At 50.6% G+C, this 70321-nt stretch overlaps 1 protein-coding gene and 1 long non-coding RNA gene across 2 annotated transcripts; one reads left to right on the top strand and one right to left on the bottom strand.

Moving 5' to 3' along the window:
- Positions 1-26503: 26503 nt before the first annotated feature.
- Positions 26504-61784, top strand: QSOX1 (quiescin sulfhydryl oxidase 1). Its single transcript, XM_023248115.2, has 12 exons — positions 26504-27083; positions 33779-33879; positions 42027-42072; positions 42627-42729; positions 45238-45328; positions 47605-47750; positions 49356-49490; positions 51549-51678; positions 53253-53375; positions 54177-54324; positions 57789-57968; positions 59904-61784. Exons 1-12 carry the CDS (start codon positions 26519-26521, stop codon positions 60641-60643), a joined length of 2508 nt encoding a protein of 835 aa, XP_023103883.2. The 5' UTR covers positions 26504-26518; the 3' UTR covers positions 60644-61784.
- Positions 47284-49411, bottom strand: LOC123382723. The gene is made up of 2 exons (XR_006591560.1): positions 49276-49411; positions 47284-48780 (listed from the first exon to the last, which is right to left on the bottom strand). It is a non-coding gene; the product is annotated as an uncharacterized LOC123382723 (long non-coding RNA).
- Positions 61785-70321: the final 8537 nt, after the last annotated feature.

The raw sequence follows: 70321 nt of genomic DNA, 5'->3' as shown, positions 1-70321 counted from the left end.
TTAATTTTATGTCAACTTAGCCAGGCCACGGTACCCAGATATTTGATCAAACATTGGTCTAGATGTTTCTATGAAGGTATTTTTTGATATGAGATTAACATTTAAACCAGTAGGTTTTGAATAAAGCAGGTTACCTTTCATAGCTTTCATAGTGTGGTGGGCCTCATCCAATCAGGTGAAGGTCTTAAAGACTGAAGTCCCACAGGGAAGGGGATATTCTGCCTCCAGACTGCCTTTGGACTTGAGCTACGACGTGAACTCTTCCCTTGGTCTCCACCCTGCTCCATATATTTTGTGCTTGCCACCTCCTACGGTCACAGGAGCCAATTCCTTCTATGTCTGTCTCTCTGCCCCTGCCCTTTCTCCCTTATTTTCTCTCTCCATACACAACCCATTAGTTCTGTTTCTCCAGAGAGCCTAAGGAATACGGGAAGCCAATAACTAAAGTATAAAAGCAGTGATTTAAGATATAGCAGATTCTCTTCGATACAGAGGTAAAGACCAGAACAAAGATGCTGGAATGAAATGACTAACAACAGGTGCCTCTGGATGACGATGAGGAGAAGAATGGGGCTGAAGACTACTCATGTGTTCCACGAGTGTGTGTGTGTTTAATTAATAACCTTTTTTTTTGCTACATACAAGTATCATCTTGATAATAAAGATTAATATTCCCTCCACCAAAAAATAAAGCGGCACCAAAAAAGGACGAATGCATCTTCTCTTCATGGACTTCTCTGCTAAATGTAAAGAGGGCATATTTAGATGGGATTCTACCCTCCTTCCTCTTATAACTTTAAAACTATTCCAGTACTACTGTCTGTAGAAGCTAAATTTGGGTCACAGCTTTGCAATCTAAATATTTTTCTGTTCCAACTAAGAACTAGATTCAAAGTAATTGAAACGTGTTGCTGCCATGCACAATTTAAGTGATGCATTTAACGTAATAAAAAAATATTTTAGGGGAGCCTGGGTGGCTCAGTCGGTTGAGTGTCTGACTCTTGATTTTGGCTCAGGTCACCATCCCAGGGTGGTGGGATCGAGCCCCGCATTGGGCTCTGTGCTGAGCATGGAGCCTGCTTGGGATTCTCTCTCTCTCTCTCTCTCTCTCTCTCTCTCTCTCTCCTCCCTTCCTTTCCCTCCCTCCTTCTGCCCCTCCCCCGCCCACACTCTCTCTCTAAAATAAAAAACTTCTAATAACATTTTAGTACTGCATACTAAAAAAGGTTAAACACACACATTTGATGGTAGGTAGATGGTGTAGGGAAAGGAATCATTGTGTCTTAGCACTAACTAGTGGCCTCACAGTGTCAACTTGCATGGAACTGGAGGCCAAGGTTTCTCTTGGGTCTGTAACTCTATTACCTATTCAAATTTATTTTGTTGTCACGATACTGGCACCTTTTACAAGCAGATATCCAACTTTCTTGTGCTTTTGTTTCGAACAAGCACACCATTGAAAAATACATTTTATGTAACTAATCTTCCCACCTGAAGAATGCAGGTCAGGAAACTCAAAACCACTCTTTTAGCTCCAAACACATTCCAGGATTCTGAGTTCCCACAACACAGACAGGCATGCGTGATGACCCATTTTAAGTACGGCCAAAATATTCTTTTAAATAATAATCACCTAAATAACTTCCCTGACTGGTCTGTCAGTATGATTGCTACTATTTTGAGAAAACTCATTCAAACAATTAGATGAGCAAAATGGAGTTATAACTCCAAATTCCTACCACGAGTCTCAAGGTTGAGTTTCCTTGGAGAAGAGGGGCAGAAAAAGCATTTAGTCAAGAATTCCTTGGGAGCTGCAATATTGATTAATCCCCGCTTCTGGCCTTTGAGATCATTACCTTGTTAATTCTACTTTCTGAAAGTAGCACTGCCCAGAATATACATAACAAGGGAGTTTGTCTTAAGAAGCTTTTGTGTGATTTTTATCACTTTGGAGGCCCGGAATAGAAGAGAGGAGAATCTGGTGGTTTCTGGGGAAGAAGTTGAACCATTTAAGAGTTTTGTTCTTCTGAGAGGAGCCGGTGAATGGAAACCATTTTGGTTTCTACATCCTTACTTATAAAAAGAGCTAAAAATCTCAATGTGGGAAATGACCAACGTGAAAAGTAAATTTTACTAAAAACTGTAGCAGCCAAGATGCACTTGACTGCAAGGAACAGAACACTTGACTAAAAGTAGGTCGACAATCGGGGCTTATACTTGTCACATCACAAGGAATCCAGAGGCAGACCGGGTCAGGGTTGGTCAACGCCTCAGAGCTTTCGGTCAGCTCCCCCTTGACCCCCTTGATCAGGATGGCCAGGTGGCTGGGGCAGCTCCAAGTACCCTATAAATTTTAACTATTTTAAAATTTAACATTTTAATATGTTGATTTTAAAAACACTTGAAAAATTATTTCCGTAAGTCTTCAGCGAACTTTCCTTTACGTGTCGTTGGCAAGAATGCCCTCCTCGAGTTGTAAGAGAAACTCAGAAAGCAAGCATCTAGAATTTTCAGCTTCTGAAGGCAGGTCCCACAAATAAAGAAGGAGAGTGAGAATATGGCTGTTTATTTCACAACCAGCAGTGCCTACGAATGTATTTATCCTGAGCTGCTGACTTCCCTGGAAAAATTCTGAGAACAGGCGGCTGGGCTGTTCCATCATCATGCCAACGCCCTTCCGTGCGCTCTATTATGACCAGCAGTGCGTGAACACTCATCTTCTCCGTCCCTCCACCCTTGGGCACAACCACGTGCCCAGCAGCCTTCAAATGGAACTATGTCTCCAGCTTTCAAAACCCTAGGGGAGCCATCATTCTTGATCCCACGCATTAGCTAGAAGGTCTTCAAATGTCCCTTGCATGAATTAGGATGAGGAGACAAAACACACACGTGTGAATAAGTAAAGGGCACCAGTAGGCGATACCCATTCATTCATTCGTTCATTCACAAATATCTACTTTCAACCACGTTAGCAAATGATTCCTCTTGCCAGTTCCTGGGCCGCCGCAGGGCGCAGGGTGGCAGTTACAGGGCAGGTGTGAGTGGGGAGGACCCAGCCAGAGACCTCGCTGGGAGGCAGTCACACTTGGGGTAACTTACCACAACCAGGGCTCTGTTCCCCAGCCTGAGAGACTGAGCAACGGGGAGGTGTCAGGTCTCCCAGAGGTGTGCGGGCACTCTGGAGGTCAGAGTAAGTCTCATAAATTGGAAGAAAAAACCAGAAAACCTTCTGACTAACTTAGAGTGGAGGCATCATTTTCTCAAGACCCACATGCCCCCGTTTTCTATCTACAGCCACGCCCCCCTTCCCCTTCCCTTTTCCCAGAGTTTGTTTCGTTAATGGAAAGCAAGTTTGGTGAACATGTTGAGGAGCCTAAGTCTTTCTTTTCCCCCAGATACTTCACATACATTATTGTATTTCACTGTTCTAAAAAATCGGTGAAGTAAGCATTTTATTTCGCGATTGAGAAGCAGAGACTCAGACGTGGTATAATTCAGGTGAGTTGCGGACAAAACTCTTGTATCCTATTTCTGACCCAACCCTTCCTCTCTTGTTTCCCTGTTTCTTTTTTACTGAGGTATGATTGAAATACAACATTCTATTAGTGTCAGGTGTATAACACGACGACTTGACATTTGTATATGTTGGGAAGTGACCACCACAGGAAGTCTTGTCACCACACAAAGTTACAAAAACTGTGGGGTTTTTTTTGTGTGTGTGTGTGATGAGAACTTTTAAGCATCTTCTTAGCATCTTTCAAATTTGCAATACAAGACTATCCATGCTGTCCCTTGCATCCCGTGACTTAACTGGAAGTTTGTGTCTCTTCGCCCCCTTCACTCATGCTGCCCACCCTCCACTCGTCCTCCCCTCTGGCAACCACAAATCTGTTCTTGGTATCTGTGGGTCTTGTTTTGTCTGTTCGTTCATTTGTTTTTTGAATTCCACATAGAAGTGAAATCAGACAGTATTTTACTTTCTTTATCTGACTTGTTTCCCCTGGCATAATACCTTCAAGGTCCATCCACGTTGCTGCAAATGGTAAGATTTCATTCTTTTTTATGGCTAAGTGGTATTCCATCGTGTATATATACCACGCCTTGCATTCCACCCAAGCATGGTGGGCCCAGAAAATGCTCTCTCTTCTCTCTCATGCCTGCAGTGCTCCTGTCTCCATTCAGAATGCCTCTCTCCTTCCTGGACAATCCTGACCCTCACGACCACCTTTCGCTTCTCAGGCTCTCCCACAAAAGCCCTAACAATAAATGCGATGGCTCACTGAGCACAAACTTACTATGTGCTGAGAACTTGGCTTGCATCATCGGATTTGGTCTTCACAACTACTTTATGAGGTGGGCCCCATTTCACAGGTGAGGAAACTGAGGTTTCGAAGGTTAAGGACCTTGCCTGAAAACACAGAGCTTGTGAGTGACACGAGCTGGACTCACCTGGGTCTGTCTGGTTCCCAAAACCATGCCTTTTATCCTGTGTTTATTTCTGGTCATTGTCGCTTCACCTGGACATTATCCTTTCCTGGGCAGGCAACCTCAGGCCCCCAGGTCACCAAGTTCTAGATGAGACTGTAAGACCTGCCTACAGCAAAATTAAAAATTTTAAATACCTCCCCATTTGTTCAGAATAGAACCAAACCCCTTAGCAAGGCTGCAAAGCCCCCACAGGCTGGGCTCATGTCCTCACCACACACCTACGCTCAGGGCAGCATCACGATCACTGGAGGGGGTTATTAAAAACGTCATGTGGTGGCACCATTTCTCAAGCCTCTGGCCTGCTCCCCTTGGATGAAATAATGATAAACAACATGACTATTTAGTCTTGTTAGTTGCCATTCTGAACGTTCTGCCTCTAAGTGTTTATATGTATTAATGCACACTAATTCACTTAATCTGAAAATTACCCTATGAAACAGATACTATTAGTAGAGCCATCTAATAGATGAGATGATTGAGGCATAGGTTGGGTAATTAACTTGCCCAATTTCATTCAGCCAGCCAGTGGCGGGGCTGGCCTGGAATCCCAATAATTGAATTAAGAGCTCTACGCTGTCTGTGTGTAGATGCCCACCACCATTAGCTTCAGATCCTGAATGTGGGTGCTTATTTTCTTCTGAAAACAGGCTGCTGCAGCCTGACTTCTGGGTATCGGTGCAGAGAAGAGAGAAAACCACCTGGGTATGCAGCCAGCACTTTGACCAGGCCCTTCTGAGAGTCTGGGTCCCAGTTAGGACCACCCAGGTTCAATTTCTATGAATTCAGATGCCACGTTTGCCCAAACAGGGCAAAGGAAGGAATGTCAGCTTTAACATCCTATTCTGCAGAAACCCCTCCTGCTTTCCCCCCAACCCTCTTCCCTAGTAACATCTATCTTACTTGCAGAGGGTTTCATAATGAGTTAAAAGGAAACCTTCATTTCTCAATAAGAACATTAAACTCTTGTCAAACGATGATCTATATTTAGCCACTAAGAAGTGCTTCACCTAAACCAATTTGCATGTCTATGGATGTGTGTGTGTGTGTGTGTGCACACGTGAGTGTGTTTGGTTTAATCATTATTAGCAATGGGGAAGGCCGTAGGCCTTCACAGCTCACAGGTAAAGAACAATAAAGGAAAAAAGAGAGTTCTGAAGGTGGAGGGTAGGCCCACCGTGTTCCAGGACTGCACTGGCCCCTGAGAGACCCACAGAATCCTGCTTTGGAGCACTGCAGGAGGACCTATCCCGCACCCCTTCCAGCTCAGCTATGCCAGGGCCCAGGACTTAACCATTAGGGGTTTCTGTGGCCCGTTACTTTGGCTCCTTGCCACCTCAGTGCTTGGGATCGGTTTGGGGCAGCTTCCCAGGGGGGCAGCTGAGCCATATCCCTTGGGCCTCAGAGCAAAGGGTAAGAGGGGATGACGATGATGAGAAATGTTACCAAGTGTGTAGACTTTCCCATTGGGTGACATAATTTGCCCAAGGTCACACAGCTTATTAATGGCGGAGCTGGGATTTGAACCCAAGGCATATGTAGCACCAGGACACCAACCAGCACCAGCCTCCCTAAGCCTTCAGCCTCCGGGCACCAGTGAGAGTATTATGAGTTTTGTGGATACAGTGATGGCCAATATCGGAGTCCCCACGGGAGGAGCAGCTGGAGGACAGGACTGGACAGACGGGAGCCTTTCTGGGAGCTGAGGGTCCAGACCTCTGGAAGGTGCACAGCTCAGAGCGCAGAGGCTTCCCAGTTACGGCTTGGGACGTCAGCCCTGAGCCAGGCTGCCTGGGGTCCGCTCAGACCCACCCCCGACGTTTGTGGGGCCAGGGCAGGAGGACACGTGGACACATGGACCACATGTCTAAATACTTCAGTTATTTTAAAGTTATTTGTCCAGCTAACAAACTGTTAAGTAAAATACGTTCTCTCCTCCCATCTTGACACAGGAACCTTCACGAAGACCTGGGAGGCGGGTTTGGATCTCGCACACTTGAAGTCCACAGAGTCCTCTGACTGGGTGAGGAGCTGTGGGGAAAGTGGCCCCTTCTCTTCCAGGCCCTGCTCTGCTGTACCTCCTCAGGGCCCTTCCCCAAAGCATGTGAACACTGGGCCTGCACGTTTGAGCTCTGCCCATGCCTTTTGCAATAAGCCGCCTCTTGGCCACCGTTGGGGCCTTCTCAGGGGCACTGTCCACCCTCAGGAAGACGAAGCCAGAGAAGAGGCCATTTGGGCCGGGATTCCACAGTCCCAGGTGCCCAAGCGTGGTGTACAAGGTGGGGGGTGGGCTCTCCCCTTGGCCCCCTGGATTCTGTGCCCTGGGGGGCAGGGCTGGCTCCAGAGCAGGGCCTTCTAAAGCATGAGACCCAAGGAAGAGGTCCCTCCATTCTGGGTCAAAGGATGTTGTGGCTGCCAGTCCCTTATTGTGAAACTTTGAGCATGTTAATTAATCTCTCTGCACCTTGTTTTCCATGTCTGGAGAATGGAGATAATGTCAGTACGGAGTAACAGGAATAAGTGAGCTTATTCAGGGGTAAAGTGCTTAGAACAGTGCTTGGCAAACAGTAAGTGTTAATTAGGTACTGCCCCTTACGTGTAATTATTATTTGGGCTCGGGCATCCTCAAAGTTGTTACCAGATTGAATGCTGCAAAAAAAACCTCATTTCCTGACTGGTGATGGGCAAAAGCTATTTCTGGAGACCTGGAGAATTCCAAGAACAGGTACTCTGGCTGCCTGATCTGTCCTCAGGCCAGAGCCTGTGACTGGAACAGAAACTGTGGAAAGAGGGGAACAGAAGAGAATGGGCCAGAAAGAAGGGCAGAGTATTTGCTGGCGGTTCATTCAGAAAGAGTTTCTTGGGCAGATACTTTTCCAGGCACTAGATAGCAGGAGTGAGCAAGACAGGGTCCCTGCCTCCATTCATCCTACCTTCTTGGGGTAGGGTGGGCAGGGGGGATAGAAGGAAGATGTATAACAAGAAAACAAAGAAATAAACGTAAGCCTTACAGAGATAAGGGTGTGTGTGTGTGTGTGTGTGTGTGTGTGTGAAAGAAATCAAATAGGATAAATTGAGTGAACGGCCGGTGAAGAGAGTTGGGGGAGGGTGAACCAAATGAGGTAGGGTGCTCCCTGATGGCGTCTGAGGAGGTGACGTTAAAACTGAGACCTGAATAATTAGGAGGAACCAGCGGTATAAAGAATCAGGAAAAGGATGTGCCAAGAAACAAAATCGGCTAGTGCAAGGGCCCTGAGGTGGTTGTGTGCTTGACATAATATGAGAAACAGAAGATCTATGTCACTTAAAGGTAGTCAGCAAAGGAAGAGTGACGGGAAACAAGTCAGAAAAGTAGAGAGAGACCCAGTCAAGTGCTTCTCAAAGTTTAAGATGCCCACAAGCCATCTGGGCATCCTGTCTGTTCAAGTACAGATTTAGGTTCAGAAGGTCCAAGGTGGGGGCCTGAAATTCTGCATTCCTAACATGCTCCTAGGCTGGGCCAGTGCCGCTGGTCTGTGGCCCACACTTTGAGTGGCCGGGCTTTAGGCAACAGATAGTAAGCAGAGATGTGACTCAGTCTGGTTATATTTTTAAAGCTTGCTCCCGCTGCAGTGTGGAGAGTGGGTTAGGGGTAAGAGAAAAGGCTGGACACCAGCAGGAGGGCAATTACAGTGGCCCAGGTGAAAAGTAGAAGCAGCCTGCATTGGCTGGGGGTAGTGAGCTGGACAGAAGTAGGTGGAGAGCAAGTCAATAAGCCTGGCTAACTGACTGCATGAAGGGGTAGAGTTAAACACAGAAATCCAGGGTTGCCTGGGTGGCTCAGTGGGTTAAGCTTCCAGCTCCTGATTTCAATTCAGGTCATGATCTCACCGTTGGTGAGTTCAAACCCTGCATTAGGCTTTGCACTGACAGTGTGGAGTCTGCTTGGGATTCTCTCTCTCCCTATTCTCTCTCCCTCCCCCCCCCCCATTAGTACTCTTTCTCTCCCTCTTTCTCTCTCTCTCTCTCAAAAAAAAAAAAAAAATCACACACACACAAATCCAGCATGACTCCTAGGTTTGGGGCCTGAGCTAGAGGCTGAATCAATGCCTTCAGTAGTGTGGCCAAGGCTAGGGGGAAACGGGGTTTGTAAAAAAAAGAAACAAACAAACAAAACAAAACAAAACAAACCAGAGTTTCAGTTTGAGATGGTAGTCACATATTCAACTGAAAATGTTGAGTCAGATAGATGACTCTTTATTTTTAATTTCCCTTTTTAATGTTTGTTCAGACTTTAATGTCTGTTCACAGACAGAGACAGAGAATGAGTAGGGCAGGGGCAGAGAGAGGGAGACACAGAATCCCAAGCAGGCTCCAGGCTGAACTGTCAGCACAGAGTCCGATGTGGGGCTTGAACCCACAAACCACAAGATCATGACCTGAACCAAAGTCAGATGCTCAACTGAGCCACCCAGGTGCCCCCAGAGAGATGAATCTTGGGCTCAAGAGTGATTCTGGGGTTGAAAATAAGCATTTAGGAGCACTGGTTTTCTGATGGTATTTTAAAGCCACACGACTGGACGGACTTGCTTATGGAGAACATGTAGCAGGTAAGAAGATCTGAGAGCTGAAGCTGCAGGTTTCTAACATTTAGGGGTGACAGGGTGAGGAGGAACCAGGAAAGGAGAGTGAGAAAGTACTGGTGAAGTAGGGGAACTGGTGAGTGGCCTGGTGGGTTTAACAGCGGACTCCAAAGATATCCCCTCCCTAATCCGCAGAACCTGTGAATATATTATCTCATGTGGCAAAAGGCACTATGCAGAGCAATTAAGGTTAAAGAGTTTGAGGTCAGAGATGATCCTGGATTATCTGGATGGGCCCAATCTAACCACCACAGCCTTTAAAAACAAAATGGAAGGTAGGAGAGGGCGTCAGAGATACGTGGCGATGGAAGAAGACGCACAAGAGATTTGAAACACGAGAAAATCTTGACCCACGACTGCAGGCTTTGAAGAGGGAGAAGCCAATTCCAGAACATAGGAATGGCCCGCAGAGGGAGGCTAGCTAAGACCTAGAACCCGAGTCTACAACAGCAAGGAATGAATTCGCCAATGACCTGAATGAGCAAGAAAAGACTCTCCTCTAGAACCCCCCAGCAGGGAACCCAGCACTGCCAACACCTCCATGTCAGCCAGCGAGACGTGTGTTGGGCTTCTGACCTACAGAACGGTGAGGTAAATTTACATCGTCTTGAGACACTCAGTTTGTGATCATTTGTTACTGCAGCAATAGAAAATGAACCCATGTGGTTTAGAAGCCGAGGAAGAAATCATTTCGAAGAAGAGGGAGCCATCAGCTGTGTCACAGGTCGTGTGAGGCTGAGTAAGAGGAAGACAGGTGCGAGCTTTGGAGGGGGTGACACAGAGCTTGCTCTCAACCTTGACAAGCAGTTTCGGCGGAGTGGCGGGGTCAGAGACCAGGCTGGAGTGGGTTGAGGAATAAAGGGCAGGGTGAGGAAGCGGAGGCAGTGAACACAGACAACTCTGTTGTAAAGTTTGGTTGCAAAGAGAAGGAAGGAAATAGGGCGGTATCTGGAGAAGGGTGTGTTCATCCAGGAGTTTTATTTTCTTGGTCTTAGTGGGAGCCAGAGAACGTGTGTGTTTGCTGAAGGAATCGACCGAGCAGAGAGTAGTTAGGTTTGCAGAGGGTGTGGGTGGGAATCAAGAGTGCGCGAGTGAGAAGGGCCTGGCCCCGGGTACGTGTGACGGGAAGAAACAGCTGGAAGGAAAACAAAGAAGGCGAGCACAGGTGCAAGGCGATTTGTAGTTTGGTGGGGGGAGGAAGGAGTTCCAGTCTGATGGCTTCTACTTTGTCACCAACAGGACTGAAGTGAGGTCTCCTGGGAGGGTGTGTGGAGAGGGAGGCGTGCTGGAGGATTGAGGAGAGAAAGAAAAGGTATGAAATGGTGTCTCTTGAAATGTGGGAAGCCACCTGATGACAAACTGGAGGAGCACGGCCCCAGGAAGGAAGTGGCCTTTGTCATCTCTCTTCGGGCCCTGATGCTGGGACTGGAGGGGGCGGGGGTCTGTTGGATCCAGGTCGGGCCCCAGAGGAGGTTACTTACTAGACAAATAACCCTCAGCAACTTTCTTAGCTCTTCAGCTTCATGCTCGCCCCGCCTACTTTCATCAAAGGAGACAGCAGGTGCCGAAGTGTTTCATGGCCTGTCAAGCCCTGTCTTTCTTTATGGGTGGGGTCCATCTTATACTCTCCGGCCACTGCAGGTGGAGATGCCCTGAAGGCTGGAGATGAGTGTAGGGGAGGGTGTCTGCCCAGCAGCAGCTCTGATTCTGAGATCATCCTCTTCCAAAGCATGAGCAATTCCTTCCACCTCCACCCAGTCCCAGGAAAAACTCGGGCTTGAGTGTGCTGTCCTGTACCCAGAACAAAGGGAGCACAATAACCTGTGTTGGGGCTTGCTCTCCTTGGGGAGCTCCTCCAGCTATAATGTCTGCAGCTGTCACCTGGCTGGTCCTGCCCTGCCACTGGCTCAATGTCTGCTCCGTGGAATTGCCCCAGAGTGGCAATATGTATTCTAACGAAGGTTCCCTGTGAAAGCTCTCTGGCGGATTAGGACTTGTTGTGTGGGTGGTTTGGAGAAGGGCTACTTTACAAAAGTTAAATAAACCTCACCGATGAAAGATACAGCGGATTCTCCCAGGGGAAAGCAGGGATCACAGAGCAAGAGGACACCATCCAGGGTCAGACACAGCTCAGGTGAGGACCTGTGAGTCCAGATGAGGTCTATTTGACTCCAAGCTCATGTTTTCTCCCCCACCATATAACACTGCCTTCCTGGGGCCAACAAACCTGCCTGCTTCCAGGGAAGGGAGGTGGAGGGAAAGCACCAGCGTTTACAGAGTGCTTGCCTATCAGGGGTCATGCTTCTGTTCTGGCCCTCTCTGCAGGAGGGGAGGCAGAAGGCACACCTCCGGCTGGCTGAGAGTCTCTCTGTGTAACACAGACAGAGGTTGTTTTGTGACTACCCTGGCAACTGGAGCTCTATGGGAAACGGGTATGCTCTGGCACAGAAGCCACTCTGAGTTCAACATTTGATCCTGGTCACCTAAGACGGGAGAACCAGGAACAACAACAGGGCACCATGTTCTTTTCGGCAACCACCTTCTCTGCTCCTCCTGCCCGTCCTCCTAATGCCATAAAATTCACCCATTTCTTCCCCCTCCAAAGTAGGAGGAAGTAGACAAAAGAAAATTTTTCAGGGGAATGAAGATGGAATGGAATGCCTTCAAAACTCACAGAAACATTCATATGGGAGAGATGAACATAAAACTGGTTTTGAGCTGATTCTGAAGAGAAAGTGTTTACAGTTTGTGTCTGGCCAAATTGATGACTTGCAAAAACCCAAACAAGTCAAATAAAAAAATCAGCTCTTTGGAAAAATACATCAGAATCCAGAGTCTCTAAAGCATGATATTCACAATGTCCAGAAGATAATCCAAAACTTTTGACATATGAAGAGACAGGGAAATGTAGCCTATTCTCAATAGAAAACAACCACAAAGGACTCAGATGCTGGAATCAGGAAACGGGACTTTGAAACAGCTATATGTCTGTATTCAATGATGTAAGGAAAAACATGCTTATAGTGAATAGAAAGGCAGGGAGTCTCAGAAAAAAAAATCATAAAATGTAGTGAAATGGCAATTCTAGAACAAAAAATTGCAATCTATGAAATAAACTAAAATTACAATATCTGAAATAAAAAACAAATGATGGAATGGGCTTAACAGCAGAATGGAGAGGACTAAATTTAGAAAAATTCAGTGAACTCAAAGCTAGATCAACAGAAGTTAATCTAAGAACAGTGAAGAAAAACAAATTTAAAAAGAAAATCAGAAAAGCCTTTCAGAGACCTATGGAACTCATGGAACACGTGTCTAACATATTTATAAGTGGAGTCACAGCCAGAGAAGAATGAGAGTGGGGCAGAAAAAGCTATTTGAAGAAATATGACCGAACCTTCCCCAAATATGGTGAAAGACATACATTTAAAGACTCAGGAAGCTCAGCAAATCTGAGGCAAGGTAAACATGAAGAAACTATGCCTGGGCACATCAAACTGTTGAAAAGCAAAGAGAAAGAGAAAGCAGTCTGAGAAAACCAACATGTTACATACAGAGAAACAGTGATATGAATGACTGCTAACTTCTCACCAGAAGCCATGGAAACATCTTTAAGTGCTGAAAAGAAAAACAAAACAAAACAACAACAACAAAACATGCCAATTCTTTTGCCATGCTAGTGAAAATATCTTACAAGAATGAGGGCAAAGACAATTTCAGATAAAATTAAGAGGGGCACCTGGGTGGCTTGGTCAGTTAAGTGTCCCATTCTTGATCTCAGCTCAGGTCTTGATTTCAAGGTCGTGAGTTCAAGCCCCACACTGGGCTCTGCACTAGATGTGAAGCCTACCTTAAAAAAAATAATAAAATGAAATAAAAAAAATAAAAATAAATTAAAAAATAAAATTAAGAAGACTCATTGACAGCAGAGCTCCACTCTAAGAAATGATAAAATTCTTCATGCTAAAGGAAAACAATACCAGATTGACATTCAGATCTTCTAGAAGGAATGAGGTGCTTTGGAAGTGTAACTATCTAGATAAATAGAAAAGTCTATTTTTTCCTCTTAATTTCTTTAACATATGTATGACTATTTGAAGCATAGAAATATTTTCTTGTGGGTTTTATAATATAAGTGGATATAATTAATACCCATGACAATACAACAAGAAGCAGGAGATAGCACACGTTTCCTGTAAAGGGCAAGAGAGTAAATATCATGGATTTGAGGGCCATAGGATCTCTGTCACAAGTACTTAACTCTGCACTGTAGTGTGAAAGCAGCTACAGATAAACATAAGCGAATGGGTGTGGCTACGTTCCCATAAAACTTTATGTACAAAATAGGCAGCAGGCTGGATCTGGCTCACTAACTACAGGTTTGTCAACTCCTGTAAAGGAAAATGGCAGTAGGATGGTAAAAAGACTCATGCAGTGGCAAAGTTTCTGCATTTAAGTGAAGTGGTACAATATTAATCCTAAGTGAACAGTGAAAAGTCAAGTGTCTCTCGACAGTGGCAATTCTGACCTTTCTGGACAAGCGCCCAACTCTTGATCTCAGCTTAGGTCTTGATCTCAGGGTCATGAGTTCAAGCCCTACGTTGGCCTCCATGCTGGGCATGGAGCCTACTTAAAAAAAAAAAAAGACTACAAAAAAATAATAAAATGAACATGAAAGACCTGTACCACCAAAACTGTAAAATATTGATGAAAGAAACTGAAGAAGACACAAATGGAAAGATATTCCATGCTCTTCATTGAAAGAACCAATATTGTTAAAATGTCCATACAACCCAAAGCAAAATATAGAATTAATGCAATCCCTATCAAAATATCAACATTTTGGGGGTACCTGAGTGGCTCAGTTGGGTAAGTGTCTGACTCTTGGTTTTGATTCAGGTCATGATCTTACGGTTTTGAGTTTGAGCCCCTTATCGGGTTCTGTGCTGGCAGCACAGAGCTTGCTGGGGATTCTCTCTCTCCCTTTCTCTTTGCCCCTCCCCCGTCTCTGTCTCTGTCTCTGTCTCTCTCTCAAAATAAATAAATAAACTTAAAAAAAGAAACGATATTAAAAATATATCAACATTTCTCACAGAATGAGACCAAATAATACTAAAATTTTTATGTAGCCACAAAAGACCACAAATAGCCAAAGCAATCTTGAGAAAGAACAAAGCCGGAGGCATCACAATTCCAGATTTCAAGATATACTACAAAGATGTAGTAATCAAAGCAGTATGCTATTGGCACAGAAAATCGACACATAGGTCAACAGAATAGGATAGAGAGCCCAGAAATAAACCCATGCATGTATGGTCAATTAATCTATGACAAAGGAGGCAAGAATATACAATAAGGAAAACACAGTCTGTTCAGCAAACAGTGTTGGGAAAACTGGAGAGCTACATGCAAAAGAATGAAACTTCAGTACTTTCTCGCACCATATACAAAAATAAAACAGAGTAAAGACCTAAATGTGAGACCTGAAACCATAAAACTCCTAGAAGGCAGAAATTTCCTTGAGATCAGCCATAGAAACATTGTCCTAGATATGTTTCCTCAGGCAAGGGAAACAAAAACAAAATTAAACTGTTGGGACTCCACCAAAATAAAAAGCCTTTGTACAGTGAAGGAAACCATCAGCAAACAACAAGGCAACCTACTAAATGGGAGAAGATATTTGCAAATGATATATCTGATAAGGGGTTAATAACCAAAATATATAAAGAACTTCTACAACTCAACACCAAAAACCCAAACAACTCAGTTAGAAAATGGACAGGGGACCCGAATAGACATTTTTTTCCAAAGAAGACATTTAAATGACCGACATACACATGAAAAGATGTTCAATATCACTCATCAGGGAAATGCAAATCAAAATCTCAAGAAGATATTACCTCACACCTGTCAGAATGGATAAAATAAAAAAGACAAAAAATAACAAATGTTGGTGAGGATGTGGAGAAAAAGGAACCCCGTGCACTGTTGATGGGAATGCAAATTGGGGCCACTGCTGTGGAAAACAATATGGAGGTTCCTTAAAAAAAATAAAAAATAGAATTACCATATGATCCAGTAATTCTGTTTCTGGGTATTTACCCAAAGAAAATGAAAACACTAACTTGAAAAGGTATGTGCACCCCTATATTTACTGCAGCATTATTTACAGTAGCCAAGAGATGGCAGCAACCCAAGTGTCCACTGACTGATGAATAGATAAAGAAGATATGGTGTGCATACACAATGGAGTATTACTCAGCCCTAAAAAGAATGAGATCTTACTATTTGCAACAGTATGGATGGGCCTACAGGATATAATGCTAAGTGAAGAAATCAGAGAAAGACAAATACCATATCATTTCACTCATATGTGGAATTTAAGAAATAAAACAAATGAACAAAGGGAAGAAAACCCCGAATCAACCAAAAAGCACTCTTAACTATAGAGAACAAACTGATAGTCACTAGAGGGGAGGTGGGGGGCGGGGGGCGGGGTGAAATAGGTGAAGGGGATCGAGAGAACACTTATCATGATGAGCTCTGAGTAACTACAGAATTGTTGAATCAAGTATTGTACAATTGAAACGAATAGAACACTGTGTGTTAACTATGCTGTATTTAAAATTAAAAAAGAAAACCGCATCAGTGAGCACAGGCTTGTGGCATGGTCAGTGAAGGGCAGAGCAGCAGGGGTGGGAGATGGGGTCTGAGCCGCAGGTAGCGCCTTCAGGCCGAGGTACAGATGTGGATTTCCTAAGTGGATGGGAAGCCACCGGAAGGTGTCAAGCAGGGAATGAGGCGCTGTGGTCCAGAGGACAGACTGGGAAGGAGTCTAAAACTGCCTCTCTGCCTCTGTCCAGGGTGTTTGCAGACAGCAAGGCCATCGTAAAATAAGAATGCATAAAATAACATCTGGATGCTGATATGGTCACCTGAGAACATACGAACACTCCATATTTCATTTGGGCAATTCACACAACACGCTCTGAGAGCTTCCTGTGGGTGAGGCAAATTCTTGCAAGATATTCTTTCTTCTTTACATAAGTTTCTCCCCATTTCTGCACCCAAATGGCTTGAGCCAAGTTTATCTGGATGCCTGAAAATCCCTGGTACATTCATGACACATCTCGACATAGGTATTGTGACTTCCAGGTGTACTCAGACCTCAGCCTTCCCGACTATTTTTAAAAACAACGATTAGTTGAGCCCTGCTGTCCCAGGCACTGTGTTAGACCCTCACATTCTCCCAGTGGATCCTCACCCTTACACCTCCTCCTTGTGGTGGCCATCTGCACCTTCTGCCTTGGTCCGCACAGCCCCATCTGACCTCTTTCCCAGATGGCAGTAGTCCTTTTTCTCTGGAAAACTCCTTTCTTACTCCAGACATGTAGTTCTGGTTGGGGCTGCCAGTACTGTGCTCACCCTACTACCTATAGGAATGGATACACTGCCTGGGATGAGCCAGTGGTGATACCCCATCTCCCTGATCACAGGGATTGATCAGGGAATGAACACATAACCCAAGCCTGGCCAGAGTTTTTCTCCAGTATTTCTCAAACTAGGGTCAGGAGAGAAGTTTGGTCTTTTCCTCCTGACCTCAAAGATGAAAGCATATGACTACGGTTCTAGACTTTTGGAAGCAGCCAGGCTTAGAGACTAAAGCCAATGTGGAGACTAGAAGTGCGGAGAGAAAGATGGAACCATGGTTTCTCCGAGGCCAGATAGGCCTTTGCCCTATTCTCGAATTGGTCCCTCCTGGCAATCGATTCCCCTTTCCTGCTTTAGCCAGCTCAGTTAAGGATTTCATCCAGTGTAACCAAGAGTCTTCTGAAGGTGTTCTTTGTTCAGACAAATCCCAGAATCTCAGGCAGCCCCTGCAGCTGGCCAAGAGTCTCAGATCTTGTTCCTGTTGAGTTCTGACATGCTTTTGAAATTCTCTTGCTTCCTTTATAGCTATCCCCACCACAATGGCTAGAGCTCACAGCCCTGGCTTCAGCTCATAGCACTGCTAAGATAGGCTGGAATTTTCAAAGACTTGACTAAAATTCTGAGAGGTCACAGCAAGCAAATGAATAATATGAGGTAATAAATGCACAAAACAGACATGATTACAGAGCAGTCTGCAGCTAGCTTGCTTCAGGGCCTACAGACCTATTCTATTGCATGAGCTATATCGAGATTGCTTCATTCTAACCCTCATGATGTGGCGAAAGGTTTTAGCAATCTAGCCTGGGATCCCTGCTTCCTGGTCTGATTACACATAGAGCGTTGCTTAAAACATTAGCTAATTTAAAAAATTAAAATGTGGCAAACCAAATTGACTTATAGATGCGATGCAATCCCAATAAAAATCCCAGCAGGTTTTTTTAAATTTTAGAATTGACAAGCTGATCCTAAAATTCCTATAGAAATGTAAAGAACTAGAATGCCCAAAATAATTTTGGAAAAAAAAAAAGACACAAAATCAGAGGACTTCTCCTAATTAAAGAATTCCTCAAAAAGTTAAGCATATGTAAACAAATGTAAAAGCTAAAACTATAAAACTTCTAGAAGAAATCCAGAAGAAAACATAAGAAAATCTTTGTGACTCTGAGGTAGGCAAAGACTTCTTAGGACATAAAAAGTACAAGCCTTAAGAGAAAAAAAACCGGCTGAGAGAAAATGTGTGTAAAGCATATATATGCAAGGATTTGCATCTAGCAAATATATATATATATATATGTATATATGTATATATATGTGTGTATATATATATATATATATAACACTTATGACTCAGTAATAAGTCAACCCAATCTTTTTTTTTTTTTTCAACGTTTATTTATTTTTGGGACAGAGAGAGACAGAGCATGAACAGGGGAGGGGCAGAGAGAGAGGGAGACACAGAATCGGAAACAGGCTCCAGGCTCTGAGCCATCAGCCCAGAGCCTGACGCGGGGCTCGAACTCACGGACCGCGAGATCGTGACCTGGCTGAAGTCGGACGCTTAACCGACTGCGCCACCCAGGCACCCCATGGTCAACCCAATCTTTAAAAAGGTCCACAACACTTCAATACTTCATACACACAAAAAGATTTAAGAAGAACCACGAAAAGATGTCCAACCATTAGTTACCAAGGAAATGCAAACTAAAACAAAATGGGATGCCACTACCCACCTACCAGAATAGCTACCATCAAAAAAATACGGATACCACCAAATACTGGCAAGGATGTGGTGCAAGCTGGACTCTCATACGTTGTTGGTGGGAATATAAAATGGCACAACCACTTTGAGAAAAGGTCCGGAAACTCCCAATACTACATACAGTAATCCGGCCCTCAATTCTGCAGGGGATTTGTTCCAAGATCCTCAGTGGATGCCAAAACCACTGTACTCTGTATATGCTATGTCTTTCCTATGCATACACACCTATGATAAAGTTTAATTTAGAAATCAGGCACAGTAAGAGATGAACAACGATAATATTAAACAGAACGATTATAAGACTATACTATAATAAAAGTTATGTCTCTCTCTCTCCAAATCTCTTACTGCGCTGTACTACTCACCCTTCTTCCTGTGATGATATGAGGTGATAAAATGCCTACGTGATGAGCTGAAGGGAGGGGAATGACCTGGGCCTTGTGATGTAGCGTTAGGCTACCACTGACCTTCTGACCATCAGTCAGAAGGAGGATCGTCTGTTTCTGGTTCCTCTTGATTGCAGGTAACTGAAACCATGGAGAGGAAAACTGCGGATGGGGGCTGGTGGGACTACTGTGTAGACCAATCTGAGGACACAGAAATTCCTCTCCCCGTGTGGAGGTTTCTTGGGCTAAGAGGCTGAGTCTCCTTTGAGATCCGCCAGCCGTGGGAGGGCATCTTCTCATCCATCTGGTCAGCTTACTAGAGAGGGCCTGTAGTTGGGAGACAGTTTTAATTCGAAGGTGAAGTACAAGGAATACTTTGTGGGAGTCTGAGCCACATTCTGCAATCAGCTTTATCCATAAGAAAGCAGAGAAATTTGAATCTCTGTTTGTTCCTTACTCAAGAGGGGACCCAGCAGCATTACTCATGGACACAGACCCTCAGCCCCCACCCCACACCCCTTTGCTTGGCAGCATGCTCGGCCCACAGTAAGCTCGCAATGATTGCCAACAGAGACATTATTACTATTAGCTTTCTGCTGAGATCTGTGCATCTTATGCCCTTCTGTGCAGCTCACCAGGGCTGCTTTCTCCAAGCCCCAAATTCCAGATGGGAAAATGTCTTTCTGCAGGGGGGTAATTGGCACCAGAAATGCCCTCACTCTGCTGGCGAGACCAGGCCTCTATGCCCAAGTGTGGCCTTACCTTTACACATTCAACAGCAAGTCGATCACATAAATTCTTTTTGTGGTTTTTTATGGGCCACCAAAATTCCCAAATTATTTTAGGGACCAAAATAGGGTGCCAGCGGGGCACCTGGGTGGCTCGGCTGGTTGGGTGTCTGACTTCAGCTCAGGTCATGATCTCCCCATTTCATGGGTTCGAGCCCCACGTCAGGGTCTGTGCTGACAACTCGGAGCCTGGAGCCTGCTTCAGATTCTGTGTCTCCCTCTCTCTCTCTCTCTTTCTCTGCCTCTACCACGCTGGTGCCCTGTCTCTCTCAAAAGTAAAAAAAAAAAAAAACAAAAACAAAAAAAAAAAACCAAAAACATTAAAAAAATTAAAAACAACAAAAAAAAACCAGGGTGCCAACTTTAAATTTGTCCATTAAGGATACATTTTTTTTTTCGTTATCCATCCGCTATCATCATTTCATTTTATTTTTAAAAAATTTTAATGTTTTTATTTATTTTTGAGAGAGACAGAGCACAAGTGGGGGTGGGGGTGGACAGAGAGAGAGCGAGACACAGAATCCCAAGCAGGCTCCAGGTTCTGAGCTGTCAGCACAGAGCCCAACTGGGGCTTGAACTCATGAACCATGAGATCATGACCTGAGCCGAAGTCAGACACTTAATCCACTGAGCCCCCCAGGCACCCCTCATCATTTCATTAAAAAAAAAATAGATTGTATCTTTTCGAGCAGTTGTAGGTTCACAGAAGAATTCAGCAGAACTTCCAGCGAGTTCTCACATACCCCCTGTCACCGTGCATACCTCCCCCACCCCCATCAACATCCTGCTCCCGAGTGACACATGTGTTAAGACCTATGAAACTCCTAGGCACATCATTATCACCCTAAGTCTACGGATTGCTAGGGTTCGCTCTTGGTGTTGGGCATTCTGTGGTTTTTAACAAATGTAAAAGGACATGTATCTACCACTACAATATCTCACAGAATAGTTTTACTGCCCTAACAATACTCTGTGCTTGTCCATTCATCCCTTATTCATTTCATTAAAAAAAAAAAAAGCATTTAGGAAATTGAAAATTGGATAGATATTTCAAAATAGAAATTTTTACCCCCTTGGACTGGTGAAACTAGTCTGAGGTGCGGTGGAACCACAGCTGAATAAGAAAATCACAACAGTTGGGGGCGCCAGGGGGGCTCAGTCGGTTAAGCGTCTCTCGATTTCAGCTCAGGTCACGGTTTGTGAGATTGAGCCCTGCATCAGGCTCTGTGTTGGGTGTGGAGCCTGCGTGGGATTCTTTCTCCATCTCTGTCTCTAAAAAAAGAAAAGGAAAGGAAAAGGAAAGAAAAAATACAATCACCACAGCATTCATAGACAAGAACTCCAAAACTCGAGTAGCCTCTGTACCCATTTTACAGATGAGGAAACTGAAGCTCAGAGAGGTGGAGGCAGTTGCCAAGGACTGAAAGGTAAGTATCTTCACTCCAAAGACCAGGTGCTCATCTGCCATACCCAGCGTCTTCTAAAAGAGCTTCCAAACTAGTAGCTTTGAGGTAGAAGGAGGGTGTCCCCACAGTGCCTGCTCTTCCCACCCCTCCCTCCACGTTCACATGCGTATTTGTCCTCTCTTCAGGCAAATTCTGCGAAGCCTTTTGTTATAAGCAAAGTTTAATTCTGCCCCTTCTCAGGACTAGTGTAGTTTGTAGTTTGTAGCTTGTAAGTTTGTAAGCTTGTAAGTTTGTAGCTTGTAAGTTGTAGTTTGTAACTTTGTAGTTATTTGTATTTATCTATTATATGAGAACTACAGGACTCACCCTTAAGTCACAGCAGAAGATATTTTAAATTAGGACACCTACTCCAGAAACCTAAATTTCCCCCCAAATAAATCCCACAGTATCAACAAGTTGGCAAAGTCTCCAGAAGCCTTGGAGGGGGAAGACTGGGCACTCAGGGTGTGGTCTTCTTGCTTTTGACCTCAGGCCTCATTTGACAACTTGCAGGTCCCCAAAATGTTTCATTCCTGACATTAGTCAGAGAGCCCAAACAAGGTCTTGAGTGTATAGACTTTTATCTTCATTCTACTTTAAATAGTTTCCTTCTGGGGGGGTGGGGGTGGGGGAGGGAAGGGCAGTGTGTGTGGAAAGGGTGGGGGTGCCTGTTCCTTCTGAATTGCCACCAAGTGACCTAGGGACTGGGGAAGCTCTACACGAACACTGGGTTCGGCCCCAGATATCCCATTCATACACGTCCCCGTCTCAATACTCCCACAGTCATGTTGGACAGCCCAACAAAAATGGAGTCTGCCATTACCGGGCTGTTGAGGAAGGTCATCAAAAAGACGTGACTGTCGACCGCCCCATGAGCTGGCCCCCGGGGCACTCAGAGGTTCCTCATCCCCTCCCCTGTCCTTGGAATGTGGGCTCTCCTTCCTTTCCCGCTCCGAAGGGCTCCTCCAAGGACACAGTCTTGAGATAGCGATGTGGTGTGAAGAACACCAAAATGGTTTATGTGACTGAACCAGTTAGAGGCCTCTTAAGATTTGGCAGGCGAGCGCAGGAATCCATTAGTCGTGCTGCCGCCCAAGACAAGCCTCACATGTAAGTTCCCTTTACTTAATAGAAATGCCAGCTGTCAACCTGGAGTGGCCTGCCTCTTGCTTCGGTCTCTCCCTGCCCTCCAAGTACAGGGTTTCAGATTACTCCAGGGAAGCTCCCAGGAGGGTTATGAACCCATACTTGCCGTGTGGTCTCAAGCGAATCCCTTCACTTTTCTGAGCCTCTGTCTTCTCTACAGATGAGAATAAGGCAGCCGGACCAAGTGTGAACAGTGTGAACAAGGAGCCCAGAAGGAACTGCTTAGCAGCCCTCTTCCAATGGCTCTCTCTCTCCAGTGGTCAGGTGGATGTCTGGCCCTCCCTTCCCGCCCAAGAGACTCACAGAAGGATGGTCAGGGATGTTTGTGTTTTCTATTCTCATTTCTAAGGCCTCAAAGACCCGCGTTTAGGGACCCTGTTCTAGGGTATTCTCTACTAGTAGTATTTTCTCTACTCTCCACCCTCTTCCAACCTGCCTTTTGTCTTGGAAATCAACCTCTACGGACGATAGCCAGGGCCACCTCCCCCCCCCCCCCCTTCTAGCTTTGATTGGGTTTGGCCAATGGGAGGCACTGTTAGAGGACTAGAAGAGAAAGAGGCAGTAGAGGTGAGACTCTCCGGGTGCCTCACTGCTCTCCCCCACACTTCCCTGTGTTCCTGGCAGTGGTGGCATTTTGCAATTACAGCTGTGGTTGGGTGGCCCCTCTTCCTTGACCCCAGCTCCCACAGGTTTTCCTCACAAAGTTCCTTCACCTTATCTCCCCCAGTGGAGGGGCACTAAAAAGATTTCTTGCCGTTGTTAGTCACAAAGGACCTCACAGCTCTTGTCAGTTCCCTTCACCCACCTCTGTAGACAGTCCTCCCATTAATGAACCCTTCGAATGTGCTTTCTCTTTCCTGCCGTACCTAAACGACACAGAATCTTATACCTCTCTCTCCGCTTTCAGAATTGGTATTCTAACCAGCCCTGGCTATTGAAAAGTTCATCTGTAAGACCAAGAGGTGAGTCTTGAAGGGACAAAGCAAAGGTCCCTTGGCTGCTAGGCAGTTGCCTTCTAGCTAGCTGCACACACCCTTTCTCATGCTCGGTGCAAATGAGTGAGTGGGAAGTCATCTAATGGTCGGCTACCGGGTGACATGTTTTACCAAACACAATCCTGTTGCTCACCATAATTATCTGTATTTGTATGTAAGCTGCATTCCTCTGACCATCTGTCTTATTTTGGTTGACAGACTCCCAAATTCCCTCTCTTTTATTCATGCATAATACATGAATGATTCACAAGGGGGAAAGTCAACAGGGCTCCTTCTACCTCAGTCTCCTCATCTGTATAAATGGGATAATAATACGATCAACCTCATAGAATTGGTGTGAGGATTAAATGAGTAACGTCCTTAAGTGTTTAGAACAGCAGGTGCAAAGTATTATCTAATACTATTATTATACTCTCTCATCTGGTTCCTTTGGCTCACTTTCCTACAGCTTGTATGTAGGAAGGGGAGCAGGGGACCTGGGTAGGAATTCCTAAGTCCCCCCACTTTCAGTGTTTTCCTCCTCTTTCCCCTCCCCCCTCCATACCCCACTCCTGAGTAGATCTCCTTCTTTGCCATCTTTTTATCCCAGGAAGCTTCTGGAAGGGCAGCCAGGACAAGTTGATTCTTATGTTTTCTGCTTTCAATTCTAGACCAGTGGTTTTCAGACGGTGGTCTGGAGAGCCCCAGGGCTCCCAAGAAGCCCCACAGACCACAGAAAGTGGTTATCACTCTAGGTCACACCCTTTAGCTTGCTTTTTTGTCTGTTTAAGTTTCCTTTCAAGATTCTGTTTGAACACAGGCTTCCAAGACGTGAAAAAGTTGGAAATCCCTATTCTGAGATATTGAAGCCCTAGATATGACAGCTCTCACTCCTAACTTCTTTGACCCCATTGCCAAGCAACTTTCTCTACTTCATTCAAATTGTTTGGGTTCTTTTCCATTTCTGATGCTCTGAAACAGATACGTGAACAAGCAAATCTTTGTGTATTCATCTGCGGTGTCTCTCACAGGTGCTCAGCATGTTCAGCAGACATTGTCTCCTTAATTCTCAGGCCTCTGGGGGAAGATAACTACAGCACTGTTTAACAGTAGACACACTTAAAGGCACTTGACTTTTACTGGCACCCAATCCAACCACTGGAATACTTCCAACCCCAGGAATCAAAAGACTATTAGGACTCTATCCTGATGACCCTGGGCCACAACTGGTCCTAATGGCTGCTCGGAGTGAGGGAAGTGGGGTAGCAAAAGCTGTTCAGGGATCGGCAGGCAGGGAGGAGCGCTCAGCATCTGGAATTGGCTGTGGGAGTTTGGGGAGGTACTAACACTCCAAGCGGTCAATATATAATTTCTTTATGCAGTTCAAGACTCTGGGCATTGAGACTATGAATACAGGAAAGGAGCAAAAGCCCTAACATCCAGATCTCTGCCTGGAATGCTTTTATCCCAGATTGCCACAAGGTCCCTCTCCTACTTCATTTGGCTCAAATGTTACCTCATTAAGACTGTCTTAAGACTGGGGCAAGAGGTGCCTGGGTGGCTCAGTTAAGCTTCCAACTTCAGCTCAGTTCATGATCTCACAGCTCGTGAGTTCAAGCCCTGCATAGGGCTCTCTACTGTCAGTGTGGAGCTGGCTTTGGATCCTCTGTCTCCCCCTCTCTCTGCCCCACTCTCACTGTCAAAAATAAGTAAACATAAGAAAAAAAAAAAAAGACTGGGACAAGAAAAGCCCCTACCTGGGTTCTGAGCTCTCTGGCCCACTTCTTTTTCTTTCTTTCTTTTTAAATGTTTATTTATTTTTCAGAGAGAGAGAGAGAGACAGAGACAGAGACAGAGACAGAGCAAAAGCAGGGGAGGGGCAGAGAAAGAGACAGAAACACAGAATCTGAAGCAGGCTCCAGGCTCTGAGCTGTCAGCACAGAGCCTGATGCAGGGCTCAAACCCACAAGCCAGGAGATCATGACGTGAGCTGAAGTCTGACACTCAACCAACTGAGCCACCCAGGCACCCCTCTCTGGCCTCTTCTAACCACACGCCTTTCCACAGAGCAAGAAGGCCATGCGCCATGGGGATGTGCCCACCCAAAGCTTCTGCTCGTCACCCCTTCTTAGACAATATTGTGCGTACCTGAGACCCTAGAATTCTTTGTCCCAATAGCACAAGGCCAGCTTCTAGAGACTGTGTTGACCTTTCCGTCCTTTGGAGGAGCCAAGGAACAGCTATTTGTAGGAGGTGTGGATGTGCAGACCCAGATATGATAGTGTGGGTACATGGCCCCTTGAAGTATGGGACAGAGCTGGAGTGCAAAGAGTAGGAGGAGGAAGAATAGGAGGAAGATCGAGGGCCAGGGACCGGTTACCACCTAAGCCACCCCATTCTAGTGCACATCTTGGAGGAGTCCAAGAATTCTAAACTTAAATTTGGCCTTCCAGATTATGATGAAGGTATACTTGTCACAATGAAAGGATATGAATTTTACATACCAGTTTAACTTGGTTTGTACTTTTTCAGTACATACACATACGGTATGTGGGCCTCCATTTGTGCCGTTGACCATGGCCCTGTAAATATTAGGGGTAGGCCCATCCCCGACCACGCTGTCTAAAATAAAATAGCACTTCCTCTGTCACTCTATTTCTACCCTAGTTCTTCATAGCATTTGTCACCATCACATCTACATTTACTTGTGTATCATCTCTCTATCCCTATCCTCACTAGAATGTAAGCCCATGACTGCAGAATCTCAGTTTTGTTTACTGTCTTATTCTTAGTACCTAGAGCAGTGTCTGGCACAAAGAAACCACTCAATAAATGTTAAATGAATAATGAGTCCAGTCCCAGATGGCTCACAGATGAGTGAGCTAGCCCACAAACACAAAGGAAAAAGATGATGTGTGACAACCCTCCCAGGAGCTCTCTCTCCCTGTAAAATAACTCAGTCTAGGGGCTACAAATGCGACCAGGGAAATAAATAAACCATTAACACCTTTTACACACAGACACAAAATTAGTTAGAGGGTTACTTTTGAGAGGGACACTTGAGTACAGAGGGCTTCTAGTAGGCTGGGGAATTAGATGTGGGGGTCCACTGGAGGAATCCCCTCATGACCTTACCAGGGTGGCCAGACCTGTGTGCTGAGGATACACTGATTCCACTGCAATGGCCACGCCAATCCAGCCCAGCTTAGTGTGGAGAGGGGGCTTCTCATCCATGACTAGAAAGCCCTCAAATACGGTTTCCCTTGGATGGTCACAGACCTCAGGGGTGTGGGCACATCTCATCCTTGTGGGGTCATGATGATCACAGACTCAGAGACCTCCCTCTTCTCTCTCACCTGCTTCTAACTCATATGTCTTATTGCGTGGAGGGATCCCCAGAACTTTCTTGGTACAGCGTAAATCGATCCAATCTATTCTAATTTACTCCTTTTCCGTTAGATACGAGGCTCGTGAGAAGCCAAATGACCTCCTCGAGTCCCCAACAGCGACCGGAACACCGGTCGGGGCCTCTGCAGAGCAAACGCCCCTCTCATGAAGGGCTGGAGTGGGGGGCTCCAGGGCCGGGGTTGCGCTCCCCGCCCCCTGCCGCCCAACGCTCTAGCGCTGACTCCGAGGCCTCGGCGGACCACGGGGCGGAGAAAGAGGCGGGGCCGGGCCGAGTGGGCGGGGCCTCGTGGCTCCTCCCCCCGACGGACGCCGGAGGAGCGGCGGAGCGGCCGGGCGCCGACTCGTCCGAAACTGGTGCGCAGTGGTGGGCGCCGCCTCGGAGGATGGGCTGGTGCGGCCGCCGCTCAGGGCCGCCGCCGTCGCTGCTGCTGCTGCTGCTGGCGGTGGCCGGCGCCGGCGCGGCCCCGCGCTCCGCGCTCTACTCGTCCTCCGACCCGCTGACGCTGCTGCAGGCGGATACGGTACGCGGCGCCGTGCTGGGCTCCCGCAGCGCCTGGGCCGTGGAGTTCTTCGCCTCCTGGTGCGGCCACTGCATCGCCTTCGCCCCGACGTGGAAGGCGCTGGCCAACGACGTCAAAGGTGAGAGGCGGGCCGGAGGGCCTCTCGCGCCATCCCCCACCCCGGCCGACCCCCTCCACCTGTCGGGCCGAGAGCCTCTCCCACCGGCCCATCGCCTCGCCCACCTCTTTCTCTCGGCCGCTTTGCACTTCTCCCCGGTTTCCAGCCCTCGGCTCCATTTTTGGCTCCCGCGCCTCCTCTCTCCCCTTGGCAGGTGTGACGAGCTTCTCTCCCCTCCCGGCGGCCTGGGCCCTCGCACCTGCTCTGCTTTTCTGCCCGTCTTCTACCGGCTTACTGCCCCCATCCCTGCGCCGGGGTCCTTTGTTCCTCCGATTGCTAGGCTGACACCTTACCGCCTCTTCTACAGTCGCCTGTGGCAGTCCCCTTCCTCTCGCCCAGGGACCCGTCTCACCTTCCTACGGAGTTCTTCCGCTGCTGTGGGATCGGTACTAAGGACAAAAGGAACTGACATTCCGTCTCCCGCCCCAACAACCCCTTGGCTAGTTGACCCAGCTGCTACTTAGACTTCTTTTTTTAGCTCTACTTTGGAGACAGCGTTTTCCTGCCTGGGTTCCAGGCCTCTCCTGACCTGCTGCCTCCAGTTAATTAGCTTCTGGGCCACATCCTTCTCTCTCTTCCCCTTGGCCATGAATCCTTCCACACCCTTTTGCTTTAACCAAAGGAACCCAGAGGCCCCACTGAAGACAGCCTCTCCGTATGTGTTTGGCCCTTGCTCCACGTTCTTGTTCTCTGGCCTGACCATATTTCCTTGAGTCTAAGAGTCCCTCAATTGTGATACACACCATTCATTTACTGACAGCCTGAGGGGTAGAGAGAGAACAAGACCACTAAATGTGTAGAGATTTAAAGGCGTGCTCTGTTGCAGAAATGGTAAATTTTTTTTAAAACTTAAGACTAGAACTGAAAAAATATGGTCATAATAGTAATATGTACTGAGTGCTTACTGTATGTCTGACACCTCCCTGGGTAAGTACATAACATGCACTATCTCGATTTCCTTTCCACAGTTTAAAGATCTCTGTGGGTTCACACGTCTGCCTCACCCAGGTAGTAGGTGTTTGGTGGGTGGGGCGATAGTGATTGGCTTCTGATTTGCTGCCTCCGAATGGAGCTACTTCCTGATTGTGGTGCTAGGGCCCTCGCAGGGCCCCGGACTGGAAATGGTCACTGACTGAGGGCATCTTGGGGAATAGGCCTCTTTCTAGAAAGAGAACTGGAACCGTTGTTTCCTCGTTGTGCTGTTGTTATTTCTTGATAAACTCAGCCATTCGTGGCGGAACAGTGCATTTGTAGGTGTTGGTTTTCAAACCGAGGCCACCACTCACCTTGAGCAGCTTGCATGGTGGCGACTGAAGTGGCGAGCTGGAAAGATGCGTGCACCTGTTAGCCATATGGTCCCAGAATGTTATTTTTGACAAAACCGATAAACTGTTTTACCTCCAGTGTACATGTAGACGCGTGTCTGCATGCCTCTCTGGTCCCATCACCGGAATGAGCCATTTCTCAGCAGCTCTTCACACTGTTTCGGTGATGTCAACACATCTGGTCAGGGCAGGAGGGAGGAAGAAGAATGTTGAACATGCAGCCGGAACACCTCAGGGGACATTGAGGGCCTGAAAATCATAAAAATCCCCAGATCAGTTTCCATCTTGAGGCCGTGAGAGGTCTTTAATGGTCGCAGATGAACCCAACCTAGAAGATTGTTCTATCTTAAGAACGTTGGAGGGAAGGGTTAGCTTCCAGCTGACTCATATGTTTGGCCTCTTGCGACCCAGGGTTTTCCAATGAATTGCATAGTCAGACACTGACCCAGCTTACTCCTGGATGAGGGTTGCCGCTTCCAAAAGGGGTCTTTCCCTAGTGCACAGAAGGACAGCCTCCCCCTAAAAAACACCAATCATAACTTAATCTGAGGAAGGAAAATGAAAGCCTTGAAGTCTGAGGAGATGAATCAGTCATGGGAAGTGGGAAATTGAGGTGGGAACCGGAGGTCTCTCATGAGCCACGGGGATGGGTCAGCCCCCTTAACAAGATCCTGTGGGAGGATAGCAGTGGCCGAATCTGGTGTCAGCCTGCAGTGATAGAGAATGCCCCTACTCCAGTCCAAGGGGGGAGGCCCTGCTGGGAAGCCAGGGCTATTTTCACATCACCTCTGTATACCTGAGGTTCCTTGAGAAAATGGTTGTGGGCCAGCAGAAGGCTCAGACACCATCATGGACCTGTGGGAGTGTGGCCCCTGCCTTCTGCCAATGGGATGAGTATCTGGGGTAGAAGGAGTGAGAGTGTGGAAGGCCATGGGGGGGAGAGAAAAAATTTGCAACCTGGCCCAGCTGGCCTCAGGCATTTCATCTGACTGGCTCGGGCTCATTTGTTCAGTGACTTGTAGGATAGGTTCTCTGGGGCAGTCATTGCCACGGACTAGCACACTGGCTTCGAAAGATCTGGCTCATCCCTTTCTATTCAGGAGCAGCTCTTATTGTGTCACCATATGTTTGGGAAATTGATTGCATTCATTTTAAGTCTTCATTACTCTTCACTGGCTAATCAATGAGTAAATATTTGTTGAGTGACCTCTGTGTGCAAAGCATTGTTTACATTGCAGTTTGGGTTTGGGAAGTGAGCTACACACAGCAGGAGAATTGGCCACAGTAAGAAGCTGTGTTTGAAAAGGGACAAAAGAGTGGCTCAGCCATTTCTTGTAGGAATTGAGGGAAGGGGGAAGTCACAGGAGGCTAATCTGGTCACCAAAGGCCATCGTTTAAGCAGTTTACGCACTTGCCTTATGCCAGGCACTTTGCTAAGGGCCACTATTACATATAATCTTTATGAGAAAATATTGGAGCAGTCGATTGTATTTTGTTTTTAACAGATTAAGTAACTTGCCCAAGATAGTACAGATGCTGGAGGAGGTTCGTGAGCCCATCTCTCTCTCTCTCGAGCCCAGGCAGGTGGAGAAGTGGGTGAAGGAGGGAGGGTACAGGTGGGAAAATGGCCTCTGCAAAGCCATGGAAATGACATTTATAAGGCATGGATGTTTGAGTGACGCTGAACAGCATTGGTTTGCCTCTTTTTTTTTTTTTTTCCATGGTGTAGACCACCTCTCTTACTTGTACCCCTGTGATGCCTTAGTGCAGAGTCTGGCACAGGGAAGGAGCCTGCTGAACACTCATCCAGGCTGATGGCATGAGCCTCATGGGATTCCAAGTGAGAATGTAGTGATTGGGCCTTCTGCTGGTGCTGTGGCTCTTCTGGACTTAGACCTGGAGTGTCAGCCAGGTGTGAGGGCTAGGGAAGGCATTTGGTCTATCCCATGACCTCACTGCCCAGAAGTCTGCAACAAGGAGGCAGGGGTGTGGTGGAGACAGCATGGCACTGGCTAACTCCTTGTCAGGAGGACTCCTGGAGAGTTGGATAGGGGTCCAGTTCTGACTACTCGACTTGACTGGCTCTTGGTGGTTTGGGTGGGTCTGGCCTCTGCCTTAATAGTGGCTTGCTTAACACGCAAAGAACTAAGGCCATTTTTCTTGGTGAGAGTTTGCCATTAAGCACTTGAACAGCTGTTGGAGCTGGAAAGGAGAGGAGAGACCATCCACCCTGGCCCCCATTTGACCCGGGAGGCCCAGAAAGAAAACATGTGCAGCTCTTGGTGCTTTGGCCACTTATAGCCATAATCAAGACATGTGACTCTGGGTCCATGCCCCTTCCTGGACTGGTGAGTGGGGGTGGGGATACTGCCTAGCACTCCAGAAGGAGCCCATGACCCCCCTTACTATGGGTGTCTCTTCACTCACCACCTCAGAGACCATAGCTGTCCTAGTTATGCTTGTGTCCCCATCCTTCCCTTCTACATTTGCTCATTTACTCTGTTAATAGAGAAATTACTTCGCCAGGGCAGTAATCGCACTAGGAAACTTTTTTCTCCCCAGGAGCGGGGCTGGTCTGATAACTGCTAATGTTAGGTGTTAGGCCTGCAGATTGCAGTGTTTAAGTCACCTGACACTTTAAAAAGCCTCCCTCGCCCAGTTCTCTTCCTCTTTGACAGGAGTGCACTTTACTTAAATGCAGCTTTGCATTACCAGTGGAGCACCCAGATAACAGCACCCTGTTTCTTGGACTGTTACTAGAATGATGAGTGTATCAAACCAGATCTTTATATGTCATTATGGCTCATTAAGGTATTGACATTGATATTCCTGAGAAACCTTCCTTAGCTGACACTCTCGGCACCTGACTGGCCTCAGCCTACCCCTCCACTTCCCCCTGTGGCTGAAGAGGCTCGGGTTCCATTTCATGGGGGGAAGGAGAATCAAGGTATAAAGAGAAGGAGTCAAAGGCCTGATCAAGAGCAAGGGGCTGAGAACTCCCAGGCATCACCTTTCCCCCCTGTCTCTACTACTAACACCCCCCTCCACCCCACTCCCTGGGTTTTCTGGTTGCCAAGCCAACAGAGCAGCTCTCTGTTCTGTCTTGGGCCCTCTTGAGACCAGAAGAGAAGCTCAAATCCTGGGTTCAGATCCCAGATCTACCATTGATTCATGTGTGCCTTGGGCACAGTTCTCTGATCTTTGTCTCACAGTGGTAGTTGCACATTAACTAGATAAATTAGGCACACAATGATCTCTTCATAAACTCTGTACATGTGATATCATCATCTAAGAGGAGAGTCTATGAAAGCGACTGAATGTTTGAGTTAAAGAATTTATGCTATTTGAAGACAGCATTGTGTTTACATTCTCTCAAGGTTGTGATCAGAGCCAAGAGCAAAAACAGAAGGGTGATATCCTGACCCTGGTGAGGTGGAAAGGGAAGGGAAGTGGGTTTGAGTCGGGTAGCCTTTGGACAACTTGGAGGCCTCAGTTGCTTGCCTCATTTGTAAAGTGGGGGGAGTGATGCCCCCTCCAGTGGCCGTGGTGGAGACAGGGTGTGTCGTAGGCGCTCACTGAGCACCAGCTTTCTGTTCTCTCCCCTCCCTGTCCCTTCAGTCTTCGGGTCCCAGGGGCAGTGGACACTGACTCTGGCCCAATGGATGGTGGCCTGTACTCTTGGAGAAGAGGGGAGCCGTTGAGGCCTTCAGTGCTTGGTCACCCTGCCAGGTGACTTTGTGAGACCCCCGCCAGGGGCCCTCACCGGTGGAAGGACACGGAAGTGCTTCTCTTTCATGTTCTTGTCTAATTGGCTTACTCCTTTGGGAGTAGCCAAGTCTCCCCACACAAGGTGAGCAGAGCCTGAGATGCAGAACAGAAGGCGCCAAGCCTTGAGTGTGCCAGATGGCCACAGGAGGCGACCTGTGCTTCCCACTCTCCCTGGGACTCCCTTGGGCAAGGAAGGAGCCATAGGAGGGAGGCCTGGGGTGCTCTCATCTGTGCTCCAGGACAAAACCCTGTACCTGGGCAGCTCTGCTCTCCTTCACAGGTGGCTGGCTTTAAGCTCGCCCTCTGCCTGGGCCTGCTAGACTGAGGCAGAGAGCAGAGAGCAGTGGTTCCGGCCCTGGAGCTGCTGAGAGCCAGGGCTGATCCTGCAATGCCGTGTAATGCTGTCAGTGCTCACTGAGGACAATGGGGAAGCTGGGCAGTGAGGTTGCACACATGAAGAAGCACTTGGGGCGGACAGGCTTGTGACTGTCACGGAGACACGAGCAGGGCCCTGAGCTTATTGCTCACACAGGCCCCTGTCAGCTGACTGATAGGCTTCCACTCAATTTCTGCCCTTCCGGCGAAGCCTGTGCTTGGTCCCCGGGGCTGGTCTCCCGTGTGTCCAAATCCCGTTAGAGCTCTGCGCCATGTGGCAGGCACCAGTCCATCGCCACCTCACGGCTGTGTGGCCTCACGTGTGTGTGTATCTTGGCCTCCAGCCGAAGCAGCCTCAGTGTAACGTGGAACCTTAGCAGGGGGACCCGACCTGGAACCAGAGCTCGGGGGCCTGCCTGGTAGAGAAGTTTGTTTGCTGTTTCACAGATCCTGGGCTATGGCCCAGAATGGGGCCATTATTTTCTCTGCCGGTGAGTTTGAGCGGAGGGGGGACTTGCAGCCTGGGGCCTGTTGAAGGAGCAGGGTGCCCAGGCAGCTTGGGAGCTGTTAACCTTTCCAGACTCTGGCCTCAGGCTTCTTTTCCTGCGGTTCCTGGACTCCAGGTGCCTTTCCCTCCCTCCCCTGGGTTTCCTGCCTCCCTGTCCAGCGGGGGAGCTGGTCCTCACCACCCCGTGTACCGCCCATGCAAGCCAAGCTGGGCCGACAGCCAGGACCTCTGGCCGCAGAAGCCTTCACTCAGCGTCCACTGGGGAATTCTAAAGCTCCTGAGGCATGTTCTTCGCCCTTCTGGAATGGATGCTCTCCAGAGGGCGGCAGGGACAGAGGCAGTGCCAGGGCTTGGTCCCAGGGCGTTCAAGATCATCTCACATTTTTTGTCATCCCCCGCAGCCTCTGTGCCCCTCCCCCACCGCAGAAAACGGAGGAACACAGATACCATTACAGGACAGTGTTGCCTGAGCTGTTTACCCATGTCCTAAGCACGGGCCAAGTGCAGGATAACCAGACATTTCAGAGACCCCTCCCGAGGAAGGGGTGACCTTTTCTCATGAGAGCCTTAGGGGCAGGTACTCTGGGCGTTGGTGAGGGTGGAATGTTGCACTTTGGGGATAAGCAGGCGGAGGTCCCGGTCCCTCTTACTTCACCTGATTTCTTTGCTTCCCCTTGCAGACTGGAGGCCAGCACTGAATCTCGCCGCGCTGGACTGTGCTGAGGAGACCAACAGCGAAGTCTGCAGAGACTTCAACATCCCTGGCTTCCCGACCGTGAGGGTGCGTGACAGGGAGGGGAGAGAGGGCATGGCACTGGCGGTGCATGTTGCCCACTGCTGCCCGGTGCTGCCCTGGCATCTGAGCTCCGTGGTGGCCTCTGATGCCTCTGGCCTCCATCCGCTTAAGTCATGGCCTCTGGAGCACTGTTCCTGTGCTTGATGAGACACCTGTCGTAGAGGCGGAAAGGGATGTGATCAGGAGGTTCGTTTCGTCTGGCCAGTTCTTCCCTTTATAAGGAGGGGAGGGGCCGATTTCAGCTGCTCTGATTTGAGCTGTGAGGTAGTTATCGCCTAGGCTGGTGAGAACCCTCAGCCCCCGGGATCCTCTTTCCAATTCCTCTCCCTCCCGACCTCCCAGCCTTAGAGGTCTGATCCAACCCTGTAAAACCCGATTCAGGCTCTGACCCATCCATGGGCAAGATCAGACTCAGGGGGCCTGATGATCCTCTAGAAAATACCAGCAAGCTTCATCCTCATCAGGCAAGTGCCTTGAGACAAGTAGCTCAGAAGTGACCTGCCCGGGTAGCCTCACTCCCTGGTCAAATGCTGATGCCTCAGACAGCAGGGGTCCCCATCATGGGAGCCATCACACCCAGCACATGAGGGCTCTGTCACCCCAGCTCTGGCTGAAAGTAGCGCGAGCTCTCCAGTGAGGCCTTGCCTGGCAACCTGCCCACTGTGGGGCAGCAGCAGCTTAATTAACATCTGAACAACTTCCAAGGCTCTCAAGTAGGAGGTTCTGGAAAGCCCAGAACAGCAAGGTTGTGCCGTTATACTTAGTGCCCAGGGCTCAGCCCCGGCTGTAATCCAATTAGTTTGCTTCCAATTGAAAGAATCAGAATCTCTCTCCCTACCTCCAGCTATAAATAGTAAGCCTCCTTCTACCAGAATGGCATCTAGAAAAGCATTTCTTCTATAACCACTAAGAATAATCAGGAAAGGCCTCTGAAGGTTAAAATGCTAAGCATTGTCCTTAGAACAAGATATCTGAACACAGGGGCCTCAAGTTGCAGGCCGACCCACCAGCCATATCTCAGCCTAATGATTCCAAGAGAATTTGTCTGGAAAACAAGGCTCCGGACTCCAGCAAGAATGTCCAGCTCGACCTCCATGTGACCTTTCTGTTCCTCACACCCATTGGAATCCTGCTAGGTTCAGGGTTTCCACAGCCCCAGCGAGCTCCCTCCTACACTCTTGTTACCATTTGGGGTCAGGCCTAAACCCCAGGTGTAGCTGAGGCTAGGCCTGTCTGGGGAACAGCGTGGTGAGCCAACACCTCCTGCCATATCGTTTAGAGGTGGCAGTAAAGAGATTGCCTATCAGTCATCCCTTTCAAGTTAAAGACCTCCCTGGCAGGGCCACTGCTTTATCCTTGTCCTGAAATATGTAACTGAAAATACTCAGAATTACTGTACAGGGATCTCTGTTCCTTTTGCTGAGCCAGGGTAAGCAGCCCAGTGTGGAACGCTGTGGGAAGACCACCGTGGCTGGAAGAGTCCTCATTCACAGGCTGACACTTCTGTCAGTGAATACTGGCCACAGGGGTCCAGCCCCTGCTCAGCCCCTGGGAAAGGGATTGGCATTGGTGCCAGGGCCGCGTCGGGATGTCCTGGCAGGGTTCTGTGGGACCTGGCACCTGGGGCTTTGTGTTTCTGCCCAGGAGAGGCTGGGGCTCAGTGGGTGTGAGGGAGGCAGCTCAGGCAGTCGGGAGGTCCCCCATAGCTCCCAGCGCCTGGCCTGCCTGTGTCACGCAGCACACGCAGCCCAAATACCTCAAGAGATTAATCATCTCCTGCACCGCCCAGCTGGCTGTGGGAGGGGAGCTGGGAGAGAAGGCCCCACGCTGGTCGTCTTGACCTTTCCCAGCCTTCACACGGGCAGTGCCTGGCTGGGCCTGGCAGTTCAGTTTCAGCAGGGAGAGACACTCAGTGTCCTGTCGTCAGGACTCTGGCCCTGGAGGGGGCAGGTGGTTCTAGCTTCCGATGGGTCTCTGCTCTAAGGCACTGGCTTTCAAACCTTTTTACTGTGACCTACAGTAAGATATATAACATTTTCCAGTGACATCCAGAAGTTGATTTGTATGTGATCACTAAAACAAAAGTTTCATAAAACAGTATTTATTCTTCCTAAATGCAGTGCATGCTACTATTTTTGTTCCATTTATTATTTTTTTTTAACTCCTAGCTGTGATTTGCTAAACTGATGTTCCATCTTACTACTTCGCTGCTTCAAAGTTTTGGAAAATTCCAGATCTCCAGAAATTCTAGCCCATTCAGAGTCTGGCGTGCCTGTGGGCATCGTGTCTGGACTCCCTAGAGAGCAGAGCAGAGGCTAGAGGTCAGCCTGGCTGTACAGGGAGGCCAGAGAGATAGCCCTGATGCCCTGTCTGCTGCCCCCCCCCCCCCCCGGGGCTGGACCTGTCCACACTCCTGCCTCTAGAGCCTGTGAGAACTCCTGTCGCACAGGGCAAGGGAGAGTGTTGCTGGTGTGATGGAGGCAGACCCACACAAGAGTCTGGCCACCCCCAGTTACATGTATCATTGTCCCTTTCTTCTGCCTCCTATCCCTTTTGTCACCATTAGCAAACAGTGAGCTTCCACTAGCCCAGCCTGTGTAGCAAACATCTGGCCCTGCAGGGCCAGCTGGCTGTGTCAGGTGCCCGTCAGACTGGAGCTGGAGCCCAGCTGGAAGAAAACAAAGGTGTGGGGGAGGGAGGGACTAGTTGGCAACAGGTTCTGGCTGGCACTTGGAGACCTAGAGGCTCAATCTAGTGGGGAGGGGCTCTGCCACGGGCCACAATAGTGCTGTCAGGGGATATTCCATCAGGACCCCTTGTAGCCAGAAGCCCAGCTGGGGCAAGATTACAGAGAGCATCAGCATTGGGGTGGAAGAGGACAGAAGTCTCCCCTTTGCAAGATTCTGAGGAGATACTTCACGTGGGTTCAGATCCTGGTTTCACTGGTTACTATATATGACTCAGAACGTTGTTTAACCATGCCTCAGCAACAGGCCTCATTTTCCTTGTCTGTAAAAACTGGGATGCTAATATCTCCACCTAATAGGACTGTGGCTGAGCGTGAAGTGAGGTCTTACACGTGAGAGTGCCACAGCATTGTGGAGTATCACGTGGAGTTCAGTAAATGTTACTTGGCTTCCTTCCCATTGTCCGGCCTCCTTCCTAAATCATCCCGTGGAGCTCACGATGGCTCCCCTGTGGGCGCTGCATTTAAGGCAGTCCTTCCATCAGCAGCCCTTGAGTGAATGTTTGCCGGGCGCACTGCGCTGTGCTCACCATTGTGGGGGAGACACAGAGAGCTCAGCAGCTAGGTAGTGGGCAGTGAACGCCAGAGGAATCGCCTGGGCTCCCTGAACCCTCTCCCTAACACATCAGAGAGGTTTCACGGAAGAAGGGGACTTCCACTTGGTATTGAAGGACGTGTGGGCTTTGGCTGGGAGAAGAGGAATGCGGGCAGAGGAGGAGGTAAGAGCAGAGGCCCTGTGTGGGCAGAACCGTGTGACATGTTGAGAAGACTGGTCTGGCTGGAGCAGAGGCTCCTGGGCAGGGCTGAGGCACGGTGGTGGGGCCCAGGAATGGCAGGTCCCTGAGTTCAAGGCTGGGAGTGTGGACAGCCTGTAGGGGCACAGAGGCTGGCTGTTACCTTATGTGGCACTTGCAAGAGGGTGGGGTGTCAGGGAGGGGGACTCCTGGCTCTCTCAGGAAGAAGGATATGAGCCCCCAGTCAGCAGTCACCTGCTCTCTTGTGGCCCCACAGTCAGGCCCCAACATAGCAGTGGTTAGGCATATGGATCCTCCTGGGATCACTGTAAGATATTTGGAGACCGGGTCATTTTCCTTGAAACTTGCCTTAAAAGCTTGGATCCAATGTTATCGATGGTCACCACTGGAAAGTGTACTTTCCATTCGGCCTTATTTGACCCCTAGAAAGGCAGTTACTCCTTGATATTGGTGTTGCTTCTTGACAGATGGGTAAAGACCCACCTGCTGCCCCTTGGTCTCCTGCCTTTGGGGAGATGTGGAGGTCTTCCAGGGGCGCAGAGTTGGGGAAGGGTCCTGCGTGAAGTGGCGGGAGGAAAGGGACCGGTGCCGACTGCTCCTGGAAAAAAGAAAACTCACTGCTGACATCTTAATTACCTGGTTCCAAGAGTTGTGGTGGTTTCCCTTGGGGAGGGCACACGCCTCCTCCAACAGCTGACTTAAGAAGGATGCATTTTAATAGGAGGACAAAAATGTGCCCTGACTAGATTTTAATATGATTTTCACATGAGCATTTAAGATGATCAAAGGGCAGAGGTTCTCTGCTCAGCTGAACAGATGCCTTCTGGGAACTTCCATGTTCTCGACACTGTGGGGCTTGCAGAGGTGCCAGAGTACAGTCCTCTACAGTCCAGAGAAAGTTCCGGTTTCAGGCCTGTCATAGCTGAAGTGTAGGGAAAGGGGACAGTGCAGGTAAGTTTGGGTCAGGTCCTAGAAGGCCTTGGACCCAGTGAGTTTAGCCATTATTCGTTGGTAGTGGGGAGTCAAGGGAGAGATTTGCGGGAGAATGACATGATCAGACCGGAACTGTGCCACTAAGCAAAGGGGCAACGAGGAACAGAGTTGGAGAATGCAAAAATTGAGTGGATGAAAATGTCTGAGCTCACAGAGGGACAGGTGACGACTGTTGCATTAGGCCAGGAAATAGGTGGTAAGCCCTGGTCTGGACAAAGGCAACTGGCCCAGATGACTGGTGAAGAATCACAAAGGTCACATTCACGGAACTTGTCCACTGACTGGCTGATGGGGTTAGGGGGAGGATGAGGTGCTGGTCTGGATAATGGGGGGAGAAGGATGAGCATGGGGTGAAATAAGCAACATAAATGGAGAAAAAAGTTGGGGGAGGGGTGACTTAGAGAGTTGGGGGAGGGGTAGCACCTGGGTGGAGGGCACCAGGAGGAAACGGAAGTCTAGGACAGGTGAGGACCTGGACAGAGGGTTCAGATTGCAAATCATTTAGACCAAGTAGATGACATTGGCAAGGGAGGCAAACAGTAGGCTTATTCACTCATTCATTTGCTCCTTTGTCCAAAAGCATGGATTAACCTCCTTGTTTTTGACGATGCCTCCCAGGGCTTTTTATAAAAAAAAAATTTTTTTTAATGTTTGTTTATTTTTGAGGGACAGGGTGTGAGCAGGCAAGGGGCAGAGAGAGAGGGAGACACAGAATCCGAAGCAGGCTCCAGGCTCTGCGCTGTCAGCACAGAGCCCGATGCGGGGCTCGAACTCACAAACCATGAGATCGTGACCTGAGCTGAAGTCGGACGCTTAACAGACTGAGCCACCCAGGTGCCCCTTTCCCAGGGCTTTTTAAACAGAAGAGTGTCAAGAGCTGATGCATGGCTGGAGACTGGGTACAGGAGATGGTGGGGGCAGGGGACACGAGAGAGGAGTCCAGGGCGAGGCTAGGACAAGGGTGAAGGGAAGGCTGTGAAAGTGGCGAAGAAGGCCTGGTCGGTGTCAGGCAAACCAAGGGAGATGGCAATGTGAAGGCCAACGAGGAGAATGTCAGGAATATATGGTACAAAGAAATGGCAAAACCTGGCCATGGGGGCAAAGCAGACACTGCAGAGGAAGCAAGGAGGCGCTGGAGAGGTCATTGGATTGGCCAAAGGGGTCAGCTGAGCAGTGGGGGCACAGGCCACAGGCCACAGCATGGGAGTGAAGTGAGGGGGCAGCCGGAGAGGGAGAGCGGACCGTGCTTTGGGAAATTTGGCAGTGCTAGGAAAACGGGAAATGCAGTAACTGGAGGAGGAAGGAGGGCGTCTCTCTATTCTCATCCCACTTCCCTTCCTGCCCTTTTTTAAAAGAAAAATTAGGAGGATTGGAGTCTATTTGGAGGCTTAGGGAAGTTGCTGGCAGAAAAGGGGAAAGAGATGAATTGATCGGAAAAAGTTCCTAAGAGCATGAAGTTGGGAGCTGGAGCCCCAGTGGCGACATTGTTCTGGAAGGTAGATGGGCATCTGAGGACAGAAGGGAAGGCTGTGTAGTAGCACAGGGGCACATGGAGGGACGTGGGAGGTCTTCCTGGGGGTGTGTCTTGGGTCCCTGCATTCCCCTGGGTCAGTCTTGCTGGGGCTCCTGTCTCACTCCCTGCTGCCCATGGCCGGGGCCTTTAGAAGGCTCCGCTGGGGTCCAGGGAGGGTGCCTTTTGATGGAGGTAACATGCCAGCCCCTTTTAATAAAGCACCTGCTCAGACCTGGGTGACCTGGTGGTTGATGAAGACAAGTTGCCACGCTGCTTCTCATGACTGAAAATAACACCCGTAGCAGTGACGGTCCATAAATGCCTTAACATGCTTTCTCTACTCGATCCCATCGCAATTCAGGAACTTTGTGATTGTTCTTACAAGTGTTAGGATAACGTATAATTTCACTCAGAATTTGTTCAATAACTGCAAAGAACATTATCATACATATATGTGGCAGGGCGCCTGGGTGGCTCAGTCGGTTAAGCGTCCAGCTTTGGCTCAGGTCATGATCTCACATTTCATGAGTTCAAGCCCCGCATCAGGCTCTGTGCTGACAGCTCAGAGCCTGGAGCCTGCTTCGGATTCTCTGTCTCCCTCTCTGTCTTCCTTTTCCCCACTCACAGTCTGTCTCTCTGTCTGTCTGTCTCAAAAATAAACATTTAAAAATGAAAAATAAAAATAAATATATGTGGCGTGTATCTGTGGATGGTTTTCACCTAGAATAAAAGTTCATATTAATGGTCTAGAAAGAGGATAAACCAGTCAGCAGGAGTTAGGAGCCAGGTGAGGTCAGAGGGAACAGGAGAAGGTTGTAGATGGGAAGAGGTGGGTGGCTTCTTTGCATCTTTGTGGTTCCTCGTGTGGGAGGGTGGGCAGGTGGCCTGTTAGTTTTCCGCCTACAAATGGCTGGAATAAACAAATGCTAGCTGGTCAGTGTTTCCTAGTGTTTAAGAGGTGGAACAAGGGAAGGGGACGGTAATAATCATGCAGTTAACATTTATTGGTTCCTTGCTGTATGCATCAGACACAAGCACTTAGATATGTTATCTTTGACTCCTCACAGCAAATCTTCAAGGTGGATGGTGTCATTTCATCTTAAAGATGAGAAGGGAGAGGGGGGCTAATGGATCGCCCAAGGTCACACAGCAAGAGTAGCAGAATCCAGGTCTGGTAGACCGCAGGGCCCGTACTCAACCACCAGCTTGGAATAAGGCCGGATGGCCGTACTGTTGCAGGCAGAGGCCCAAAGGAAGCTACAGGTGGCCCCGGAGGACCTCAGGAAGAGGCCTCTTCCTGGCCAGCAGACTCTCTCACAGGCCTTTAGGTAGCTGTCTGTCTGTCAAGACAACTGAACTTTGTTCCCTCCTGAGCCCGGGAGAGCACAGGCCAGAGCCCTGCCAGCGGTCTTGCCACTTACACAGAGGCCCACATCCTGAGGAATTGTCCTCTGTTGTCTCTGTCCTCTTGCCCAAGGAGGTCATTCTCGCTCCACACTGAGGCTGGAGTGTCATTCGCGTAAATGGGAAAAGAAGACGAAGTGGTGAATTAAATTGGCCTGTCTGTAACAAGACTTGTTTCTTCAGGGGCTTGGGCCCACCCTTCAACAGGACCTGAACTGGAGACCCCTCCCCTCGTGGAGTGTCTGCTGTGCCAGGCTGGGAGTTCTCAGTGGACAGACAGACACCAGCCTCTAAGGACAGACTGCCTCAGAGGGTCGCTTACATTTTCTGGGGGAAGTATGATGTGACTTTGTTTTCTCGGTTGGGTTTGCCTCATCCTTTCATCCATACAGTGGATATTTTCCAGTCACGGTGTACTGGGTGCCGGTGCTTAGGGAGACCGTCTGCCTCTAGTGCTGTGCGTCCCTGGGTGCATCAGAGCTGTGGGGGTAGGGATTGGGTACGGAGACGGGGAAGACAGGAATCCGTGTCCAGCCCCAGGGGCAGAAACCGTCCTGTTCTCCTTTACAGATGAGGAAACTGAGGCTCACAGAAGTTAAGTAACTTTCCCAAATTAACCCCCTTGAGTAAGTAGAGGGTCTTAGACACAGATCCATCTGGCACCGCTGTTGTGGTCTTAGCTCCGTGTGTTACTGACTCTCGCCTGTGTGTTTGCTTCCAGTTCTTTAAGGCCTTCACCAAGAACGGCTCAGGAACAGCACTGCCAGGTAGGTGTCCTGGGTCCAGTTGTCCATGGTCTTTCTCTTTTTCTTTCTGCTGGGTTTCTACTGAGGTGAGGAGCGCCCGGCAGGGTCTCCGGGGTGAGGAGTTTCCCAGGTGAAAGTGGAGTTTGTGTTTTCTTGTGTGGCCTTCCCAGCCAGCCTGGAAGATGCCTTCAGGGAAAGGAGGCTGAAGAAACCCTTCTGGTTTGGCTCGTTCAGGGTCCTGGGAAGAGGGGAGGGTCACAGTGTATCCAGGCTAACTCTTCCTGTCAAAATGGGGTTGGCATCCAGAGGGACAGACCAGCTAGCCTCCGGGGAAAACCCTCATGGGTCCCAGGTCTGAAGGACTCTTTCCTGTCCCCTAAGAGATGGGTCTCCTTGCATAACTTAGGGCCACAGAAGAAGACCCCACCCCCACTGCTAAGGACTGAGCCATGCTCTGTTTCTCTCAGAACTAGCCTGTGCCCTGGGCCCTTTGTTTCAGTGAAGCCGACAAGGGTGCTGGGATTCATTCTCCTTCCCTCCTCATGCCCCCCCCACCCATGTCCGTCTTCATCCAGTGGCTGGTGCTGATGTGGAGACGCTGCGGAAGAGGCTCATCGACGCCCTCGAGTCCCATAGTGACACGTGGCCCCCTGCCTGCCCCCCACTGGAGCCTGCCAGGTATTCAGGGTGGAGATTTGGTGCAGCGTGGGCCAGGATCACAGGCCTGGGAGCAAGAGGGTAGTGGGGACAGCTGGGCAGGGGAAATGAAGGCCTGTGTCTTTGGGGCACACACCTCTGTAGGCTGGAGCCACTCTGGAGCAGCTGGTAGAAGGCACCCTGTTGCTGGAGTCCTCCCCAAGCAGCCCTGGCTTCGTGGGGCTGACAGGTGCAAAGGCCTGTCTTGCCGGGCAGAAAGGAAGGGATGGGCAGGGGTTCTCCAGGTCATACCTGCTGCTGCTTTTCATAACCTGTCCTCGTGATCTTTTCACATGATCTAACCTGGAGGGGGCACCGAGAGAGTGGGCGGGGGGGGAGGAAGAAGATAGGCTCAGAAGAAAAGGGAACCCTTCCTGTAAAAGGAAAGTGGTTGTCTTTCTGAGCAGCGGCTGTGACTGGGGGGTGGGGCGTGTGACTGTTGTGCCACAGAGCATCAGGCATGGTGGCTGGTGGCCCTTATCTGCCTGCCAGGCAGGCTTCCAGGATTGTCTGTTCTAGGAGAGGCAGGTACACAGTGTATTGCTTTAGCTCTCCCACAGAGGGTAAATTGAGGACACTGGGTCCCGCCCTCCCAGATAAGCTCTTGAGACCGGATAGTGCCCACCTCAGGGACTCCTGCCAAGAAGGAACAAATCCAAATACCAGCAGGCACTGCTGGAGGGAGCCCAGCCTTAGAGCACAATGAAGGTTCCAGGGGCTGAGAAGGCCTCGTGAGACAGGCGCTGGTGCTCCAGGCCCTCCACGTTGTTTTAATGATGTTCTTCAAAGCCATAGCCCTGCCAAGAGATTGTGCTTCTAAGCGTCAGTCAACCCACGGTGACTTTTTATAATCTTCCCCAATTGTCCATCCTCCCAGAGGGCCACACAGAGATCCTGGACCCAGCATTAGTCAGGTGTGGTTTGGGGCTGCACAGCGTGATTCCATCTCTCCAGGAAACAGCCAGCCAGGCTGTTCCTTACTTACATTTCCCAGTGACCGTGTCTGTCTTAGGCACACACATCCCTCATGGTGCATTTTCAGTCCCAAGGGATCTCAAAAGCAGCAAATCAGACACACCTGCCAACTCCCTCAAAGTGGCCCTTCTAAAGAGCTTTAGGAAGGAGGCAGAGATGTGTGATGAAAGGTGAGCTGCCTCTTCCAGAAGTCTGAGTGGGAATGGATGGGCTGGGGGGTATTGGCCGCCATGTTGCTCTTCTGCCAGCCGAAGGGAGGTCTGGCGAAGGGGTCTGAGAGGCTGTCAGAGTCCACAGCTCCTCTTTTCATTCCCCCGTTGGAGTACACTCTAGCCCCCACCTCTCTAGCACATCCTTTTGTATTGTCACTGGGCTGGGCTCCAGCGTTGGCCCCATTTTGTGTGTTCCATTTGGATGTGGTCATGCCACATGTGTCATTGGATCCAGTAGAGGGAAATAGGCCATCAGGTTAGGGATAAAAAGATGCAGTCTCCCAGTGCCCTCTTACGTGTTGGCCTCTTAAGCATGTGTGACAATGTGCCGTCTTTAATTGGAATGAGGAAACATCATTTTTGTGCAATTATTTTCCGCTGAAACTTTGAGTTTCTAAAACCGTTTGGAGCTTAATTCTCTGATTTGGGGTGATCATAACATTTACCTTCTTACTAATTTCTGCCTTTGTTCTGGGTCTCAGTCTCTTCAAATTAAAATAAGGAGGTTGGGTTAGATGGCTTCTAAGGTCTCCTGCACCCAGGACTTTGGTTCTTTAATTCCCTTGTCAGGCCTGCTCCAGGGGAGGGAAAGCGGGTCTCCCAGTTGGTAATGACTTGCCACCCCCAAGACCAAGTCTCATATCTGAATGGTTCTAAACACTGGTCCTTAGGGGACGAATAAAAACCATATTCGCTAAGTCTGGGCCTTACCCAGAACATAAAGACGACTAGTGTCAAAGCATCCCTCCCCCACCCACTTCCTGCTCCCTAGACCACCTCATAATCACCCCAGATTTTTAAGAGACAGCATCAAAAAACAAATCAAGGGGGACCTGGGTGGCTCCGTCGGTTCGGCACCCGACTCTTGATTGGAGCTCAGGTCACAATCTCATAGTTTGTGGGATCGAGCCCCACATCAGGCTCTGCACCGACAGTGTGGAGCCTGCTTCTCTCTCTCCCTCTCTCTCTCTGCCCCTCCCCTGCACACTCTCATGCTCTCTCTCTCTCTCTCTCTCTCTGTCTCTCAAAAATAAACATTTGAAAAAACAAGTCAATAAGGTGGGCACAATGGAGAGCCAGTGTGAGGTAGCAGAGGCAGCATGCTCTGAGACTGAGGGTTTGGCTTTACTCCCCCGGAGGGGAGGGCTGGCAGGGGGAGACCGCCATGGAGCCCCCTGTGGAAACAGAGGAGGAGTTTGTGTGGCTGTGCCTGCAGTGCTGTGCCTGCCGCACCCGTGTCCCCAGCAGCTCCGCTTTATTGTCACTGGCTGTGGATGGTCACTGCCAATGTTGTCTCTTGCAGGCTGGAGGAGATTGATGGCTTCTTTGCAAGAAACGATGAAGAATACCTGGCCCTGATCTTTGAAAAGGCAGGCTCCTATCTGGGTAGAGAGGTGAGCTGCCCCCAGGGTCCCTGCAACTCCTGAGGAGCCCAGTGAGTTCAAGGACAGAGCTGTCCTCCGGAATTCTAGGGTGTCGGTCACGTGCACTTCTTAGCTCAGCACTGGCCTGACCCCTGCTGGGGGACACGGGAAGTGTGGGAGCCGGGCCTTTCTATTTGAAAACCTTTATGTCTGTTTTCATGTCCCTCATTGAAACCGCACATATATCACCTGTTGTCCATTGAATGCTGGCACACGTAGTCGCTAATCTTCAAAGTTAAGGTAGATAATCAGGTAACACGTTGAAGATCCCCTGGCCAGTGAATTGGTGGAGTATGGCTTTAAGCCAGGTCTGTGAGCCTGCCCGCCTCTCCCCGCCCCCCCCCCCCCCCCAAGAACTGGAGTAGAAAACTTGAGTGGGGGGAGGGGACATCAAAGCTCATGCAGTGCCTCATTAGGAAGTGAGATCCCTTACCAGATGAGGCAGGTTACAGAACAGGCAGGTTTGACTTCCCATTTCGTGATGATCTGTGATCAAGTGAGTTAGCTTCCTGGAGCCCCATTTCCATCTATAAAGCAGTGATAATTACCTCTCCTCAGAGTATTGCTGGGACAGTCCAATGAGGCAGTTTAGGTAACAGACCTGGGTGGGTAGCTGGCACAGAATAGTGCCTTTTAAAGATCCATGCCCCTGGCCTGATGCAGAGAGCTCTGCATTCTGCCACTGGCACACAGACTCCTCTAGACCACTGGTGAGCTTTTCCCAGGTGCAGAGGTGGGATGATGGGCCAGGGCACGGGTGAAGGTGCAAGGCAGGCCAGGGATGTAGAAGAGGCATGAAAGTGGGAATGAAATTAAACACCACTGTTGACTCTGAATGGCTTTCCTCCCGAAACTCAGCAAGCACAGTCGACAGGGCTCTGGGGTGCCTCTAGGCCTCGGGGCCCCAAGAGGGGAAGCAGAGGGAGGTGGGGAGGGGGCACAGAGTTTTGCTGAAGGACTGCCTGACCCTTCTGGGGTCCCAGTCCAGGCCTGGGGTCATGCCTGTCATGAGGAAGTGACTGATAAATGTTCACTGGAATCAGCTTTTCTCCCTGCTGCCCACCCCCTAGCGCCCTGGGAAACCAGGGGCAGGGACCCCTGTGGACTGAGTGAGTCTGGGGCCGTGTCCACGCAGAGGATGGTTAGTTTGAAAAGCAGGAAGGCACAGTGACCAAGAGCCCAGGCTCCGGACCCAAACTGAACTGGATTTGTTGCCCAATTCAGGCTCTTGCTAACTGTATGACCTAGACACTCGATTTCACTTCTAAGCCTCAGGTTTTTCATTTGCAATAGGCATTTATTTTTTAATGAACACTTATGTACCTACTATGCACTAGTTGCTGTTACGATTCCAATTTTGTTAATAATCCAATTGTTACTCCAGTTTTGCAAGTAAGGAAATTGAGTTGGGGGGAGGTTTAGGCCAGTGGGGCCAGGATGCACACCCAGGTAACCATAGTATACTATGCCTACTGGCTTGGCCTCCTAACAATAGTTCCTGTTTCATAGTATTATTTTGTTTTTTTAATTTTTTTTTTAATTTTTTTTTCAACGTTTATTTATTTTTTTTGGGACAGAGAGAGACAGAGCATGAACGGGGGAGGGGCAGAGAGAGAGGGAGACACAGAATCGGAAACAGGCTCCAGGCTCTGAGCCATCAGCCCAGAGCCTGACGCGGGGCTCGAACTCACGGACCGCGAGATCATGACCTGGCTGAAGTCGGACGCTTAACTGACTGCGCCACCCAGGTGCCCCTCATAGTATTATTTTGAAGATTAATGAAGCAATATATATATAGCACATAATACCTACTCTGTAAACATTAGCTAACATTATTTTTCCCTTATTTCTTTCTAAAATTAAAATCCTATCTAAGTATGTTTTCTGATTCGGAATATAGATAGAAAGCCTTATAAATATAAGAATAAAAATGAAACCACATTTTATCATGCCTTCTACAGATTGCTTTCATTGGAAAGAAAAAGCTATTCAATTGGACTGCTCTAGGAAATTCAAGGTGTGTGGTGTGCACAGTTCCAAGGCCCCTTCTCCTGGGCAGTGCTTGATTCTTGTGCCCTGTGGCATAGATGCGGTTGGTGGCATGAGTCTCGCTCAGCACCCTGGTCGACTCTCTGAAAGGTTTAGAGTCTGGGTGGAGTGTGGCTGCCACCAGGCACCCGCCCAGGGCTCCTTCTGCCCAGTGACTGGACCCCGCCCCCAACACGTCTATCTGTCTGTCTCTGCAGGTGACTCTGGACCTGTCCCAGCACCATGGCATCGCGGTGCGCAGGGTCCTGAACACGGAGGGTGATGTGGTGAGCAAGTTTGGGGTCACCGACTTCCCGTCTTGCTACTTGCTGTTTCGGAATGGCTCTGCCTCCCGGGTCCGAGTGTGAGTGCAGTGCCTCTCTGTCCCCTCCCTCCTCTCTCCCTGTGCTCGTTTCTTCCTGCCCGGAGGGGCTGCTGGCCTCTTACTGGGGCTGACAAGTTCTTTCTCCTGCCCTTCTTCTGAGGAGCTCCCTCCGAGACAGGCAGGGAGCGCCCTGTGCAGGAGAAGCAGCCGTCTGCCTGCGGGGGTGGGCAGTGCCGGGAACATGGCTCCCGGCCCCCAGCTCGGCAGTCCTGCCTCAGGCTCCTGGCGCCCTCGCCCTCCGTGCTTCCGCACCGTCGCCACCGCAGCCCTGGCCCCACTCCTCATTCTCCTCTGTCCACAGACTCGTTGGCAGGCTGCGGGCCTGGCAAGCTCTCAGATATGCCTGACCCTCCCTCCCTTTAGTTTTCTAATTGCAGAAAAGTTCATTAGGAGCTAGACAATAGCCGGTTCCAAAATGCCAAGAGAAAACAATCAGGCCAGCCGTGGCCCTCTGTCAGGCTCCTGCTGCTGAATGGCCCGTTAAATGGCGCCAGATGGTGCCTCGATGCCCTCCCTGGGTAGATGATTGATGTAGCCTGGCTCTGCAGGCAGGAACTCGAGGGCCAGGGAGCTCGAGACTTGCCCGAGGTACCCAGCGAGCTGCTCTGCGGGCCCATTAGTGCCATCCCGCCTGGAGGCTGGGCAGGGCGGCCACGCGCCCTTGCCGGCCCCAGTCGCTAGACAGCACCGGGCCAGGCCTTGTCAGAGAGTTCTCCTGGGGGAGGGAAGCCTGATATCTGTAGGGGGACAGCAGGGACAGAAAGTGCCAGTCCTGGTGGGGAGAGGAGGCATTGTTTCCCTACTTGGAGCTGGTGGAGGGGAAAATTGTTTGTGACGACGCTGCTCCGGAGCCATCTGTTCATCGATAAACATCAGGCCGGGACGGCAGAGTGGGAAGCAGGGCTTCCTGATGCCAGCTCCCCTGGGGTGTCCCGTCATGCTGTGGCTGGTCTTCACACCCTTCCTCCAGGTGGCCGTGACCGGGAGGTGTCGCCTGCCCTCAAGGACTCTGTCAGAAGAGGGAAAGAAGTCGAAAGGATTGTAGAAGGATTTGAGGATTGTAGCGTTTTTGTTGTTGTCGTTACTACCTGTTTTTGAAAAGCCGTGTATCACACTGCGGTGACTTTCTTGGGGACTCATGTCCCCTCTGGTATCTCAGAGCCAGCTTGTGAGCAGGCAGCTTCCTCAGTCTCTGGGGAGGGGAGTCAGTCCCAGCCGTCCTGTCCACGGCGGAATTAGCAGCAGTCCCGCGGACCCCACCTGCTCCTCCGTGTGCTCCACCCCACAGCCTCTCCGGGCCAGGTTGAGACCTTCTCGGGCCCCGCTGCTTTTCCAGATGGGGTTTTGACATCAGACTGGTGTCCACGAAACTTTCCATTGCATGAGCAGTGGATAGAAAGGCCGAAGTGAGGCATGGGTGCCTTGATTTTGAGCTCGCGGAGGGTAAGACCCAACCAGATTCAAATATTTCTTAATAAACGTTTCTGTCAAGTGAGCCACCTACCTCCTCTCCAGGCAGGAGTTCGCCCTGGGGTCTGCTTCTCCAGACTCACTGCCTCTCCTCTGTGCTTTCTTCCCTCGCAGACTTAAGGAATCCAGGTCCTTCTACACCACGTACCTGCAGAAGTTCTCCAGGACCACCAGGGAGGCTGTCCCGACCACGGTTGCGCCAACCACAGCTCACACAGCAGCTCCCACTGTGTGGAAGGTCGCAGATCGGTAAGGCCACGCCTACTTCCCTGAGCCCTTCCCTCACCCCAGCCTTACCTCTGATCACAGACCCCCTGCCTCCTACCACATTCCGTTCCTTGTCTTGAGCTTAGCACGTGCCTTTCCAGTCCCAGACCCCCGAGGGCTGACCTTGGCCTTTGGGCACCACCCCCCCCTCCGCCTCCGGCCATGCAGGAGAGTCTCAGATGTGTGGGAGCAGCAGCAGTGAACTGGTGACCAGCCCTGCGTCTGCTGACTGTGGCGGCTGCCAAACAGCATTTACTTGTATCCTTCATGATAGAATGAATACTTTTCTATGCCCACATTCCTTGAGCTTAATGCTATTCAAGAACAAGTAGAATCAGCTTAGAAGGATAATCTGTGGCCTTCCAGCCAGCTTCCTACCCAAGCAACTATTTCTTCAGCAGGTACTTTTGAGTACCTGCTACAGGCTAGGCACTGTACCACAGGTATGTCCAGATGTGCAGCTCCTTCCCACAGAGAGTTTACTTTCCATTCTAGGAGGACACTGACCTCATTTCAATGCCTCTGGTGCTGGGGAGCTCACTACCTTTTGAGGTAGCCTATATCTTTGTGCACAGTTGTAACCATGAGGAAGTTGCTCTTGGAGTAGAATTCCTGCTTGTTGGGCAAATGAGGCTGCAAACCTCTTGCACGGGCATCCAGCAGTTTACCAGGTGGAAATGGCTGACCAGGGAGCCCAGAGCTGCATCAGGAAGGTGGTTTGCACCTACAGTACAGGGGACTGTACGAGACAACTGGGGGAAAGGTCATCTGATTTCCAGAGGATTTTGCATCCCAGCATGAGGGACTTTAAGGGTTGAAAGCACTAATGGAGAGATTTTTAGTAAATCAGGTAAGAAGGAAAGAGAGACTGAGAGGTGGGAATGAATGGTCGTTGTGGTCATTCAAATTATGGTGATTCAATTCATTCAAATTATAATAGCTGACACATACTGGCCTGGTGTGCCAAACTGCTGGGCACCTTCCAATACATTATCTCCCTTCAGTCACGGGCCATTTCTTGAGGCAGACCATGGGAATGGTGAGGTACTGAGGCCCCGGAGCACAGAGAGGGACTCTGCCACGAGCGTGAAGCACAGGTGGTCACAGGCTCACCCCAGTTAGCTGACCTTGCTGGTTCCCTGCAACCTGAGGTGGTAGGTGCGGCAGGAGCCATCAGTCCATTTTACAGGTGAGGTCACTGAGGCCCCAGAGAGGTAGATTGTAGTTGCCCCACCTCTCAGAGCTAGCTCACTGTAGATCTGAGGCCAGAACCCAGGCCTCAGGAAGCAGGGGTAGAGAAGCGGCCAACACACAAGGAGCCCTTTGCTTCAGAACCCCAAGCCCAGGCCCCAAGTGAGCGTGATGGGCGCAGGGGGGAATGGTCAGCATGGAGCCTGAAGCCCTTGCGCTGGGGCCGGAGTCAGCCCAAGAGGTGTGAGAGGGAGCCCCACCTGCTACCAAGGTCTGGCAGCTACGAGGATATCAGCCCCAAAATAAAAACACACACCGCTTCTCCTCCTATCCCCTGAGTCCCCGCTGTGCCCTGACTTGGTGGGCAGCCAAACCCTTGGTCTTTCCGAGAGGACCCAGCTTTTTATTGGTCTGTCTGTCCCTTGGGGGTCTTTGTTCAGAACAGAGAATGAAGCTCAGCCTTCCACCAGCAGCCTGACTAACGCACCTTTAAGGAGTCATGGGTGAGACTGGCTCTGAGCCTGCAGAGGGGGATCCCCTACTCTGTGCCAGGAGTTGCTGAGGGGTTTACCTTTGTGCTTTTGTTTCATCCTCTTAGCAACCTACCTGTGAGCAATTTATTATTTACTTGTGATAATAAATGAGGAATTGAGGCTCAGAGAAGTTAAGTCATATACTCAGGGTCACAGAGCTGGTCAGTGGCAGAGCTTGGTGCTAACTTACAAGACTCTGTGACCATCAGAGATGGCCCTCCCCTTCTCTCTCTTTAGCCCTGGGCACTCGTCCCCAGCCGTTGCCCTATGGCTAACACCTCTCTCTCTCTCTCTCTGCCTCCTCCTGGGTCCTTAGCTCCAAGATCTACATGGCTGACCTGGAATCTGCACTGCACTACATCCTGCGGGTAGAAGTGGGCAAGTTCTCTGTTCTGGAAGGGCAGCGCCTGGTGGCCCTGAAAAAGTTCATGGCAGTGCTGGCCCAGGTGAGTAGGGCCCCAGTCTCCCTTGTCTCTCTTCCCTCTGTAGCTGGCTCCCCCTTCCTCCCTGCATCCTTCTGTCTGGTTCCAGATCCACTCCAGTGCTGCCCTACTTAAAATCCGAGGCTCTGGGCTGCCGAGGACTGCTGAGTCAGATGCGGGCTCTGGTCTCCTGCTGAGCCTGACTGCTGACTCAGCTACCCTCAGCTCCTGAGTGCCAGGTCTGCTTCTTCTTGGTGCAGGTCTGTGGGCAGCTGGGGCTGCCGCTGGGGGTGATCTCTGCCTCCCCATCGGGAACTGCTTGCCAGCCCTACCTCCCCAGTCCCCCCCTCACCCAGTCCTGGCCTCAGGCCCACCTGGCTCAGTCTTGTGCTTGTGTGGTGCTGTCACAGCCTGAAGCCAGAGCCTTGGGTCCCTCCCCAACGACGCCCCTGCTCCTTCCCGTAAGCAGCTGGTGGGACTGGCCACTGGGTGGCGTGCGGTCACCAGCGTTTCCTGCTCCAGCCAGAGGGTGACTCCCTGAAGTCCAGAGCCTTTAATTCATCGTTCCTCCTGACACCAGGGTCTTAGAAGGAGGAAGGGTCCAAGTCAGGATGAAGGGCAAAGGCCAGGGAAAAACGTTGACTTAAAGCTGTAAAATCATGTTGGGAGCCCAGAGGCCCGAGTGAGCTGACCAAGAGGGAGTGGGTCAAAGACAAGATTCTTCTGGCCACTTCTCCCTCAGGGGCCGTGTCCAGCCCTGGAGGGTTGATGGGAATATGTAACGGCTTTCTCCCAGGACTGGGTCCTCTGGCAGGTTTTTCTGTGTAGCGATCCTTCTTTTTTCTTTCTCCTCCGAACTTTCCTCAGTGTCATTGTCCTCTTGACCAGTGTCTCGATGGTTTTATCTGACCTGCTCTGCCGGCATTCCCCTCTTCTGCCCCCCTCCCCTGGTGTGTGTGTGTACGCGCACATGCACACACACATCTGCCCTCCTCCCTAGAGTCCTGTGGCTTTAAAGTGCTGATACTAATGAGATTTCAGCTGACTTATTGTCAGAGTAGCTTTTCATGCTCCTCAGAGACTCTTGGGAGTTACCATCAAGGTCTGGATCTTGGCTATGCGCCCCAGGGCCGCCTTGTCCCCATGGCATCCTACGGAATACAGATGGAAGGCTGTTCCCCAGCCTCGCCCAGCAGTCAGTAAGTCAGCAAGTCAGCTGGTCTCTCAGAAGATCACCTGCAAAGAGGACTGTGTGGCCCAGGTGCCCAGCAGCCCCGGGAAGCCACGCAGCTGCCCAGCCTTCCTCCCAGGGGCAGTGTGGGGTCAGGGTCAGCCTTGAGAGAGGGAGCCTCAAGGACCCAGCTTGACTTAGAGCCTCTGTTCTCTCCCCAGCCCCTCCCTCGCCTTACCAGGTGCCCCAGAGCAGAGGTTGTGAGGAACACACGTTTGCATCTTAGGCAGGATGTTTTCCTGGTGGCTTGGGGACATTTCAAGAAACTGCCTTGGCCCACTTCTGTTTAGCCCCCTATCCCCCTGGGACTGCAGGGCTCTGGGGGAATTGCTGTTCACTCCCCAGCTTCCCCTTGTGCCCCCCACAGCACTTCCCTGGCCAGCCCTTAGTCCAGAACTTCCTGCATTCCATGAATGACTGGCTCAAGAGGCAGCAGAGAAAGAAAATTCCCTACGGTTTCTTTAAAGCTGCCCTGGACAACAGGAAGGAGGTGAGTCTGGGGACAACTGACGTCCTTCTTCGTATCCTCAATAACTGTGGGAGTGGAAGGCTCACCCTGTAGCCTCCGACCTCCTTCACCAACTTGGACTGGGGCAGGAGTCCGGGATCCTGGTTGGGTCCTTCCATTCGTAATGAATAAACTGCTACTTAGAGCTGTGTGCGTGCACCGTAGCTCATCTAATCTTCCCAGCTTTAGTGGAAGGTAGCTATTATCCCTGTTTAGCAGATGAAGAAACTGAGGGTGAGAGAGATTGTGTAACTTGTCTACGATCACATAGCCGGTAGGTGATTGGACTGGGATTCAAGTCCAATTGTGAGATACCAGCCGTGAGCGAGTTTGTAGCCACTGCTCCCTGTGGACCGCAGGCACATTGGGCCCCTCTGGCCCTCTCCAGGGGCACCTTTCTGGGTGCCTGTGCGTTCCGCTGTTTGCAAAGGTGGGCCACGGCAGCCAGCAGAGGCACACAGCCTTACAGATTTGTAGGATGCCAAGGCTCGAAGGGACCTCAGAGGCCAGACCCCTCATTTCTCATTTTACAGATGGGGAAGTTGAGGCTAGAATAAGGATGTAACTCAGTCTGTGTCACAGCTCTTCAGATCTGCTGCTCCTTTGATGGGTGTCGCCAGTGGAAGGGAAAGGCCACCTTTGAGATGAGAGACTAAGAAAGGGACCTCGTTTGTCTTAGGGTTGTGCGCTGACCTTTGAGTCTCCTGGAAGCTTCTTTCCTCACCACCCGTCCCATTCCTTTTCTTCTCCATATATGCTCTCATGCACGTATGTATTCCTTAGGGCGCTGTGATTGTCAAGAAGGTGAACTGGGTTGGCTGCCAGGGGAGTGAGCCACATTTCCGGGGCTTTCCGTGTTCCTTGTGGCTCCTCTTTCATTTCCTGACCGTGCAAGCAGCCCGGCACAATTTAGACCACTCGCATGAAGCAGGTGAGTCCGAGGCCTGTGCACCCCCAGTGCCCCAGCCCAGCCCTGCCTTGCCCTCCTCACTCAGGCCCAGATGTAGAAGATTCTGCATTTGCAGCTGGCTGCATGCACTCAGCGTAGAACCAGAATGGGGGGGACCTGGAGAAGCCACCCGGTCGTGTCCCCTGCCCCAGGGTGGTGCCCGGCAAACAGCAGCATGAGGTTTCTTCCCGGCTTTCTTGGAACCACGACCTTGCTTTGTTTCCAGCCCTTCGTGAAAAACGTGTGGTTCTGTTTTTTTATACTCCTGTAAAGGAAAGAACTATGTCTGTTTTGGTCTACGTGGCCGATACTGTGTACTTTGAACGGTTTTAGTGTTTCCCACTGAAACGTCATTTTCTGAGGGAAGCTGGGGGAACACATTGCTCCTCTTGCCCTGTTCCCTCCCCAAACCGAGCAGCTGCCTCCATCACCCACTCTGCCTCGCAGCCACACCTGACAGCCAGAAGGGCAGGTATTCAGTTCAGTCCGTGTTTGCTGAGGGTTATATGGGGCCCTGGCTCAGCCCGGAGGCTGCAAAGGCGGGAAAGAAACAATCCCTGCCCTCCGTGGGGCAGGGGGGCGGAGCCGCCCTGCAAGGTGCCAAGGCCAAGAGCCAGGGATGAGGGTGCGCAGGGAGGGGGAGGAAGTCTCCATGCTGTCAGGAGGGGCAAAAGGAGGTAAGCTGAGAATGGATGGGTGAACAGGAGCCGAGCTAGGAAGGAAGAGCACCCCAACGGCTGAGCAGAGGCAGAGGGATTCGAGGAGCGGCCAGGGTGCAGCCAGCCGGCCAGCCAGCCGGTCTCTACAGAGCACCTTCAAAGCGCTGGGCCCTGTGTCGGGAGGGGTACCGTGGTGCATCGGGCAGGAAGTCCCTGCCTCAGAGGGCCGATGTTCCGGGGGAAGGAGATGGACAGGGACCATACAAATAGATCATCTCAGGTGTGATGATGAATGCTCTGAAGAAGACCGAGCTAGGTGGTGTGGAAGAGGGCGAGGGAGGGGTGCCATGTTTACACGGGGTGGCTGGGGACGGCTTCTCCGAGGAGCCGGCCCTGCACGGGGCCCTGACTAGTGAGAGGGAGGCAGCTGGGGGAATGTGGGGAGAGAGGTTTCCAGGCTGTGCCCGTTTGACCGCCATAACAAAGTGCTACATGTTGAGGGGCTCGCACAACAGAAGCTTACTTGCTCACGGTTGTGGAGTCTGGAAGTCCAGGATCAAAGTGTCAGCAGGGTTGGTGTCTGCTGAGGCCTCTCCTTGGCTGGCAGAAGGCCCTCTTCTCGCTGTGTCTTCATGTGGTCTTCACCGTGTGCCACATCCCAGCTTCCTCTTCTTGTAGGGACACCAGTCATAATGGCTGAGGGCCCACCGGCCCAGCCTCGTGACCTTATTTTACTTTAATTATCTAATTTGAAGTCTGTGTCCAATACAGTCACATTCTGAAATACTGGAGGTTAGGACTTTGACATAAGAATTTGAGTGAACACAATACTGCCGATAACACGGGCCAAGGACTAGCAGGTGCAGAGGACACGTCTGGCATGTTGGCAGCAGCAAAAGAAGGCCAGGGGGAGAGGCTGGGATGGGGGAGGCAGTAGAGGAGGTGCACGTGTGGTGGTCTTGGCAAAGGAGGGGTTGGATTTCTGATTCAGGGTCTGGAGACCCTGCTGGAGAGTTTCATAGGGGAGCGTCCCCAGCGACTGATGCTTTAGGGAGACTGCTGGGTGGAGGGTGGTCTGTAGCGGGGCAAGGTGGAGGCAGGGCCACCCCAGGAAGTTGCGAAGCTAGTCCCGAGAGGCGGTGGTGGCCTAGACCAGAGTGGTAGGTAGCATGTGGAAGAAGTGGTCAGATTTAGGAGTATTTTGAAGGTAGTGCTGATGGGAGCCCGGGGCAGACTGGATGGAGAGTATAGGCAGGAGCCAGGACCCAGGGTAGACCCCAGAGTTGCTGGGCCTGAACTTCTGGTGGACGGTGGTTCTGTGAGCCGAGAAATGGGAAGGCTCAGTGGTCGGAGTGTGTAGATGGTGGGGGACTCCGTGGTCTGTGCCCGCTAACTGTCTGAACGGAGGTGTAGACAGTTGAGTCCAGGCTTCTGGGGAGAGGTCCATGGCAGAGGTACAGATCTCGTGGGCATGAGCATGGGGGTGATAGGTAAAGCCTCAGGACTGGACAAGCCCATTACGGGGCGGGCAGAGGACAGCACTGAGGCCTGTGCCCTGGGGTGTGTGGCATCTGGGCCTCTGACGAGGAACAGGAGCCAGCAAAGGAGATGGAGAAGGAGCAGCCGCTGTGATTTCAAAATACCGTGTTTGAAGAAGAAGGGTGTACTCAGCCAAGCGGAGAGGGGGGGGGGGTGCGGGGCTCTCTGGCAAGAGCTGTTGCAGTTGTGTCGTGGAGAGAAAGGCCCGGCTGGAATGGGCTGAGGGGAGAACAAGAGGCAAGAAACTGGAGATGATGGGGAAGTAACAGGGGTCAGAGAAGGGATGTCTTTATTGCAGTCGTCTTTCCCAGTCAGAATGATCCCGCGTTAAGGGAGAAGTGGGTGCCGCAGTAACAAAGGAATATGTTTACAGGAGTGAGATCCTTCGCGAGGCCAGAAGGGGTAAGGCCCTGAGCACAGGGAGGGAGGAGGCGGTGGGCACAGTTGTGGGGCAGGCAGCAGCCGGGCTGGGGCAGGGGAGGGCAGCACCCAGGGGGCCAAGGACAAAGGCAAGGCGTGGCTTTCAGGGTGCTCAAGTTGCCAGGAATGATGGCTTGGGGGGTGGTCGAGGTGGGGGGGCCATGGGTCCTGTTTTGAGGGGCTGGGAGTTTGCCGCAGGACAGAGAGAGTTTGGAAGCAACCAGCAGCAAGGAGGGTCCTTCCGCCACCACCGGCCCTGACGTATGAGGTGTGGGGAAGACAAAGGGTTTAAGAGGGCGTGTTTCAGGGAGCCGGCGTCAGCAGGAAGGTGAAGGGAGTTTTCAGGGGTGGGCACTGACGCCAGTCCAGAGGGCCCAGGGGGAGGGAGTAGGAGGTGAGGGGATATGGAGACAAAGCGGGGGATGTGCAGAGCCAGATCGCAGGGACCCCCGATGCAGTGGTTGAAGGAGCAGGAAGCCCAAAGTGGGTTGGGCACAAGGAGGGGTGCAGGGGATGGGGTGTGGGCAGGCTGGCCCCTGCCTGCTTCTCCAGACACATCTCAAAGAGCCTAAGTGTTCTGCTGACGAGTTTGGGCTTTATCCCAAGTGTCAGTGACAGGGACCTGGATGATTAGCAGAGAAAGGAAACTGCAATTTAGGAGTTTGGGAGGAGATGGGGTCAACTCTGAAGTGACCTCTGGAAGGTGGACAGGTGTGCAAGGAGACCTGGGGCCTGTGGAGGGGACGGTGGTGGGGCTGGCGGGCGCAGGCAGCCAGAAAGCACCCCCCCCCCTCCCTGCAACCACTGCAGCATCTCCTCTCCCCGCAGCCAAAGCCCAGGAGGTCCTCCAGGCCATCCGGGGCTACGTGCGCTTCTTCTTCGGCTGCCGAGATTGCGCCAGCCACTTTGAGCAGATGGCGGCGGCCTCCATGCACCGGGTGGAGAGTCTGAACAGCGCCGTGCTCTGGCTCTGGTCTAGCCACAACAAGGTCAACGCCCGCCTCGCCGGTAAGGAAGGGCCCTCTCCAAGCCTGGAGTCACCTACAGAGGGAGGTGGGGGAGTTTTAGGGGACTTGGACCAGAGGTGGGGACAGGGCACTCATCCCCAAAGTAACACCCTGTGTTTCACAGTGCTTCACAGGGCACAGAGCCTTTCCACATGCTCCGCCTGCGCTGCTGATGGAGTCAGTGTCTTTAGACCCATTTTCCAGATGAGGAAGCTGAGGCTTTGACGCTCTAGGACTGTGGCCTTCCAGTGCCACTGCTCACTCTTTCTCCTGCACCAGGGCGCCTTCCTCAGAACTCTTGGGGTCCCTCTCCTGCCTTCCTTGTTCTGCTCTCTGGCTCTTGGCCCCTTTCTTACTCACACCAACAGGGAGAGGAGAGCTGGGCTTTTCCACCCAAGGGGAGGGGTCTAGCAATGAAATGTGCCTGAAGACAAAGACCAAGTCCTCCCTAGAAAAAAACAGGGACTGATTCCCATAGGGGGAGGCCTTGTCTTCTGAGTTTCCCCATTTACAGTGTTTTCTGTTCCTGGTGCAAAGGAGTCGGATGGCTCCAACAGGCAAAAGCATTAAACTAAGAGGTGACCAGAAACTGTCGCGGTGGGGAGGGGCCATCTGTGGTCGGAGCCTGGGCTTATCTGTGGGGAGAGGGGAGTGGCTGACAGACCTCCTGGGGGTGGGAGGTTTGGGGATGAGGCCTGGGGCTGCCGAGGTTAAAGGAAAAGGAAGGGAATGGAGCAGGTGGTGGTGCAGGCTGCTGGTCCCCTGGGGCCTCCTGGCCGACTTTGAAAAGAAGACAGGAGCCCGTCTCTCCTCTCCCTGCTTCCCTCTCTGCTGCCGTCCCGCCCCCACATGCTCCATGTGACCCTCCAGCCCCATGACCTGGGCAGGCTCCCTGCTCCCCTTGGGGCCCAGCTGCCACTGGAGGGTGGATCTGGGGCTTCTCCTGGCAAGGCGGCCCGGCCTGGAGGAAGGCAGTACCCCGCCCTCGGAGCGGGGGTGGGGAGGGGGGGTAGTGGGGTCCTTTCGGATTAAACTAGTATTGGTAACAAGCAGGTACAAATCGAGTGCTCGCTTTACAAGGCTGGTCACCACTACTTCTCACCGGACCTTTGGAATCTGCTCGATGTCCCCTCCCCACAATAACTGTTCCAGCGGTTACATCACTCGCCGCTGCTTCGTTCTGGCCAGCACCTTTTGTTCCCTATTAACCCCTTTGGGAGAGGTGCCTCCTCCAAGAGATCTGGGCTGGTGGGCACTCCCTGGGCGACCCTGGCCCTGTGGGGCTCAGCCTGGGGCTGTGCCCACCAAGCCAGCCATCAGGGTAACTCCCTGACCCTCCTGAGTGCCCTTTTCCCCATCCAGGCCCCCAGGCGCCCCCACACCCACCCCTTGGAGCCCACCAGGGAAGGAGATTCCACCAACTCCTGCCTACCCTGGAGGGCTGCCATGGCGTGAGGAACACCTGTACATTACCACATGCCCGAGCTCTTGTTTTAAAAAAACATTTTCCCTTGAACTACAGAAGTAATGTTTCTTCACTGTATAAAACTTGGGAAATTTCAGAAAAATGCAGAGAAGAAAATTACTAGCAGACCAACCAAAGACTGCAAGACAGATAATATTGAGTCCTCTGACCCTTTTCCATGCCTGGTTGAGGGGTACAACCCAGCAGTGAAGTTGATGAAGGGGCTGCAGGGAGCGGCCGCTAGGAGGCTGTGGTGGCTGAGGAGGGGATTGGAGTCCTCCTCGCCCAGGGCAGCACCGTGCTGGGCTCCATGCCCCCCCCCCCAACCCCATGCTAGGTTTTTTCACCTGGCTTCTCATACCCATCATTCCCAAGGGCAGATGAGGAAGCTGGCATTCTGAATGAAAAATGAGGTCTGGGCTTCTAGACAGGCCCAGGGGTCACAGCCAGCCTGTGTGTTTTCCTCGCCAGGTGCCCCCAGCGAGGACCCCCACTTTCCCAAGGTGCAGTGGCCGCCCCGCGAACTCTGTTCTGCCTGCCACAATGAGCTCCGGGGTTCGCCTGTGTGGGACCTGGACAACACCCTCAGATTCCTCAAGACCCACTTCTCGCCCAGCAATGTCGTCCTGGACCTTCCTTCAGCCGGGCCGGGCCCCCGGATGGTTGCCCAGAGGATGGCAGCCAGAAATTTTACTCTGGGCCCTGAGAAGGCCGGGGTCATGGTAGGCCCAGGAACCACGGTTCCCAAAGTTCCAGCAGAGACACTGAGGGTGAGTCACCCCCGGGATGTGCTCATTGGCCTCAGTATGACAGCTGAGCCAGACCAGGGACCTCCTGAGCACATAGCAGAGCTTCACAGGGATACGTTGGAGCGGCCAAAAGGGCGGGAACACTTGACCAAACGAGACACAGGAGCCGTGTTGCTGGCCGAGTTCCTCGCTGAGAAGAACCCCGGAGGCCCTGCAGAGCTGGGGCGAGTGGGTCGCAGCTCAAAGCAGCTGGCCAGCATTTCTGATGGGGAGCTGGAGGCTGGGCCCGTGCGGGGCCGGGACCAGTGGCTACAGGTGCTGGGAGGGGGCTTCTCCCACCTGGACATCAGCCTCTGTGTGGGGCTCTACTCCCTGTCTTTCATGGGCCTCCTGGCCGTGTACACCTACTTCCGGGCCAGGATGAGGGCACTGAAGGGCCACGCTGGCCACCCCACAGCCTGAACCGTTCACCTTGGGAGGGGGCGGGAAGGGGAGCTGCCGTTCATGGCGCTCTTCCAGCCCGCTGCTCCTCTCCCCTTTTCCCTTGCTCCTTGTCCAGGGAAATCCAGGGAAGCCAGTTGCTCCAACGAACCTCCTGGGGCCCTCTGGGAAGGAGAATTCCATAGCCATGAAAGTGCACCTAGGGCTCATGTCCATCTGACAGCACGGGGGAGGACAGCTGTGGGCAGGGGGGATGGGAGGCTCTGTCCCTGGCCGCTCAGGACCCACATTCCTTTTTTTCACCTTGTTTGAAGTCCTGCTCATTCTCACTGAAACTTCCGTGTCTCCCACCTGGCCTTGGGCCTAAACTGGGGCAAGTGAGGCCACAGTTCCCCAGGTCCCCCATCCAGAGGAGCGTTCCCAGGGCTGGCGCACTAGAGTGGAACTCTTCACTGCACCCCAGGCCCCGTCCATCCCGCTCCCTTCTGGATGCAAAGAGGCCTCTGTGCCAGAGAAGGCAGGACTGCCTCTGGCCCTCTGTGGTCTGTCCATCCTCCAGCCCCTCAGTATCTATGGGGTGGGGGTTTGCTTTGGGGGGGGTGGGTCTGGAAGCTTCTGAACGTCCTGCTGGTCCCCCAGGTGAGGCTTGGGTGAGTGTTGGAGGGAGGAGAGCTTCTGGCTCCTTCCCCCACACCTCTGCTTCAGGAGGGGTGCAGGCCAGAGCTGGTGTGGACTCGGATGGGTGATGGCCATGGGGCTGGGTGGTGAGCAGCTGGCTTGGTGGGACCTGATAAGGGCTGGTGTGGGATTTAAGGAGGGTGCTGGTGTCTTTAGTGCCTTGGCTCTGGGCTTAGCTGGAGGGTAGAGTGAAGCCACAGGGAAAAGATGATTGCTTCGAATGTGCTTTGTCTCCTCCCCAGTGCACTCTACCCCTCCTAGAGCTGGGTCTTTTGTCTTTTGATTTTGGCCTTCAAAATAGATGCTCATGTTTGAATGTGGAGGGTGTTGCAGTGAGGAAGTGTCCTCTCTCTCAAGGGCCCACCTTCCATCGTGCAGAGGTTAAAAGGGTCAGAGGGGAGGGTGACTCTGTACACATGCTCGATTCCCACTCTACCCCACTGCTTGGGAGGGTTGTGGAATAAATTATTTTTGTTAAGGCAAAGCGTTGGTGTGTTCTTTAACTTGCTGTTTGGAGACCTAGTGTCCAGGTCTGGACAGAATACGCAGAATCCAGCCTCAGTGGGGATCCAGCCAGAAGTGACTGGCCCCTGGCTCACATAGCTACCACCCTGCAGGGGAGGAGGTGCCCCAGCACAGCCCCTGTCTCCGGGATGGACCCTCCTGTACTGCCCAAGGAGCTCTCTGTTCCCAAGCCCCTTCCGTCTCCACATGCACTGGAGACAGGCCTTGGTGGAGTTCTAATCCTGCCTCCTGTTCCCCCAGCCTCCCTGGAGCACTGACTCGTGTTCCAGTTCTGCTCCAGGCACCTTCCTCGCACCTGCCTGGCCTGGCCTCCTGCATCCCCGGCTCTCTCCCAAGGAAGGAGAGGACTTGTTTGTGGGAGCGGCCTGCCTTGGCTGCTCAGCAGGGAGGAGTCAGCCAGATTAGAGAGCCTGTCCCTAATCCGGCCTGCCAGGTTTTACAAGGATCAGAACAGCTGATAATGAACCTCATTAAGGGGGAACAGGAGCCTCAATCCGATTTGGGGTTTTTCTCTTTGACATCTTCACTCTGCTCAGATGGCCTTGGCACTGGGTGAAGCAGGCGGGGTGCCGAGCTTGCTCCCTCTGCTGGGGCAGCTGGGATGGGGGCACAGGCAGGGGTCGACACCCCCTTCCCTGCACGTGTCAGCCCTGTGTTAGCTGGGTAGCTTCCAGCCTGGGGCCTCCCCGCAGCCTCCCTCTCTGTGTCCCGGCTCTACTCATCCGTCTGCCCCCTCCGTTCTCCTAAGCTGGCTCTGGTCCTCTCCCCGAGCCCCACCGGGTCCTGGCTGGGAGGCTGACGGGCCAGCACACGGGGCAGTGCGACCCCGGCCTGCAAGAAGGTGAAAGAGGTCCCAGGGCCAGTGCCCACGGGGCCAAGACCACCAGCCTTGCTCCTCTACTGCCTGGTACCTGGCACAGTGTCAAGTGCAGAGGATTTCCCTCGGCAAGCCTGCTTCACAGGACCTTCTTAGGGCCCACCAGGGCCTCTATAGTGGGTGTGGGCCTCCTCCGCACAGCCAACCCTTTCTTGCGCTGTCTCCGTGGCTCTGATTGATAAACAAGGGTGGGCCTCCCCCTTAACAGGGCTGCTGCCTTTCACCCTGATTTCCCCAGGGCGCTTTCAGCTTCATCGATAAACCAGCTTGCCCCCCAGCTCGTCCCCTCCCCCAGCGGGTCTGCCAGGCTGGGAGCCCCTGCTTCTGTGACTTGAACTCTGCTTGCCATTCTAGGTTGTTCTCCACTTCTTGGGAGAGCTCCCGCGCAGGGGAGGGTCCTCGGGGGAGCCCTGCCAAAGCGAAGGCTCCTTGTTCTGGAGCCGGACAGAGAAACTCCCCTCTGCCTGGGATGCTACCTGCTGAGCATTCAGGAACGATTTCTTAGAGACAGATGCCGCTGAGCTGGCTTTTGAAAACTGAGTGGGTGTAGCAAGGAAAATGTGCAGGAAAAGGCATCACAGGCCAAGGGGAAAGCGCATGCCAAGTCCAACAAAGAAAAAGAGTGAATACAAGAAATTCTCAGTAAAAAAACGTAAACATTTTTTCTGTTCAAAAAGATTATTTAAGGATTTGTTCAATGCTGCCCTGGGCTAAAGCTGAGGATACACAGAAGAAAGCCGTGGTTCCCGCTACGGTGGAGCTTTCCACTCTAGGGGAAGAGACGGGAGAGGAAAATGTGCTCATGCTCTTAAGGAGGGGCCAGCAGGGGACGTTAGGGGAGGCTTCTCTGAGACCTGGAGGAAGAGAAGACAGGAAGTGGGCAGGGGTAGCGGGACCACAAGCCTGAGGGGCTGCTGCATTCAGAAGCCACCCCCAGGCTGGTGAGGTCCCAAGGGGTGGCCCCACTTCCAGCCTGGCTCCTCCCCCCGACAGCCTTGGCACTGGGTGGGTGGGTGGGTGCCCAGGAGCAGCACATCATTCCCTGGATGTGGGGGTGAGGCCTGGGGTCCAGGGTACCCACACAGCCTTGGCCCTGGAGGAAAGTCACCAGCAGTTGGAGGAGGAAGAGATCTGTTTCATTCTCCTGGCTTGGCCATTAACCAGCTGCATGTGACATTGGATGAGCCATTCACTTCTTGGGTCTCTGCTTCCTCACCTCTAGGATGAAGGCTTCAGACAGAGCCTCGTGGTCCCTAAGGTGCCTTTACCTTTCTTGCAGTGATTTCAGCTGTTTTCTTGTCAGCTCAGGGAGGGTTGGTCCTGCAAGGCCACTCAGGAAGGACTTGTGGCAGAAAGAAATAACAGCCTGTATGATTTGTGTCCTCTTGGAAGTCCAGGACAACTATGAGAAGGGAAGGCTCACTCATGCTAGCCCTCAGCCTGCACCCCACCGGCGTCCTCTGCCCCAGCACTGCCTGGGTCCCCCCCCCCAAGAAATTTAGAAATTTAAGAAATACTTAAATACCTTTTTCAATTTTTGCAACCAATGCAGTTCTTTTGAAAAGAAAGAACAACAAGGAAAATAAACAGGATTAAAGGATTTTAAAGTTCTGTTGTAAATAGGAAAAGCATTAATGCCCTGTTGAAAATAATGGGCCAAAGTATGAAGACCAAATGAGAGATGTCACTCTTTTTTATCCTATTGGTAAAATGAAAGAAAAAAAGGATAATGCCCAGTGCTAGCTAGAGGGAGGGAAAAGGACGTGTATCAGTTATCTATTGCTGCATAACAAGCCACCCCAAAGCTTAGTGGTTTGAAACAACAACAGTCATTTACTTTGCTCACAAATCTTCAATTTGAGCAGAGTTCAGGGGAAAACGGCTCATCTCTGCTCTGTGCAGTATATCTGGATGCAATTAGTCTGGCAAGCTCGTGCTGTGGGCAGGGAGCTTCAGTTCTCTTCATAGGCCTCTCCACGGGCTGCCTGGACTTCCTCACAGCCTGGTGGCTGTGCTCTGAGAGCAAGTATCCAAAGAGGACAGGGCAGAAGTGCATGGCATTTTCACATAGCCCTCAGAAGTCACATAGCATTATTTTTGCTATACTTTGTTGGTTGAGACAGATATAAAATCTCATCCGGGTTGCAGATACAAAGTCCTGCCCAGGTTCGAGGGGAGGAGTCCTAGACTCCACCTTCTGATAGGGAAGTGACAAGTTCTGGAAAACTATGTGAGATGGGAGAGGTTGTCGAAGCCAGCTTAAAAAAATACAGTCTGCCACAGAGCACCCTCCTACACCGCTTGTGGAGGTAAAAACTGACACCACCTTTGGGAAATGTGCAATTTGTAATACAATGTAACTGGTAATATGTTTTAAGAGCCTTAAGAGAATATGTAACCTTTGATCCAACAATTCTATTCCTGGAATTTGTCCTAAGGAAGTAATTGAAGATATTCACTAAGATTTGCTACATGATGAATATTTATAACATCAAAATAAATTTGATCTAAAGTCCATAATCGGAGGTGATTAAGTTATGGTACATCATTACAATGGAATACAACATAACCACTAGAAACAATTTGAGTGCGTATTTTTTAAGCTGAAAATGTTTCCACACCATATTGTTAAATGAAAATATGAAGTTACAAAAGCAGTTCTACATAGTATGATCTTATTTTTGAAAAATAGAATACATATATACGTAGGGATACTGAAGGCATGGGTGAAAACTTGGAACATGTACATGAAATAGGTCAACAGTGGTTAACAGTCAGGGGTAGGATTATGGGTGTTTTTCTTTTTAGGTATCTGTATTTTCTCATTTTTATTAAATATTTACTACTTGTACAATTAAAAACCACTTTTAATGGGCCAAGAATATGAACTGTCAATTCATAAAAGAAGAAATACAAAGATCAATAGATACATGAAACAATATTCTTCAATAGTCAACAGAGTGAAAGAGTAATATTTTTTATACATCAAGTAACAATACAACTTGATGCTAGAAAAGTGATCATATTAGTTGGTATAGTATTTCTGAAAAAGAATATAGCAATATGTACCAACTTTAAAGATGTTAAGAATCAAGGGTGCCTGGTGGCTCGGTCGGTTAAGCATCTGACTTCGACTCAGGTCATGATGGCACGGTTCATGAGTTTGAGCCCCGCGTCAGGCTCTGCACTGACAGTGTGGCGCCTGCTTGGGAGTCTCTCTCTCTCTCTCTCTCTCTCTCTCTCTCTCTCTCTCTCTCTTCCCCTCACCCACTCATGCTTTCTTTTTCAAAATAAATAAATAAACTTTAAAGAAACATGTTAATAGTCAGAAATACTGACCCAAACTTGGAACAGCCTCCATGTTCACCATTGGAAAACCTTCCCTGGGGCCTGCTTCCCACAGGAAACAGTCCACTGGGCCCTCCTCTCAGACCCACACTTTTCACCTCCCCCTTTTGCACTCCGAGTGCAGAGGCCAGGGGGCAGTTACGATTTATCATCACACTGGCACTGTTGATTTAGAAGAGGGAAATATTCCCCTGTACTCTTGTTTTTAATTACACAAATCGTGTTTTAGGAAAAAATGAAAGAGAACCATATGGGTGTGGAAGTGAAGCACATGCCTATATTTGGGCTGAGCACATCTGTGTCTGAGAACAGACCTAGCTCACATCCCTCCTTACATGGCTGCCTGCCATATAGGCATTTGAGTTTTGACCTGATTTAAAAGTTTTTATTTTTTTCAATGTTTATTTTTTGAGAGAGAGAGAGAGAGAGAGAGAGAGAGAGAGAGAGAGAGAGAATGAGTGGGGGAGGGGCAGAGAGAGAGGGAGACACAGAATCCAAAGCAGGCTCCAGGCTCTGAGCTGTCAGCACAGAGCCCGACCCAGGGCTTGAACTGACGAACTGTGTGAGATCATGACCTGCACTGAAGTCAGACGCTTAACCAAGCCACCCAGGTGCCCCAGTTTTGACCTGCTTTTAGACTCAGCCGAGAGATCACTCTCTCAAGAAGGTCCTCCAACGCCCTCAAGCCTGAGCTGGGCGTACGCTCCCCTGAGGGCACTTACCACAGGGCAGTGTGGTCACCTGGCTGTTGACATCTGCTCTGAGAGGACAAAGACAATCTTCCCTTCTCCCTTTGCAGCCCCAGGACTTAGCATGGGGCCTGGCACCTCATAGGTGGTCAATCGATACCTTTTGAATAAACAGGGATATATTCCAGGATCTGCAACTCTCAAAGCATGTTATGCCTTTTTATACACCTTCAGTGCTGCGCACAGGGAGTGCTTTGAACACTAAAGAGGCTTAATAATGGTAAAATGAGTGAATAACAAATTAGGGATCAGCTACCATTGTGGAAAAGGATGTTTCAGGGTGAGGGAGACGTGGGCTCAAATCCCTCTTAGCCACATAACCTCGGGAACATGCTGCTCCGAGCCTGAGTTTCTTCATCCGCGAAGAAGGTCATCAGGGGTAAGGTGTGGCGAACAGTGCCCAGCACACCGTAGGAGTTCATCACACATTCTCATCTTTAACACCATTTGCCTTCTCTCCTAATTGCGCTGGGCCAGGGATTGGGATTCGGGTGGTTTCGGAGTCTCAGGCAGCCAATACCTCTGGGAGTAGTGTGAGCCGTGCCCTGGCCCCTTGCCTGGCTGAGGGGACCAGGGCGCTTCTCCACAGAGGCCTGGCCTCATTTCTCAAAGGCAGAATCGCTATGTCTCTCAACTCCTTTACTCATCCCAAAGTTCTTTCACATACTTGGTTCTTTTTTAAAAAAAAAGATTTAGTTTTGCTCGATGTTTTCAATAGGTAATACAGGAATAAGTATTCTAAAAGTTCAGAAGGACACAGAGTGCCTGCCAGCTCTCAGGTCCCCTCCCCGGAAGCTCACGGTACTGCTGGTTTCACGCGTGTCCTTTCAGACCCGTTCTCTGCAAATACGAGACAGGCACACGCTACATGTACCACTCGGCACCCGGTTGTGTCACGTTAATACTGCACGTTGAAGACCTTGCCGCATCACATACACAGACTGCCAACACTCGCAGCGTCCTGTCTCTGGGGTGCACCGATCTCTGGCCCCTTCCCAGTCTCCCTTCCGAGCTCCAGCTACGCCTTCAGGCTCCGTGGACTTGGACTTGTTTCCCCAGGCATCTCTGGCTCCTCCAACTCCCCAAATCCGAAACCGATGTTGACGGAGGCTTCCTCTCCAAGCCCTCCCTCTCTTGGCAGCCCGAGGGGTTCCCTTCACTCTCCCAGGCCTGGATGTCTCCTCTTGGCCGTCCTGTGCATGGATTCTCTCCTCTTTCCTGTTGCCCACCCCCCCCCCCCATCACAGTGTCTCAGAACCCTCTTAGTCTACAAGGATAGAGGCCAAACCCCTTAGTCTAGCAGGCATCCCCTCCCCATGAGCCCTCCCTCCCCCCCACTGAAGGGGCCTCACTTGTCTCTCCTGGAATCACAGCCGGTGGGGGACTGGCTACCTGGGCCACGGCAGAAGTTCAACTTTTTCCAAACTCTGTTTTGTTTCAGCAGCAAAATAGGGTCAGGGACATCTAGGCACTTGGGACACAGGGATGAGTAAAAGAAGGGTCTCAGGTTACATCTTGTGGCGAGATGGTAGGAAGAGACAGACTATAGTCAGGTAAAGAAATAAATGAATAAGGATCTCACATAGTGATAATGCTATGGAGAAAATAAACAGGACTTCCTTATGAAAGACATCAAGATCTCACTAAACAGAGATTCTGTGCTTATGCACGGGCAGATCAACACTGCAGAGAGAAAAGTTCTTTCCAAATTAACCTACAATTCAGTGTAACACCAATCAAAAGTCCAGGTAGATTTTTTTTTTGGTAGAACTCAGCAACTTTATTCTAAAACGCATATAGGTTCTGGGGGGAGGGGAAGAGTAAAGTAGGGGACTTGCTCATTGTGAGAAATTTTTTAAGAGTGATTTTCACCATAGGAACCAATAGATCCTAATAAAACGTTTAAAGGAAGACCCACGAATATACGGCCATGTGAGATATGACTAAGGTAGCATTATAAACCCATCAGACAAAGTTGACAGGAAACTGGCTCACTCAGTATGGAGAGAAGGGAAACTGGACCTCTGCCTTGTACCGAAGATGAGCTCTAGATGGATTTATTTTTTATTTAAATCCAAAGTAGTTGCGTATTTTATGTTTTTAGATGGATTTAAAACCTAAACATGATTGATTAAAAATTATAAGCCAACAGAAAATAGGGGAGCATATCATTGCAACATAGGGATAGAGAAGCACTTCTTAAGAACCTAAAAAGCACAAATCACGAGGTGACGTGGAGACAGACTTCTTAGGTCACACTGAAGAGTTTCTGTTTGCCACAGGCAAGTGAACAGACAGCTTACAGGCTGGGAAAAGGTATCTGCGGCGTCTAAAACTGCCCTCGTCACCATCGAGTGTAGACCTGCCCATGACAACCCCGTAGGGGAGGTCTGGCTCTGGTGGGACTGTCTCTGCACTCGGGTCAGGGAGGGGGCTGGCGCCGAGGTGGAAAACTCGGTAGCATGGCAGGCGAATGACAGGCGTGCTGGCCGGCTGTCCAGGCCCTCTCCCGGCGGAGGATGAGGGGCTCCCTGAGACCAGATTCATTCATGGCCAGCCACAGGCCAGACCATGAGCACTGGCCCTGAAATGTGTGTGGTAAAATGGACAAATTACCCTGACGGGTTCCAATTTTCACTCTGCGGGAGCAATTCCCTGCAGGCCTATTCCAGAGTGGCAAGTGTGAAACGCAGCCTTCATGGTGGATTAGCGGCCTAAAGGAAGCCCGTCACCTCCAGGCCTGGGGGAGAGAGTGGGGCTAATTCTGTTTCTCCACGGCAGAATTCCTTTCTGTGTCCCCAGCAACACTTCCTGTCCTGTTTCTGTGACTGAAAGCCTGAATCAACAGGGTGTGCGTGTGGTTTGGGGGTCGGGGGACTTGCCACCACAGGCCACAGTCACAGATGCTTCAGACTGTGGAACAGTGTCCCATAAAAGTACTGCTCCTGACACTCTGTCCCCTTTCTAGAAGGAAGCTTTGAGTGGGCTTCTTCTGAAGGACAGTAACTTCATAGCAAATATTGATTAAGGTGCCCTGCTCTTGAGGAGTGTGGAGTCTAGAAGGGGAGACCCACCAGGAAAGGGTTCCATGACGATTCAGCCCGGTAGATGCCCCACAGAAGAGCTGGGGTGCTGTGGAGCCCCAGGACTCATCTCCTCTTCAGGAGAGAGGAGCAGGGGTCACTGGAAATTCACACAGGGAAAGGGGGAAGAAGAGAGAGGGAAGCACTAAGGATGAGAGGGTGGGATGTGGCCTGAGCAGGGGACTTAAGGAACAGCCTGGAAGTCTGGAATGGATTCTGTAGGCTTTAGGGGCCGGTGGGTGCTTCAGCAGAGAGGCACAGTCTTGGGTATTTTTTAGCAAGATGTCCCTCGTGTGAGAACCCAAGTCTGAGGTCCAAGTTCTCCCCAGCCAACAACACGTAAGACCTCAGTGTGGTTGCCTCGCTGTGCCTGCCGCCTCTCCAGCTGCCTCTCTGGTCCTCTCCGGGGTGGGCCCACCCTGGCCAGACAGATCTTGTG

Source organism: Felis catus, chromosome F1 (assembly GCF_018350175.1).
Source record: "Felis catus isolate Fca126 chromosome F1, F.catus_Fca126_mat1.0, whole genome shotgun sequence".
NCBI classification, from domain to species: Eukaryota; Metazoa; Chordata; class Mammalia; order Carnivora; family Felidae; genus Felis; species Felis catus.
The sequence above is the reverse complement of the archived record's forward strand: the minus strand, read 5'-3'. Positions and strand labels throughout refer to the sequence as shown.

Bases quoted from the DNA above. Each gene is read 5' to 3' on its own strand.
- QSOX1 (XM_023248115.2), top strand. From the start codon at position 26,519: ATGACCTCCTCGAGTCCCCAACAGCGACCGGAACACCGGTCGGGGCCT. The intron at 45,329-47,604 runs GTGAGCTGCCCC...CTGTCTCTGCAG, and splicing joins GCTCCTATCTGGGTAGAGAG to GTGACTCTGGACCTGTCCCA. The intron at 51,679-53,252 runs GTGAGTAGGGCC...TGCCCCCCACAG, and splicing joins TCATGGCAGTGCTGGCCCAG to CACTTCCCTGGCCAGCCCTT.